The sequence below is a fragment of the Camellia sinensis genome, chromosome 8 (genome assembly GCF_055761805.1).
Source record: "Camellia sinensis isolate YWXY chromosome 8, ASM5576180v1, whole genome shotgun sequence".
In the NCBI taxonomy this organism is placed as follows: domain Eukaryota; kingdom Viridiplantae; phylum Streptophyta; class Magnoliopsida; order Ericales; family Theaceae; genus Camellia; species Camellia sinensis.
Genome location: NC_138968.1, coordinates 123,893,780 through 123,965,868, shown reverse-complemented (window position 1 = coordinate 123,965,868; position 72,089 = coordinate 123,893,780). Strand labels below are relative to the sequence as shown.

At 37.7% G+C, this 72,089-nt stretch overlaps 1 pseudogene; it reads right to left on the bottom strand.

Annotated features, from left to right (window-relative positions):
* Positions 1-45,437: 45,437 nt before the first annotated feature.
* Positions 45,438-64,144, bottom strand: LOC114260539 (callose synthase 3-like; annotated as a pseudogene).
* Positions 64,145-72,089: the final 7,945 nt, after the last annotated feature.

Below are 72,089 nucleotides of genomic sequence, written 5' to 3'. Positions count from 1 at the left end.
TTTTTTGTTACCTGTGCCACACAATGTGAATGTCGACCAAACTAATTCAAATGATGGTGATGAAACTTATGAAATGCTATACGAGGGATTTGGACTTCCTCCGTCAAGCTTTATTCATGAGGCATCAAGTTCCGGTATTAAACAAGGTCCAGATGAAAAATCAAAAAATTCTTCAATTTATTGAAGGAGGGCGAAACATAGTTGTATCCTGAGCGTCAGACGCTTTCAATGCTCTCATTTGTTGTTCGGTTATTGCACATCAAGTGCATTAGTGGATGGAGTGACAAGTCTTTCACGATGTTGCTTGAGCTTTTAAATGATGCGTTCTTAAAGGATGAAACCTTGCCAAAGTCATTTTATGCAACTAGGAAACTCCTTAGGGACTTGGGCCTTGATTATCATAAGGTACATGCATGCCCAAGAGAATGCTCAGTATATTGGAAGGAAACAACTAGTATGGATAGTTGCATAGTGTATCATATGCCTAGATACAAACAGTTTGAGAGGGTGGAGAATGATGTTAAGAAGAAGCAACAAAGAATTCCATAGAGGATTGTTAGATAATTTCCTTTGATTCCAAAGCTTCAAAGATTGTTTATGTCATCCAAAACATCTTCTTTAATGAGATGGCATGCAGAGGGCCGAATTGATGACAGCAAAATGAGGCATTGCGTTGACTCTCTTGTTTGGAAATTTTTTGATAATTTGTATCCCAAGTTTGCAAGTGAGCCTTGCAATGTTAGACTAGGTTTAGTAGCGGATGGATTCAATCCATTCAAGGCAATGAATGTCTCTCATAGCAGTTGGCCAGTTATTGTGATGCCATACAATTTTCTACGATGGTTATGCATGAAGCAGCCTCATATGACAATGACATTGCTCATCGATGGTCCTCTTTCACCTGGAAATAACATTGATGTCTACTTACGCCTTGTAGTGGATGACTTGAAAGAATTGTGGAAAAATAGTGTTGACATGTATGATACGAAAACTAATCAGATGTTCCGAATGCATGTTGTGTTATTATGGACAATAAATGATTTTCCTGCCTATGCAATTTTGTTTGGATAGAGCACGAAAGGTGCTTTAGCTTGTCCTTGTTGTAACACACATACTCATTCTCGATATTTGAAAAAGTTCATGAAATTTTGTTACATGGGGCATCGTTGCTGGTTGAATACAACTCACAAATTTTGGAAAGCTAGTCTATCTTTTGATGACACTCTTGAATTCAAACCATGTCCAACTCGGTTATCAAGGGCTAATGTGCTATGACAACTAGGGCCTAAGCCTAAGTTCGAATTGAATTCTGAGCGTCAACAATCTAGCAAACAGAATAGAAAAGGGAAGAAAAATGAGAAAAATAAGGACCCGAGTCATAATTTCGAAGAAGAAAAGTATTAATTTTCTTTGAGTTGTCATATTGGGAGCATAATTTGATTCGCCACAATCTTGATATGATGCACATTGAGAAGGATATGTGTGATAATGTATTGTGGACGATATTAAATATTGATGGGAAAGGGAAGGACAATTTAAATACTTGTCGAGATTATGGAAATTCGACAGGCACTACATCTTTAGAAAAGGGTTGGGAACAAGTATTATTTGCCTTCTGCATGTTTTGCCATGAACAACAGAGAGAAAAGTCTATTCTGTACACTTCTGAAGAATATCAAAGTTCCAGATGATTGCGCATTCAATATCTCTTGTCGGGCTAACCTCAAATAGCGTAGCATATCTAGACTAAAAAGTCATGACAACCATATACTCATGCAACAAATACATCCAATAGTAGTGAGAAATTTGTTACCAAAGAAAGTGGTTGAACCATTGATTGAATTAAGCAATTTCTTCAGGCAGTTGTGGATGGTCTAGATCATCTTCAGTCCCAAATTGCTCATATACTTTGCTATCTTGAGAGAATTTTTCCTCCATCATTTTTTGAAATAATGGAGCACTTGCCCATTCACATAGAAGAGGAAGTGAAGATTGTCAGTCCGGTGCAATATCAATGGATGTACTTTGTAGAAAGGTATGCAATTCTACTCCAATGTCCATTTTGTGTATGTTTCCTTGTTTATACTTAGAAGTCATGTATGCATTTTTTTTTTGTTTATAAGTACCTTATGACACTTAAATCATATATGCGTAATCGAAGTCACCCTGAAGGTTCAATTGCACAAGAATACTTAGTCGAAGAATGTATGACATTTTGCTCAAGGTACTTGCATGATGTCAAGTCAAAATTGCATTGACCATTAAGGAATTGTGATGTTAGCAACAATCCTAAGATATTAATAGGGCGGGCTTTAGGAAAATGAAAAGGGTTTGTGGTTGATAACACAACATGGGTACAGGCTCATCGGTATGTGTTATTTAACACTGTTGTGGTTGTCCCATATCGAGAGTAAGATAAACGCAACCTTTGTCTCATCGTGAATTTATTTATACCGACTATAATTCTCTTGCATTTTACAAATAGTTTAATTATGTAGGGAACATCGTGAATTTATTAAGCGATCACATCGTCGTCTAAGAGATTATGATATGGATCGTCGTCACAATGATGAGTTTCCTAAATGGTTCAATTCTTATGTAAGTGTTGATAACTTACATGTTTCCAATTTCCAATTCTTATGATTCAATTTATTTTAATATTGATAACTTCTTTTTAAAAATAGGTTGCAAAACTATTAGCTATTGAAAATGTAGTGTTGTCAGATGAGATTAAAATTTTGTCTTTGGGACCCAGTCAAAAGGCCACCAAATTTAGTGGGTATATAATTAATGGTACTAGGTATCATACAAAAAGTCGTGAGTTGAGAAGAAAAACTCATAAAAGTGGGGTTATGGTGAATGCAAAGACTTCTAGCTATGCAAGTGCCAAAGACATGAATCTAGTGGAAGGTGATCTAGCGTACTATGGGTAGGTGATAGATATTATTGAATTGTATTATTCACGTGACCATAGATACATGTTATTCATATGCAACTGGATTGATAACAATAAGGGACTCAAACGGGATGATTTTGATTTTACACTTCTTAATTTCAACCACTTGTTATATGCAAAGAAACAAGATAGTGATGAGCCATTCATCCTAGCATCTCAGGCACAACAAGTCTTTTATGTTAATGATTCTATTGAAGAAGATTAGAATCTTGTACTCAAGATGCAACCCATAGACTTGTATGAGGTGTGTGAAGAACAACCAACTATTGATGAAGGACTACATTATAACGAAGTGGAAGGATTTGGTGATCAAGAGTTAGATGCAGCTTCCTTCACTTGTGAGGAGGACATGAATTGGGTTAGGCAAGGTATTGATGAAACAATTGTTGATGAAACTACTAGACCTCTTGAAGCATCGGCAAAGACACAATTTGAAGATGATGAAGAAATTGTAACGACCCCAAAATGCGTATCAGAAACTATCTTTATTTAATTATGGGTTAATGTGCTTTAATTTAATGATATCTGTTTGAATTGAGGAATTATCTGTTGAGTTACGACTTTAAAACTGGAATTGTCGAGCTTCATGGGTTCAGAAACCAAAATTGAATACATGGATATGCTAATGGGAATTTTTAGAGCCATTTGGAAAAGTTGATTGAAAATTTATTTTGCCTGATTCGTTAAGGTATGTTTTGGTGGTTAACTTTGCACTGCAAATTGAAGGTCTTAGAGGCTTCAGAAACCAGAACGGAATACATAATTATGATCAGCATAATTTTTAGAGTCATCTGCGATGTTTAACTGAAATTTGATTTTGGCTGATCCATTAAGTCATGTTTGGCTCTTATCATTGAGGTAAGCTTTTGGCTATAGGTTTTATGAGACAAGCTATAGATATAATAGCATATGGGCCTTGTGGAGATAGACTCAACAAAAGAAAGGAAAAGAAAAGAAAATCCGGAGAGAAAGCCTTTAGAGAGAGAGAGAGCTAAACATTAATGGAATTTGAAGATGAAATTGAAGAAGAAGCATGAGAAATTGAAAGACTTGGAGTTGAATTTAAGAGATTGACTCAAGGTATGTAGAAATTAACTTAACTTCTTGGGATTAACCTATTATTTGTTGAATTCATGACTCAAGATGAAGATTACACACCAACTGAGTTAGGGTTTTGAAGTACAAGCTTAAATGAGCTCTCTTCATGGAATTGAATCTTGATTCCTTAGATTTACTTGATTTAAGAGTCAATTTCCTTACATATGCTTATCTTGAAGTTGATTATGAGATGTTGAGCCTTAATCTTGAGGTTTTGTATGGTTAATCTTATATGAAATGAAGATCTATATGAGTTTAGAAGAAGAAGTTTTGGAAAAGTTTGATAAAGAACTAAACAAGGATTTGGATCTTTCTTGTTTAAAGATTCATGGTATTTTTGGTGTTTTGATGTAGAAAACAACCATAACCTCATAGTTTCTATTAGTTTTACATGTTTTTGAATGATTTAATTTGAAACCTAGCTTAGAAAATGAAAGAACAAGTGTTAGAACCAACTGGTATTTTCGGACAGCAGTTTTTTTCCTAGAGCCGCACGTGCAGAAGCCTGTTTCCAGTAACATTTTTGATTATGAAATAAAGGCACGTGCCCTGGATTTCCCGCACCTGCGGATTTGGTCCAGGACGTGCGGCACTCTCCTATTTCAGCTCAACTTCAAATAAGCGTATCTCTCTCATCCAAACTCCATTTTAAGTGATTCTTGAGCCTAAATTCAAGCCCCGAAAGTCTAGTTTCCAATGGTGGTGGTCTCACTCTCAAATTCTAAGTACACAAATAGATATGCTCAAATTAGTGAAGATTGTTCACTTTTGGTCTACCAGTTTCACGCTAATTCTTCATCTAACTCAGTTTCCTTTCGTTTCCTCCTATTTTTCTAGACACAGATTATGACCTATTGAGGACTAATGAGTTTAGAACCAACATAACTAATTGATTAAAGAGAAAAGAAAGGTATCAGTTATATTCATATGTTGTGTTATGTAATTGTGATTGTAGGTCAAGACGAGGACATCGCCCAACTACTACCAGAAGCCCATCACTGTGAGTAATAAGATTGTAAAGATATGTTCATTTATATTTATTTTCATATGTAAATGTTACGATGTTCTGGAATTATGTTTTATGCGAACGAGTGAGTTACAAGACCTATGATATGGAATATGGATATGAAATGGGAATTATTTATAATATGATATATGATTGGGCCTGAGGCCATTTTGATATATGATTGGACCTGAGGCTATTTTGATATATGATTGGGCCCGAGGCCGTTTTGATATATGATTGGGCCCGAGGCCGTTTTGATATTCGATTGGGCCCAAGGCCGTTTTGATACATGTGGGCATGAGGCCGTTTTTGTTATATGGTGGGCCTGAGGCCGTTTTGTAAATATGATTATGAATAATGTTGTGAATGATGTAGATGTGGAAGAGTATGGTGTTACGCTTCTTTTGAATCTAGATTATTTACTTGATTTACTTCACTTTATTATTACTCATTGAGCTTTGCTCACTCCGTATTTTATCTGTATGTAGGTGATCAATCTGGAGACCATCCTTAGGTTAGCCTCAGGAGTTCTTTTGTGAACTTGCTAAGTCAAGCCACCCAAGATGCGCCTCTGTGTTGAGGCTTTAACCTTGTATTATTAGAATTTTGTATTTACTTAAGTTTTATGTATATGCGTGTGAGATATATATATATTAGTGTGTTTACATTGTTTTAATTATTTCAGTTATCATGTATGCACAAGCTCAATGGACATTACTATTTGATTTGCTTCCGCTTTAGGCCCCAATGTCATTTAAATATTTTGAAATTTTGTCTTTGAGGCCTAAGTACAGGCCGGTCATGACCTAAACTTTTAGGGGCAGGTTTGGGTCGTGACAATTGTAATTGATCACATATTCACTTTTACATTTTTGTTTTTTGTATGGATATTCATGTTAATAAAATCTTTGCTTTGTAATCTTTTCTTTAAATGGCCATTTTTATCTTTCATGTACTCTGATTTTGTTTTGAATTGTCATTTAAAAGTATAGATTTATCATAGTCGATGCTAACATTATATTTGAATGTAGTTTCTTTATAGATTATCATGTCCGTACTCTTATGTTTGTAGTTTCCTTATAGATTATCTATGAGTTCTAGCTTTGACAGTTCTTCTAGTGAGAGTGAGCAATCAATCTCTAATAGTTCTAGTTTAAATGAGACTTAGGCCACACTCAAGATGAGCGTCATACCCAATCCACTGGCATCATGGCATCCACCAGGCCGTCTTTCTACCACATCACGTAACGGTAGTACATCACATGGCTCAGTTTCAGCTGGTACATATAAGCATTGGGGTTTGCTTGATATTTTCTTATGGTGTTTTTGGGTTAATTTTGTGTTAACAAATTAATTATGTAGCATAAATGATGGCTACATAACATTGTTTTATAGGTCCTAGTTCAAGTCAAGCCATACAAAAGCAAACGAGGGGTCGTACATATGTGCATGGTCCATGGTGTACTAGTGAAGATGGTGTTTTAAAAGTTGTTTCAAATGAGTTGAATCAAGTAGTTGAAGGATACACATCCCTTGCTTCACATTTGGGTGTTTTGGCATGAGATGGGAGTCTTGCAACACAAACTTTTACGACTTGGCATTATGTCCCAGAACAAAACAAAGATAACATATGGAGAGAGATAAAGGTAAGTTTGTTTTGATATATGGTAACTGTGTTTCCTTTGCTGTTGCTGCAACAATCTTTATATCAAACCTAAATAAGGAAAAATGAAATGAATGGCGAAAAAACCAAGTGGGAAGAATGGAGAATATATATATATATATATATATTAATTGCCAAAGAAACTTGTTTTGTGTTTTTATCAAATAAAACACAAAACATATGAAATGCTTATTACAAGTGTAGTTGACATTGCATATTACAAGTGTGTATAATTATAATGTAGGCTCATATGGAAGTAGATGAATCCATGAAGAGAACAATAATGGTTTCATTTGGGAAGAAATGGAGAGATTGGAAAAGCCGAGTGAAAAAAATGAGATACAAACCCTTCAAGAATAATGCAGATAGGTTGGCTCATCGAACAGACAGAGTACATGAAGATTAGTGGTGGGCCTTGGTCTACTATTGGGGCACTCAGAATGCATCGGTACAATTTTATTTATGTAAAAAAATATTTATGTATGATAATTTTGGATAATATCTTAAATGAATTTCATATTTAACAGAAATCAAGCAAGAAGAATAGAAAAATTCAGAAGGAGAATACATTTGTCACGACCTAAACCCGCCCTTATACGTTTAGCGTCGTAACCGGCCAGTAATCCTTGGATTACCAAAGGCCTCTTAGCGGAATAACATATAATTAGGGGCTGCGGAAGCAAATATATGAAATATACATAGTCCATAGAGTTGTGGAGACATGTATGGGACAAAAACTTTTAAACCTTTTACAAATATATGTGATGTCATAATGCAAGTCTTACGTTACATCCAATACAAAAGTAACCAAAAGAGACTTAGCCCAATATACGCATAATAGAAAAATTGTTCATACTTCAAAGAAGACAAGGTCTTAAACATATGCCATTTAGACTTGACTTGCTCACAAAAGGGAACCTCCTTAGAGGCACAATGGCTGGCTAACAAAACAGAATCTTAGGTCATCAACTCTGGGCTTGGTCATGTGTCTGCTCACCTACATACATAATAACAAATAGTAAGCTGGTTCCCAGTGATTAATAACAAAGTAAAGAGTTTTAATGAATGATGTCCATCACAGAGTCAGAAATCAGAGTTTATATCAGAAATAGATTATTATCAGAAACAAAATTTTATGCATAATCAGATTTCATATCAAAAATAGATTCATATACATGTTCCATCATCAAAGCATAAACAGATTCATATACGTCGTTGCATTCGTATTCAAAGTTCGTATATTTCTCATCATAGTACATGGCCCATCCATTAGCGTTAACAAATCTGATGACCTATAAAGGGACGGCTGTAAAGGGCATTCCGATGACTCATGCGCACAGAGACATTTTGATGACCCACAAAGGGACTACCATGAAGGCATTCTGATGACCCGTAAAGGAACGACCAAAAGGAATTCTGATGACTCTTGTGCATAGAGATGTTTCCGATGACCCAAAATTGGGACAACCATAAAGGCATTCCGATAACCCATAAAGGGAATCATATCATATGATGCTAAAGATGCCACGAATTTATTCCAAAAATTTGGACAATCATTCATTTATATAAAACATAGCATTTCAGAAAACTGATCATTACATATCATTAGAAAATAATTGAAGTCAAACATAACCTTACAAAGTTATTACTCACAGTGGTTTGTGTTGTCACTATGCTTCAGACGTCCACCTAAACAAAACACATAACAAAAGCACAATTGAAACACCATTTCATTTTAATTCAACTCTTTTTATGTGTTTCTAGCTTATTTCATGACTATGTGAGTCCAAATGGTGCCTAAAAACACTTGGAGTGGCATGAGGATGCAAATATGCACTTAAAAGAGTTAGTCAAAGGTTGCTGAAAACAGGCTCTCCGTTCGAGCACAACTTCCTTCGCTCGAGTGGGGGTTCAAAAATAAAGGTGGTCGCTCGAGCATAACTTCCGTCGCTCAAGCGGTCTGCAAACTTGGCAAATGTACTAGTTGTGTGAAATTCCCGCTCGACGGTCGCTCGAGTGGAAGGCTGAGTAAAAGGGTCCTCGCTCGAGCGCCACTTTGGTCACTCGAGCGACCTGTAAAATTTTCTAAAACTTCTGGGAGCTCGATTTTCACGCTCGAGCGACACTTTCCTCGCTCGAGCGGACAGTGCGAATTATGGAATTTCCAGAATTGCCTTAGGGTTCAAAACTCAAATTCAAAACCACAAATCATGTTCTTTTGGGCCAAAACTCAAGAAAACTTGTCTAAACTTGAAAAACATTGAGAATTAAATATCATTTCATGAAATCATGGCCCATAAGCTTGACAATTAAACAAATTCAAACTTGAATTGTGAAAACATAACATGAATATGACATGCGTGGAGTGATTTGAGCCCCAAGTTTCCAAATCATGAGCAAATGAGATGTTTAGGTCAAAAACATGTTGGGTTCCTTAAACAAAACTCAAGTACGGACATGCATGTGGAAATTCTTGAAAATTAACTTACCAAATTATGAGAATTATGCATGCACGCATAATACACCCCCAAAGTTACCTATTTAAGTTCAATTCTTGCCTTCCTATAGGATTTCTCTTGAATTCAAGAGTAGGCTAACTTAATTACATTATCAAAAGCTTGAGTTCTCACCTAAACTTCTCAATTGAGCTTCAAGTTGACCAATTCTTGAGTGTTCAAGCTAATCCTCCTCAGTTAGAAATTCTCCCTTATCCTAGCTTTGATCTCAATTTCCTTCCTTCTCTCACTCCCTCTTTCTCACGTTTGTAGGCTCAAGAGATGAGGAAATGAGTGTGTTTATGTTATTCTTTAGTCATTCTTGGCTTTATATAGGCTTGCCTAATGATGGTTAATTAAGGCTTATCAAGTGGGCTTCAAATTGATGTAATTTAATCATTCTGAATCGAAATCCAATTGAATCTACCATAATGTTCTAAAATTTCCAAATAACACGTATACCAAGTCAATTTCGTGATCGGATGTCGATAAGGCCTTCAATTCGTAGAACAAAATAGAAACCGAAATAGATATTTCTACGATAAACAGATATAAGCACATAAGGCAACACACACATGCAATAAATTCAAAATTTCACCTTAATTATTGATTCGGCTTATTTAACCATGAATTAACATAAATCAGAGGGCGGGGTTATTACAACATTACATAATAGGACAGACTGAAAGCCTTTCTTAGCAGTTCGAGTTGAGATATAATTATTCTCTCTCATCAAATAAAAGTCTTTTATTTTATTTTCTAAATTGAGTCACAATGATGTTTTGATATATGCCACACTAAATATAACAATGTTTTGATATATTATAGGAGACAAAAAATAACAATGGGGTTCCTGTAAGTTAGCCACAGGTGTAGATGGCCGCATACATAAAAGATGGGATGTCAAATAGTGATTCAGTTAATGAGGTTATGGTATGTGATATTATTTTATTTCTGGACTTTTAATATGATTTATATTAGAGGCTAACTATTGAATTCAAAACTGCAGACTCAAATAGATGAGTTAAGGGAGCACATGGAAGGATCTTCTACTGACCCTACAATATTACATGAGCAGATCTTCACTTGGTCGTGTTTGGACGTTTGGATTGGGACCGTTCCCTACTGATGTTTTTGGAGGTAGATATTGGCTGTCACAAGTGCAGAATCGTATCTTCCAAACTCAAGTTCAAGAACAACTTCAACGGTATCAAATGCAGTTAGAGTTGAAAATGAATGACATAATGAAGAAACAAATTCAGGCTATACGCATAGATTTCAATCACGAATTGAGTTTTTGGAATCTCAATTGCACGTTGCGGACGTGCCCATTGCACCAGCTGTTGCACCCTCAAACCCATTACATAGGCAGTAGGTCTTTTACTATTTTTACTAGTTATTACTTTAAATTGCCTAGGGCTACTATATAACTTAAGCCTCTTTTTCAATGATAGGTTGTGGATTCACTTAGTAGTCATCCCACTGTTCGGCCAATGCTATATCAATAACATTCTGATACATTTTCATCCCAAGATGTAAGCAATCATTTAACCAAAACCTTTTTGACAATACAAACCTTATTAATTAAAATACTTGTTCTTATTAAATATATGTTCACCTTTCAAAGAAAGAGAAAAAGAAGAATAAGAAGAAGAAAAACTAAAAAGGTTAGTGAGGAGTTCGAATATTATTTGTTCGAACAACATTACTATATGCATATGCTTAGTTTTTCGTTTATTTCATTACTGTATGCATGCATACCAAATAATGCTCCACGTATTCAACAAAACATCAAGTCTTTTCATGACAAATTGAGATTATGATTTTTAAAATAGGCTCGTTAGTATTAGGTTCTCCTTTATCGATGACAAGAATTGATTTCCAAACTGACCAACCCCTATAGTTGCTCTTTTACTTCCGTGATATAACATTTGCAATTCATGGATTTTAAATCTGAATGAAATATATAGATTGAAGTTTCCTAAAGTTATAGAAACAATATTTACAATGTAATGCTTCATATTCACTCCAAATTAATCTATTAGTGTTGTAGGGAAGTTTTATTGCCATGGGGTCCAGACTTTGTTCGGCAGCCCATCCCTCCATTTATAACATATGAGATCGAAGAAATTAGCATGTTACAAGACAATTATGGTTGGTTTTCATCCTTGGTTCACCAGTGCTCCTTTTACAACCTGTGTTCATGACCTAGTGTGCTATATTCTGTATCTTTCTTGAGCCAGTCGAACTTTTGGTAGTTGTCTGAAAACAGCATCCTTAGGTGCAAATTCATTCATTTCAAATGCTTGAAAATTCAAAGGGAGACATTCGTAGATATTTATTTGCCGCGTGACCATTGCAAAATGTAGTTCTATATATTTGTCATGTATTTTCCATTCCATTTTGTGGGAGCCGAATAAATTCTGGATCAACGAGAGTAAGACAAGCCGGCCCGAACGTGACTTCTATTCGGCATTTACCCTATCTAGTTGAGGGGCCGAGTATAAGAGCTGGCGTTCCTACTAATAAGTGCCGTGTAGGAATGCATTATAGGGGCTAGGAGTGGGCCAGGCTCCCAGACCCAAGGAGAATACTATAAATAGAAGACTTGCAATCTTCGAAAGGTATGTGTGATAATTGTGGTATTTAACTTAGAATACAAGTAACCTAGAGCTTGGGACTGACTTGTCCATCGGAGTGCTAATTCCGGCACGGCCGACCGGAGTGTTTAATTCCTTTTAAGTGATTATCGAAGGATCACGAGCGCTCCCCAGGATCAGAAGAGTATTTCCAAAAACCACCTCTCCACACATTTTTTCCTTGCTTGTTCTGATATTTCTTTGAACTTTCATTTCTTTACCATGAAGCTCTTGGGAAGTGGGAAGCTGTTATTACTTTGATGCCAGAAAGAACAGTTTTACATGAGCAGAAGTCTCAAGTTTTACTTGAAATTGGAGAAGCAGAATGCTTTGAAGACGGCAACTCATGTGTCCCAGTTCTTAGTTTTCAGATTTGGTTCCCTATTCAAATTGCAAATATTTTTAGATTTTCGTTGCTTGTAGAAATCATTTTAGCTCTATATTGTTATTGGAATTCAAAATTTGTTTTCTTGTAGAAAATTGATATGGAAGTTCTGTTGAAATCATATTTTTTTTTGCTTTTCTTGTTGAATGTGTACCATTCCATTTGATACTGCTAAGCTTAGGCTTCAGCTCCAAAAGAAAGCAATTATAAGGGATGTAGTGACTTTACCAAAACATAAAGGAATGCTAGGTACAGTTGCCACCATTGCAAGAGAAAAAGGTCTAGCTTCTCTCTAGAAAGGCATTGTACCTGGATTACATCGTCAACGGTTATTCGGAGGTCTAAGAATTGGCTTGTATGAACCTTTAAGTTTCATATCTTTTTCCTATGTTGGAAAAAATTACTTATGTGCCTTTGTGCTTGTGACGGCATTGGTTGTGTTTTTTTCCTATGCTGGAACAAATTGCAATAATATTTTTGGTTATGTTTGTCACTTGATTTTGGTGTAGAATAATCATGCAATGTTTGTCTAAATTTAGTTAATATATTGAAATAGCAGTAAAGTTTATCTATTTTATTACAATTTTTCAGCTTTATCCATATTATAGGTTTTTTTTTTTTTTTGTAGTTAAATCTAACAGAATTAACACAATTTTAAAAAAAGGAAAAAAAGAAGAAACTATAACGGCGTTTCTTCAAATTCCACTATAGTGCCAACAGTCATATTTTTAAAATAGGAAAAAGGCTATCACGACATTTTTAAAATGTCGCTAAATATTGGGATGATATCATTTTACTGTTATTCACCACATTTAGCGGCATTTTTAGAAATGTCGCCTATACTAATATACCGATGTTTTTAAAGCGCCATAACGCTATAGCTATGGCCACGTCTTCGGTGTTTGGTACTAAACATCACAAAAACAATTAGAGGTGTTTTTTTACCTATAAAATGCCGCTAAATGCAGATTTTCAGCAATGGAAACATTCAAGGGGTGAAATTTGACAATTTTGACCATCATTTACTCCCTCTTTTTTTTTTTTAATGGAAGGTAGTTTGGGATGTGTTATGTTATTTTGCTATTAAAGTTACGGAAAACACTATGGTACACACTCCTCAAAGAGTGTGTACTGTATGCACCTTATCATTAAAGAAAAAAAAAATATAATTTCATACTTTTTGAGTCATAACCAAAAAAAAAAAAAAAAAAAATCATAACCAAACAACACATGAGGCAATAACCAAAGATCTCACGAGTCATATCTAAAGTAAGATCATAAGTAAAGAAGAAAATTGATCATAACTAAAGAAGAAAATGACATAACTTAGGGGCACTTAAACTCAAAGTTACTAACCATTATGTTTATGTTATGAATATAGCGTCACGAACTATTCGTGATAAGAAATGTTATAAATTGTTTTGGCAAAAAAATAGGTACGGAAAATTACCCAAATAAAGTGTCATTTTGGTCCGTCTAATTTCAATTTGCTCGATTTTGACCTTAAATTTTGAATTTTGTATCATTTTGGTCCAATTGAAAACGGAAGTTAAGAAGTTGGACGGAAAATTTGCACGTGGACAACATGTGCAGAGTTTTTAAGGGCAAAAAAGTCAATTTGCTCTCACTCTCAATTAACTCAATGATTAATCCATCTAACTCAAAGTGAGTTAACTCACTCCCATTTAACTCAATGATATATATATATATATATATGTGCTATAAGAGAATATGTATGGCCTCTACTATCACCTTAGGGTTTTAGTAGGATTGGCAAGTACTTCTTGAAATGGTATCAGAGCCAGTTCTGGTCAGGGGTTCGAGTCTCACTGGGGTAATATCTCCCTTGGGATTAAGGGGGGCAAATTCCCATGGAAGGTGGGGCCCAAATACCTGACTGGCCCACTCATCACATGAGGGGGTAATGTGCTATAAGAGAATATGTATACGCCTCTACTATCACGTTAGGGTTTTAGTAGGACTGGTAAGTACTTCTTGAATACCAAAAGAGGTAGAAGTAGCACAGAGTTATAAAACATAGAATAAATCAGAATAATAAAAAATAAACCTTAAAACAATAATTAAAAATAAGGGCTCACAATTGTTTGCTGAAATAGTTCTTCAAAATACATAACTTGAAACTAGATTTGCAGAATAAATTACAGAGATAGTTATTTGTTTGAGGTATTGGAACTCTCAATTCTAACCTTGCCTTGCAGCCGACCGAAGTGGCTCTTTTGTAAGCAAGGGAGGTAACTGTGAGCCTTGTGAAAGAATCTAACTTGAAAGAAGGATATGGGAGCACATGGGAGCTGTCTGCAACTTTCGGTGAGTGACTAAAGTTGATGGCTGCTTTTGACTGTATTGAATTTGTCTGATTGGTGAATAGTGAACAGTAAATTTGACTTTGTCACTATTCATTACTTTCGATGGAGACATGTGACTGGAGGAGAATCAATATAGATACAAAACAACAGCTTTTCTCAAAAACAGAGTAGTGAGTGAAGCTGTTCTGCATATATATAGAATCATATGCTAATTGATTAAGCATATGGGTCCTGAGCATCTTGAAACTAGGGCCCATATGGATCATTATTGGTTGAAGCCTCGAAAGAGCTGGATTCTTCAGAGGTTTTGTCTTCAATTTGTGACTTGGCTTGGGCCATCAATAGCTTGGCCATTTGGATCAATTCATCACTAGATGACTTGGGCTTAGCTTTGGGCTTTGACTGAGCTGACTTGGATTTGGATGACTTGCACTTGATGCCTTGTGTGAATGAAGCAGTTAGGTTTTGCTGAGCTTTGACCATGGCTGGAGTTGGAGCATGAGAATTGACTGGAAATTCTTCTTGGACTTGTTCAATGACTTGATGATTTTTGAATGTATCCCACCATTTAACAAAATGAATTCTGGTGACTATATTTTCAGAAATAGTATGTTGCCATTTGAAAATCCAAGGGACCTTATATTTGGACATAAATGAGTAATAAAGGAAATTGACTTTGATGTTGACTGAGTTTATAGACAAAAGAGAAATAGTGAATTTGTTTCATTAATGCAGATGGGACAATCTCAGGAATAGCACCATGTTGAGACCACCATCTGAGGAACCATGTAGGAATTGTTGACTTGAATTTATGATCAAATTGGAGAAATCAAGAGTGAGCAAATGATTCATTTTGGTGTAAGAGGATTTTAAACCAAGCATCCATGTAGTCATAATAACTATATTGGATGGTATGACCGGGTAAATCTCGAAGTAGAAAAAAGAGTCCCCATTCATCAAGAGAGACAATATTGTGAACATATAATGAATGGTAAATGATTTTACTGGTGTAGGTTCAGTCATAAATTGGTTTAGTAGCAATTGACTGATGGTAAAAAAGAATGTCTTTGTAAAAAGTAATCGACTTTTCTGGATGGAGAGGAACAAAATGCCATCCAGGAGGGAAATATGATTTAACTAAGTCAAGAACATTATGAATATTTTTGTGACTAGGTTCCTTGAAGAATAAATTAATAGATTGGGTTTTAATATAGTCAGATCTGGCTGTTCTGACTGGATTAGGAGGAAAGGAGTAAGTGACTGAGAAGAAGAAGCAAATGGGTCTGTAACAAGTGCAGAAGTATAACTAGGTTTAGGAATATTACCAAGAACTTGGTACCGATTGAGTAAATCAACAGGAGGAAGAGCAATTGGTTGACTAGATGGAACAATGGCCTTGCTGGGAGGTTTCTAGGATTTTTGACTAGACATTTGTAAAAGAATGAACAAACTTTAGCATCCACTGAGGATATCTAATTTGTTCAAATGAAATTGAAGGCAATTAGTATAATGAACAAGTAAATTGCGACGACTGGTAATTTGATGAAATTGTATGAATTGTGCACGGCGAATAGTTTTGCGGGCAGACATAAGGCAATCAATACGATAAGCAGTTTGGTAAACAAGGTTTCTATAATGGGTGACTTGTAATTTATGGTAGGAAATAAAAGGAGTTGCCATCCTTATCTCCCTTGTAAAAATTCTCGGGTAAGGAAATCAGGAATAGAATTTTGACTACCAGGTACATATTCAATATCAAAATCAAAAATACTTAAAATAGATTGTCATCGGGCAAAAATATGTTTACTAGCAATATTTTGAACATCTTTTCTTAAAACTTATTTAGCACTTTTACAATCAACACGTAATAAAAAATTTTGATTTAAAGTATCATCTTGAAATTTACTAATACATAAAACAATAGATAAAATTTCTTTTTTAATAGTACTATAATTTTTTTGTGTTTTGTTCCAAACACCAGAATGGAAGCGAATAATTTGTTCAGATGACTTAGGAGTAATTTTCTGAAGGAGGATACCACCATAACCAACATCAAAAGCATCGGTTTGAATAATTTTGAAAGAATTTTTAGTAGGAATACCAAGACAAGGCAAAGTCTTGACATATATTTTGACTTTTTGAACGATAACAGTATGAGTAGGAGACCAAGGAGGAGAATTATCTTTTAACCTATCAAAGAGGGGTTGACAAGTTTTCCTAAGGTCTTTATAGAATTCAACAATGTAGTTTAAAGAACCTAAAAATCGTTGTAACAGGGATTTGTCTAAGATTTCATCAGAAAACTTAGAAACAAACTCAATAGATCGACTAATAAGAAGAACAGTACTTTGATGGATATCATAGCCTAAGAATCAAACTTTAGTTTGGAATAGTTAAATCTTAGGAGCAGAAATGACTTAACCATGTACTTGATAATACGAAAAAGGGAATTAAGATGTTTCCAATGTTCGTCAAGTGACTTAGAGAAAATGAGTATATCATCGATGTAGACTATGGAAAAATGACTAATGGGGTTAAAAATTTCATCCATAATATTCTAAAATTCACTAGAAACATTTTTTAATCCGAAAGACATGACATTCCATTCGTAGTGACCAAAAGGAGTAATGAAGGCAGTTTTATAACGATCATTTGGATGAATCTGTATCTGCCAAAACCACTTTTTAAATCAAATTTACTAAAAATGACAGCTTGGCTAAGTCTTTTAATTAAATCTTTTTTATTAGGAATTGGATATCGAATCTATTCTAAAACTTTGTTTAATGATTTATAATTAATGACTAACCGAGGAACACCACATTTAAGTTCAACATTTTTATTAACATAAAAAGCAGGGCAAGACCATGGTGACTTGTTTTTACTAATGATATTATTTTGTAATAATTCATTAATCTCTTTTTTGCACATTTCCATTAATTCATGATTCATTTGAATAAGTCGAGATTTAGTAGGAATTTGTTTTTCATTGAAATTTTTAATATAAGGAAGTGTTACTACATATTTTTTCCTATGCCAGAAAGCACTAGGTGAAGTAGAGTAAATGGTATCAGTTAATTGATTTTTAAATCCTTTAATTTTGGATATAAGAATTGGATTAGTTAATTGAGTTTCAATTCGTTTGTAAATGACTTCTTCTTTGAGAAACTTGAGTTGTTTAGTTAGGCGATTAATAGATTGAGAAATTGAACATTCTTTTAATTGATGTAATTGTTTGATTTCTGGTGGGGATTGAAATTTAAAAGTAACAGTGTGACCAAAAGCTTGTGTAGTTATGCCTTTAGGAGTAGTAGTAAAAGGATATAATAAGAAGATAAATGGGGTACCTAAAATGACTTTGTCAGTTAAGTTTTGAACTAACACAAAAGATGTTTTAAAACAAACATTATTTTGACAAATGTGTACTTTGGGTAACTTATATTTAATATGCATTTGACTGCCATTAGCAGAACTTAATTGTTTAGTAGATTTATGGTAATATTTGGTACGGATCAATCATTCTTGAATACAATTTAACTCAGCTCCAGTATTAATTAATGCAATGACTTCTACATCAAAATCACTAATAACTACTTTGACTTTTGAATGCCATTTTTGAATATTAATTTGATTAATTAGATTAAGGTGATTATTATTATTATCATGATCACTATTGTGTGGAGTAGTTCTATTATCAAAGATGACTTTGTTTGGATTTGGTTTAGAGTGAGATTCAGATTCTAATTCAGAGGTTGATTTATTGGATTGATGGAAATCATTAAGACTTTTGTTGCTTTTTAATAGAGCAATATCGTCCTCTAAGGTCTTGTCTTTACTCTTTAATTCTTGAATAATCAGTGTAATATGATTAATTTCATTGTAAATCTTGTAAGGTGACTTCTTTATGTTTTTCTTTTTTAAATCGGTCTAAAGTTTTGTTTAGACTAATGATTGGTTTATCATTCTTAGGTTTCTTATCTTTATTAATTTACAAAGATTTTAACTTATTAGTATATTGACGTTTTAATTCAGGATTTTCTAATTTACTTATTAATTCAATGAGAGCAGTTTCTTCTTGTTAAGATTTGCTAAGAACATTGACAGGTTTACAGCAAGTATCATTACATCCTAATTCAATTTCATTATCGGTAGTATCTGTAGGAGAATAATAAGTAGAAGTATCACTAGAGGAAATGTCATGGTTAGATGAAGTGCTAGATTGATCAGGAGATTGATTTGAAGTAGTGGTTAATTTAAATAGGTTAAGTATTTGACATTGATGTTTGTCAGTAATTTGTAATTGATTAAGTTTAACTTTAATTTTGTCTTTTAATTTGCATTTATTGGAATAATGACCCTTTTTACCACAGTTATAAAAGTAACATCCGGAGTAGATTTTGACTCTTTCTTAGAGTTTAGTAAATTTTTTATGATATTTCTTTTTGGGTTTAATATAGTATTTATCAGTGGATTTGGAAGAGGAATATTTCTTTTTACGCTTATTGGAATATTTGTAGGAATATTTTTTGTTTTTACTAGTTTTGCGACGAGAAGGAGCAACTGGAGGTAAACCACATTGTTCACAAAAGTTGCCTAATTCGTATTTAGCTTTGTGTTTATCTTTAGCAACTTTTTGACTAAGTTTCAGATCAATGCACATTTTTAGACCTTCCTTTTGAATTGTGCTAATTGTATCACCATAAGTTAAATTATCGCATTCTATAATGCCAATAGGTTGACTAAGAACATCTCTAATTTCATGGGCAAAAAGGCTGGGTAGTCCATTAATAAATTTTTCTTTCCAAAATGACTTAGTACAGTCTTCTCTAAGCATTACTCTAGAGGTAAAAACATCTTTATACCATCGAAAATCACTGAGAGTAGGGCAAGTTAATTTACTAAGTTGATCATGGATACGAGAATGAATATTGGTTGGTGTGCCTATAAAATGTTTGACAATGGTATATATTAAAGTATTAATACCATTAGGGATACTAGATCCTATTTCTTCATCAAATATAGGAAAATCATTTTCATCCATTTGAACATGTTGGATAGATTCTCTTTAATCAGAAGTAAGATATTTGTCCCACCAAGATTTAAGCATACCAGTAAATCCAATAGTAATTAAAATAACAATTTCAGGTTGTGTATAATTAGCATAATTAGTAAGGTAACTATTTGCGGCCAATGATAGATGGTTGAGTTTTTGGAGGATTTGGTGCTCATTAAGACTATCGATATTCCACTCATATAATTTTTTAGCAGAAACAGAGAATTGATTACTGATGTTGGTTTCTTCAAATTGGAGATCAGGAGGTGTAGGTTTAGTGTACCAATTTTTGGTAAGAGTGGTAGGATTAACTTTAGGGTGTGTGATTCTATTAAGATGAGAAAGTTGAAATTGTTGTGCTAACGTAGTGATTTCATTATCGCTAGACGTATCAGAATGAGTAGGAAATTCTAGTGGAGGTTGTTGTGTTAGGACAGTAATTCCTTTGCTTGTAGTAGATGTAGACATTTTATTAAATAATTTTTCAATGGCTTCAACTGTAGTATTATCTTGAGTAGCTAAGTTTAATCGTTTTCTAGTACTAGGAAGATTAATAAGAGGTTTGTCTAAAGGTTTACTTGTAGAAGTATGACTAGTGGAGTAATCTTCAAAAGTAGTTTCGAGTTTATCTAGTTGCTTACCAATAGTTTTTAAACATTGATTGGTATAATTATTTTGTTCTATAACTTTTTCAATTTTAGATTCATCACTGGGGAGTTTAAAAGGAGAAGCATGAACTATGGTTCCTTTATGTTCAATAAGTATGGTTTCTAAAGGAGGGTGACTAGATGAAACAGAAGTGGTAGGGGAAGTTTTCCACTTAGTTTTTGTGATGACATTTATTTTTTGGTAATAATTTTCCAAATAATCAAAGAAATTAATTTCAGTATTGATTTCCATCATAAATTTGTACCATTTTTTGGTAATTTTATATTGTTGTTTTTTATCATAAATATTCCTATATGTGTGTCATTTTGACTTATTTGCAGGAGATATGAATTCAGCATGAATTTTATTAAGATCTGGAGTAAAAGGTTTACTCATGGTTAATAATTGTGGGTTGACAGCAGGAACAACTTCAAAATCTATTTGAGTAGGTGAATCTTGAGAGACAGTATCTTCTTCTTAAAGGTGTGCGTGAGTAGAGTAAACTGGTTTACTAATTTGAGAAGTAGAGGAATTATCAATTCCTTTTAATTTATGTGTATGTTGGGTTTGGGAAAAGGGCTCACAGAGGTGTAGTTTCCTATCCCTTCTAGTAAATAAAGGGGTATTGAAAATTTCATCTTCATCAGTTTCAGTAGGTAAACTAGAGGTACTATGACGAGAGGATTGACTATTAGGTCCATTAAATCGGATATGGACAGAACCATCATTAAATTGTTGAATATGTTGAATATCTTGACTAGTGGAAGTTTGTTGATTTTGGGAGTAGTTTTCATTAACTGTAACTCAATCGTCAGGAAGATTTATATCTTTCCAACAAATCATTTTTGGAACAGAAATATTAGTTTCAGTAGTTCTACCTTGAATTAATAAGGTTTTATCTTTGGGACTTTTAGTTAAAGCTTGAACATTTAAATTAGTTTTGATACATTTGTAATAAATTCGATAGATTAAAGCAATGTTATGGGTACTTTCTAACATGTTAGTATATTCACCAGATAATCGAATATTCAATGTTAAAGCTTTTAATATATGGGAATCTCGTAAACTTAAAGTAAAATCAGGAAAACAATTAAAATGTATTGGACCTTTATGAAGGCGAGATTCCATCATTCCCATTACACTAGCATTATAATCAATAAAACGAGCATCTCGTAAACATAAAAAGACTAAAGTATTTTTCCCTTGTTGGGTTAATGGATTGATTCCTACTTGGATTAATCCTAAATGGATAAAATTATGGCTAGCTTTAAGATGTTTTCTGATTGACTCTTTGGTTAATTGACAAGTTTCTCTTACTTTGGTTAAAGCGTAGACTTGTTCAACAGTTTTAACTTGTAAATCAACATGAAAGGTAGATTGTAAAAAACGGGTTTTATAAATTTCTTTAGTTTTGACTTTAGGAATATTCCAACTTGAATCAATTTTAATATCTTGATATTCATGTTCTTCTTCATTAATTAGTACATCCGTACTAGGTATAGGAGCTAGAGTTGTGGACCTAGAGCTAACTGAAGAGTTACTCCTGAATAATCGACTCATTTTAATTCTATAAAATTAAATCCAATTTTCCAAAATTCAATTATAACTTATCATGTTTTCTCATACTATGTGTTCACTCATACCCTTTCTGGGAACCCCTATATCCTTCGACTGCCTAAACCTAAGGACTTACACTGGATCGGGATGAAAGGTGGGTGGCTACTAACAAAGTGGAATACAAGAGATAAGTTAAACAAGAATAAAGAGACTGAAATATAATTGAATAGAGCTTAAATGAGAAGAATAAATCAGAATGATAACTCAATAATAACTCAAGATACCAATATATGTATATATATCTGTACACAAAAGAGAAAGAGAGAGAGAGAGAGAGAGAGAGAGAGAGAATGGGGGAACCCAGCACACCACCGGCACAAAACATAATCTCACAACATTGGGAAAACGAGCAAGGCAGCCATAAATCTAAACCAAAACATAGCCCGAGCCGGAGTAGAACCAAACCAGTATCGGAGAAGAGACAAGGTTATGCCGGAGAAGACAAACTTGCATCAGTTAGCCGCCGGCATAGCCAAACCCACCCATACTATAAATCAGTTCTAGCTACACGGCCGAACCAATTCAATCGGCGATTCCACTTCAACAATATCAAACAAACTGTATACATCAAATTTTCACTCAACATATTTTCGCCATACCAAATAAGGAAAAATGGTTCATCGTAAAGTTGCAATAAAGATATCCACCATCAATTTTTGCTGGAAAATCAGTTCTTGACTAAAGAAACAGAACTCTTTCAAGTGCAAGTCCTCATTTTCAACCAATACCAAATGCACAGTTTTCCATTTTTATCCCCCTCTTCAAATGAACACAAAATCTGAGAATATGAAACAAACATCTACACAAACTTGGATCAAAATATATTCATAAACAATTGAATTATTCTCCCACCATCACCATCACCATCAAAATTTTCTCGTCTAAAGAAACAAAACAATTCGAATAGAAAAGGCCTCATTTTTATCCTTCTTCCAATGAAGACATAATCTAATAATATGAAACTAACAATTATACAAACTTGGACAAGAATTTTTATAAACAATTGCAGTGAATAACAGAGAAGTTGAAGAAGATTATACGAAATTGACTGACTGATTGACCTCGGAGAGAGCCAAGTGTAGGGAAGCGAAGAGAGAGGTGAAGCTGTCGGCGATTCCACTCAGAGGAAGAGAGTGGCAGAGGTGGAGGTGGTGGTGGTGGACCCTGCGAGGTTCCTTCGCCGGCCGCCGGCGCTAGTGACAGAGAGACGATCAAAGAATGTGTGAGAGGAGAGGAAGAGGAGTGGTAGAGGCGGAGGTGGTGGTGGTGGACCCTGCGAGGTTCCTTCGCTTGCCGTTGTCACCATGGAAGAAAGCTTCGGTCGTTCTCGACTTCTACAAGGCAATGGCGCTGCTAGGGTTTTGAGAGAGAGAGAGAGAGAGAGAGAGAGAGAGAGAGAGAGAAAAAGAAGCGCATGAAGAAGTTGAAAGGGAAAGGGAAAGGGAAAAGGAAAGTGAAAGCAAAATGTCTATTGTGTCCTTGGAAACCAATCACATGTCATTCATGTCCAAATTTTCCGGCCAATTTCTTAACTTTCATTTTTAATTGGACCAAAATGATACAGAAATCAAAATTTAAGGTCAAAATCGAGTAAATTAAAATTAGAGTGACCAAATTGATACAACGTGTAAACTACAGGGACTATTTGAGTAATTTGCCCAAATAATTAATAACACTGTGTTTAGTTTCAATTTTTTGAAATTGAGTTTTTGTCTTCATGAATATTTTTAAAATTTTAAACAATTTTTGACTTTTTTAGATGCATCTTACTTAGATATATCTAAAAAGAAAAATATTTAAAAAATAAATAAATATATAAGAATACAAAATTGTACTAAATTTTCATATATATATATATACATATTATATTTTTGGTATTTACTGAATTTTTTTAAACATTTTTTCCACAAATAGTATACTTTTTAAGTATATTTATATTAGGTGTATCTAAAAATTTTTTTAAAAAAATACTTAAAATATTTTTTAAAAAAATTCAATGAAAACAAAACATATATATATGAAAAATAAAAAAAAAATTAAATTTTTTAAAAAGTGAATCTTGAAAACTCAAATCAAACAAGCTAAATAATAATTATAATTTGTTATAAAATATTGTAATCATATTACATATATTGTGATAAAATACATAAGATATGCACATTTTTAAGCGCGGACACCATATAGCTCCCATTTTCATATTGCAAGGGAAGCAATGGAGTTGTGTTGTGTTTGTTTTGTTTTTAAGTGATCAAAAGCTGAAATCAACAACACCCATAAAAATGGCTAAACTTCTTTTTCTACATGAATCAGGCCAAGAATGAAAGAATTATTATTAATAATAATACTAAATATAGAAGAGGGAAATTTTAATCTATATATATATATATATACCCCTTTAAAATGATATTCTATATGTACCTCTAGTTATGTCATTTTTTTCTTGAATTATAATTAATTTTCTTCTTTAGCTATGAAATTATTTTAATTATAACTCATAAGTTCTTTAGTTATGTCTCATATTGTATTTAGTTATTGTTGGAGAAAAATGGTTGAATAAGAAATTGCCTCATAAATGTGTATATAACTCACACATTTAAGGCTCATCAGTTTTAAAAAATTGATTGGGCAGTTTTGCTAGCATTAGTTGCCAGCCTTGATGGCTAGAGGCTCATCCCCTCTCCCCCATGGTGTATAAAAGGAGGCCATATTCCTTGAAAAGAGATATAGAATTTTTCCTTGACATCCATACACGGTCAGTCTACTTCTCCTATAATTTTCTTCCTAAGAGAGAGTGCTGCCGTTATCCGTTCGCTAAGCTAATCAGAAGGTGCTTCTGTTGTAGCTGGTAAAAACCATCGTATCCTGGGAAGTAGACGCCGGCGTACCTCCAGCACCCAATGGTGAGGTGGCGAATCTATTTTAAGGAGACTGTGGTATCACACAGGCTTCGGTTTGCTTCCTTTAATCATTTTATATTTTATCTGTATTTTATTCAGCATGTTATTTTTCCTGGGATTGAAGGTTTGTTTTGTTCATCTCATAATTTTGCGATATGCAATGTGAAATTATATAATGTGAGTAGTTTTTCCCAACAAGCTTAAAATAGATTCGACGTTTATCATAGAATTAGATTAATAGATTCATAGGTGTGTGTAATAATTTTGCATGTAATTGGCCACTGGTGGTACTAGCGAGTTAGTTGGTTTATTAGATGCACGTACATGGGGTTAAACTTTTGATTTTGCCATTTTGTGTATGATATTGTTTGGTCTTCCCATGGCATGAAATATATAGCGACCCCAGTCTTTTCCCACTTGATTATTGTATCCGGACTTAGGTTCCGTAGATTCTGCCATTGTATAATTGTTGTTGTTGTCCCTTATTTTCTCACTTGGAATTATAGGATGTGTTGGGCAGGTTTGTTTCAGGTTGGTTGGGTTTAGGAACCAAGTGTTGCTGTCCAGGTTTTTGGTTCTTCGCTCGAGCGAGGAGTTGTTCGCTCGAGCGAATGGTTGCGTTTGTTTTGGACCTGTAGCTATTCATTCTTGGCTCGAGCGAGATTTTCTTCGCTCGAGCGAGTTAGTTCGTCCTTCGCTCGAGCGTGTGTCTTGTTGCAGACCTGAGGGTTTGAGTTCTTCGCTCGATCGAGCTTTCTTTCGCTCGAGCGAGCTTTTGAGTTGTTGGCTCGAGCAAGGCTTCCTTGGCTCGAGCGTAGTTTCTCTGTGTCTGGTCGCTCGAGCGACAAAGTCTTCGCTCGAGCGAGCCTGTCCAGTTTATATACCCAGCAGCGGGTTTTGATCAGTCTTTTCTTATTCTTTTTGGTTCTAAACCCTAGGTCCGACTTCTCTCCCTCAAAACTCATCTTCTCTTTAGGTGTTCATCTACTTCTAGTGTGAATCCATCTTAAGTTCTTTGTAAGAAAGATAGAGGGCGGCTTGGGCTTCATTCTAATCTGAACATTTGGTGATTTGGAGCACATTGGAATTTGGGCATTCATCTCTATCTTCTCCATTTGGGTTGTTTTCTTTGAGGTAGGGATTTCCTACTCCATTATATAGGTTTTGTTCTAAGTTTTGGTATTTTAACATGTTGGGGATACTTGATAAATTTTGGGAAAAACCCTAGTTGTATTATTGAATTAATTTGTATAAGTAATTCATGGAATTGGGAAAAGAGAGTTAAATTCATGGAATTCATTGATTAAATGGCGTAATTGGGTAATTGGTATCATTTGTCTATTGAATTGTTGACATAGTTATTTTCAGTTTAGAAATAACTGTTTTGGGCTATCGGTGGAGGATAGTTGTGATTGTTGTAGACATTGCATGTGGATTAGGAATAACTGAAACTAATCACATTGGTTAAGTCATTAATTTTGACTATGGCATTGATACAGAAAATACGTGTATTGATTGAGCATTGCATTTGCATACATTGTTTTGTGTGTGGGAGGAGATAGGGGATGTACTCCACGGTTTAGGGGAAGATAGGGGATGGACCTCTAAACCGGATTTTGTTTGGGAGGAGATAGGGGATGGACTCCATTAGCATCACTTTTATGTGTGCTTATTTGTATAGAAGTGTTTTATTGATACAGCACTAAAATGTGTATCAATCTGGAAGTATGAAGTGTTTGATTTGAGCTTGAGTCTCATTTGTTTGTTGATATTGGAAGGATGTGAATATTATATATGTGATTCACTGTTGTAAGTTTGGCCAGGTTCTGAGCCATGTTCATAAAATTGGAAAGTAAAACGTATCTTAGACAATAGTGTCATGAGATTGTAAAATGAAGTAATTGATTATCTTGGTTAACCATCTGTTGAATACTATTGCTTTATTCATTGCTTATAAGTGGTTTAGTATATTTCTACTGGGCTGTGGCTCACCCTTTATGGGAACATCATTTTCAGGTTCAGGTGATAAACTACCTCCAAGGACTTAGCTTGGGAGGGTTTGGCTTCTGGTTTGAAGAAGACTACCTTTAGTTAATTGTCTTTATTTATTAGTACATGTAAACATTCAAGCCTAGGGCTTTTCTTGTTATGAGTTAGAACTCATATTTTTGTATCCAAGTGTTGGCTTGGAAAGATGTAAGCCTGTAAGGCATTTTATTCAATGTTACATGTAATGCTTTATTTAGTAATACTCTGATGAATGAATTAATATATTGTCTTCTTTAAGCAATGCATGTCAATGATATATATAATGGGTTATTTTTTGAGGGCGTTACAACTTGGTATCAGAGCGTACCGGGTTTGAATACTTTGGGTACGTGGGAAGTGATTAGTATCACATTGGGTTCGTCTCGTTTGATAGAGACTTAGTGTAATGTTATATGCTTATGTGATAACATGTTTATGTGATTATGTGGGTATGGAATGTAGTTTCTAGGATGTTGATTGGACCCTTGAATTTCTAGTAGTCTTGTTGGAAAGGCACTTGATCACTGCTGCTTCCAACCGGAACTATAGTAACGCATTGGGACTATCATTATCCGGGAATGAAATTCGGAGGTGCTTATGTGATTATGTGCTTACGTGGAATGTATTATTGTTGTCCATTGCATTAGGACGCGAGTGTTTAGCTTCGGCACATTTATTAATGTGCTAATGTCTCTGTTTCCTTTATTAGGATGTCAGGACGAGGACGAGGACGCGGTAGGCGTGGTAGGCCGGGTAGGCAGGAGGTGCCTGTGCCAGAAGAGATTCCGGCAGTTCAGGAGGGAATTGGCCAGGCTAATGTGGCCGAGCCAGTAGGCCAGCAGGCTATGGGCGCTTTAGCTCGAGAGATAGCAGGAGCATTCAGGGAGTCAGTAGGCATTCTCAGAGCTGAGAATCAAGCTCAGGTTGTTGCTGCTGATGCAGGACCTTCCTTTCTGAAGAGGGAGTTCTTCCGGTCTAATCTGGATGAATTTGTGGGTGATCCTAAAGAGCCGCTTAAGGCAGATGAATGGCTCGAACAGACAACGAAGACGTTTGAGTTGCTTGGCATTGAAGACGAGGGGTTGAGAGTGACCTTGGCATCTTTCCAGTTGAAGGGGGATGCAGGTCAGTGGTGGAAGTTTACTAAGGGGCGTATAGGAGGTACGTGGGAGGCTTTTGTGAATGCTTTCCAGGAGAAGTTGTTATCTCCAGCAGTCAGGGAGAAGCTGCGAGACCAGTTTTGTCAGCTTAAGCAGGCGAGTTCTTCAGTGGCCGAATTTGAGGCTGCATTCACTAGTTTGTCCAGGTTTGCACCTGAGTTGGTGGCGTCTGAGGAACGCCGTTGTATTGAGTTTGAGAAGAAGTTGAGGCGTGGCCTCAAGCTGAGAGTTGGGGGAACTATGATTCGGGATTATGGGCGTATGGTTGATGCTGCAGCCCACATGGAAATCATGATGCAGGAGGAGGAGGAAGGGCAGAAGGGCTCCAAGAGGAGTCAGGATGGTCAGAATGATGGTAGGAGACAGAAGGGTTTTAATCCCCAGCAGTCTCAGGGTAGCTTTTCTAGATCGACTTTTCCTGTACCGAGTGTTAGTTCGGGGAAAGGCAGTCAGGGAGACATTACCTATTTCAAGTGTGGCCAGCTGGGCCACAAGTCTCCAGTTTGTCCTCAGAGGGGAGGAGTTCAGAGAGCAGCATCTTCTTCGGCTCGATCTCAGAGCCAAAGTCAGGGTAGAGGTCAGCCACTCTCGTGTTTTCAGTGTGGTCAGCCAGGGCATATGAAGAGGTATTGCCCGCAGTTGGGTGGCACATCTGGTGCATCTGGTTTGAGGCCGACTCAGGGTCAGCAGCCAGCTCAGTCGGGTCAGGCCTCGAGGGCCAATCAGGGCGGGGCTTCATCGTCTCAGTCGGTGCAGCAATCTTATGCTCCTAGGGTTGAGCAAGTTGATCAGAGGTTGTCTGGGCGCGTGTATGCTGTTACCGCGCAGGATCTTGTGCCAGCACCATCAGTTGTGAGAGGTACCTTTTTGTTTTGCAACTCGGTTGCTAATGTTTTGATTGATACGGGTGCATCTCATTCCTTTGTGTCTGCTGCATTTGCATCTGTTTTGGAGTTGGAGTTAGCACAGTTAGCATCTCCTATTTGTGTGGTATCACCTCTTGGGGGTGAATTGATTTTAAAACAAGGTGTTAGGGGTTGTGATATAGAGGTTGATTATCATAGAATCCCATTTTCCTTTGTAGTTATGCCTATGAGGGGTTTCGATGTTATTTTGGGTATGGACTGGTTATCGTCATATCGGGCAGTTATTGATTGCTACCGCCAGAGGGTCACTTGTTGTACCGTGAGCGGAGAGTATTTTCATTTTCTGGGAGACCGGGTTGGTGATGTGTTGCCACCGGGGTATGTTCCGCGAGGTCGGAGTGAGCTTAGTGGGCTACTTGCTAACCTTTCGATTAGTGAGGATAATGAGACTCAGATTGTGTTGCCAAGAGTGGTTTGTGAGTACTCGGACGTCTTTCCCGAGGATCTTGTTGGTTTGCCACCGCATCGAGAGATTGAGTTCTCTATTGACCTGGTGCCCAGCACGGCGCCGATTTCTATGGCACCTTATCGTTTTGCCCCAGCTGAGTTAGTTGAGTTGAAGATTCAGCTCCAGGAGTTGCTAGATAAGGGTTTTATTCGTCCTAGTGTTTCGCCATGGGGAGCACCAGCCCTCTTTGTTAAAAAGAAAGGTGGTGCTTTGAGACTGTGTATAGATTACCGAAAATTGAATCAGGCTACGGTTAAGAATAAGTACCTTATGCCTCGTATAGATGATCTGTTTGACCAGTTGAAGGGTTCCCGTTGTTTCTCTAAGATAGACTTGAGATCAGGTTACCACCAATTGAGGGTCAGAGAGGAGGATATTCCGAAGACGGCATTCCGTACGCGGTATGGCCATTATGAGTTTCTGGTGATGCCATTTGGGCTCACCAATGCACCGGCAGTCTTTATGGACTTGATGAACCGGATCTTCTGGGAATTCTTGGATTGGTTTGTAGTCGTTTTTGTGGACGACATCCTTCTCTATTCTCCTTCTGAGGAGGAGCATGAGTCACACTTGAGGGTGGTGCTTGAGATACTTAGAGACCATAGGCTGTATGCCAAGTTTGGGAAGTGTGAGTTCTGGCTGAGGGAAGTCAAATTCTTAGGCCACGTGGTATCCGGGGAAGGAGTGTCTGTTGATACATCTAAGGTGGAGGCGGTGCAGGATTGGGCACAGCCTAAGAGTGTATTTGAGATCCGCAGTTTTCTGGGATTAGCTGGGTATTACCGTCGGTTTGTGAAAGATTTCTCCAGATTAGCTTCGCCTTTGACTAGATTGACTCGGAAGGGAGTCAAATTTGTATGGAGTGAGACTTGTGAAAAGTCGTTTCAGGAGTTGAAAGTTAGACTGACCACCGCTCCAGTATTGATTATTCCAGAGAGAGGGTTGGGTTATACAGTCTATTGTGACGCCTCACGAGAGGGTCTGGGTTGTGTGTTAATGCAAGAGGGGAAAGTAGTTGCCTATGGCTCACGTCAGTTGAAAATTCACGAGCAGAATTACCCTACACATGATCTAGAGTTAGCAGCTGTTATATTTGCCTTGAAGATTTGGAGGCATTATCTTTATGGTGAGAAATTTGAGGTATTCTCGGATCATAAGAGTCTGAAATATTTGTTTACACAGAAAGATTTGAACTTGAGACAGAGGAGGTGGATGGAGTTCATAGAGGATTATGACTTTGAGTTGCATTATCATCCGGGAAAGGCCAATGTGGTGGCCGATGCCCTTAGCAGAAAACCTGTTGGTGTCATAGCTAGTATAGCCATCCGAGAATGGGAGATGTTGGGTGCACTTGGGGAGTTTGATTTACTTCTGGGCGAATCCGTTGAGGCTGCGGCCTTGTTTTCCGTTATTGCACAGCCTTCACTTGTGACTCGAGTGTTAGAGGCTCAGAGAGGTGACTTTGAGGTAGAATCTCTCCGTGAGAAGATTTCCAGTGGGAAGGTTGAGAAGGGTTTGACGGTGTATTCCGACCTGAGTGTGAGATACCGAGACCGTCTGTTTATGCCGGAGTCTTGCCGAGAGGAGGTACTCCGAGAGTTTCATCATTCACGCCTTGCGGTGCATCCGAGAGGCACTAAGATGTATCGGGATTTGGGTCGCCAGTTTTGGTGGCAGGGTATGAAGAGAGATGTGGCAGCTTTCGTATCTAAGTGCCTTACTTGCCAGCAAGTGAAGGCCGAGCATCAGAGGCCAGCGGGTTTGTTGCAACCCTTGCCTATTGCCGAGTGGAAGTGGGAGCATGTCACTATGGACTTCGTTGTAGGTCTTCCGAGGACTCAGCGGGGTAGTGATGCTATTTGGGTGGTTGTAGACCGGTTGACTAAGTCGGCGCACTTTATTCCTATGCGCGTGAGAGATACGGTGGATCATCTTGCCGACTTGTATATTCGGGACATAGTGAGATTGCACGGGGTCCCAGTGACGATCGTCTCAGATAGAGATCCTCGTTTTACTGCCAGGTTGTGGCAGAGTTTGCAGAGTGCCTTAGGCACTAAGTTGACCTTTAGCACGGCTTATCATCCTCAGACTGACGGACAGTCCGAGCGTACTATTCAGATACTTGAGGATATGCTTCGGGGTTGTGTTCTAGATTTTAGTGGGTCGTGGGAGAGGCACTTGCCGTTGGTGGAGTTTGCCTACAACCACAGTTTCCAATCTAGTATCGGTATGGCACCATTTGAGGCCTTGTATGGCCGACCGTGTAGATCTCCTGTGTGTTGGGCTGAGGTGGGTGATGCACCTCTGTTGGGTCCAGAGTTAGTAAGAGAAACGACGGAGAAAGTTGAGCTTATCCGTAAGAGGCTTGTTACAGCACAGAGTCGTCAGAAATCTTATGCCGACCGTAGGAGGAGACCCTTGGTGTTTGCGGTGGGTGATCATGTCTTTCTGAAGATATCACCTAGACGCGGTTTAATGAGGTTTGGAAAGAGTGGGAAGTTGTCCCCTCGGTTCATTGGTCCGTTTGAGATCCTTGAGAGGATTGGCGAGGCTGCTTATCGTTTAGCTTTGCCGCCGCAGTTGTCCGGAGTACATGACGTGTTTCATGTGAGTATGCTTCGGAAGTATGAGCCGGATCCATCACATGTGTTGGATTGGACCGATTTAGTGGTTGATGAGGATGTCTCGTATGAGGAGAGACCGGTTCGGGTATTGGATAGGCGGGATCAAGTTTTGCGAGGCAAGACCATCCCTTTGGTAAAAGTTTTGTGGAAACATCATGGAGTGGAGGAAGCCACTTGGGAGCGTGAATTGGAAGTCCGCGAAAAATACCCGGACATGTTTATTCATTTGTAATCTTGTATTTAGATTTTGTAATGTTGTTGAACTTAAGAGCTTTACATATGTCTTAAGTTGTAAAACGTTGAGTATGTTTTGGTAAATGGGTGTATCTTGAAACTTACTTCATTATAGAAGTTTAGTATAGCATTGCATATGTTGATTACATTGCTGAGTGTGTTATATATATCATGCAATTGAATATGATATGGGGATTGTTAACATTGAAAGGAATAATGCATAATAATGATACAGGTTGGGATTTATGTTGTGTTATATATTTAATATGAGATGCCTCTTGATAAAGAGATGAAATGACCAGTTTTGGGTTAAGATGTTTACTAATGAAAAAAAAAATTGTTTTCAAAAACTTATGCTTAATTTCGGGGACGAAATTCTTTGAAGGAGGGGGAGGTTATAGCGACCCCGGTCTTTTCCCACTTGATTATTGTATCCGGACTTAGGTTCCGTAGATACTGTCATTGTATAATTGTTGTTGTTGTCCCTTATTTTCTCATTTGGAATTATAGGATGTGTTGGGCAGGTTTGTTTCAGGTTGGTTGGGTTTAGGAACCAAGTGTTGCTGTCCAGGTTTTTGGTTCTTCGCTCGAGCGAGGAGTTGTTCACTCGAGCAAATGGTTGCATTTGTTTTGGACCTGTAGCTGTTCATTCTTGGCTCGAGCGAGATTTTCTTCGCTCGAGCGAGTTAGTTCGTCCTTCGCTCGAGCAATAGTTCCTTCGCTCGAGCGTGTGTCTTGTTGCAGACCTGAGGGTTTGAGTTCTTCGCTCGATCGAGCTTTCTTTCGCTCGAGCGAGCTTTTGAGTTGTTGGCTCGAGCAAGGCTTCCTTGGCTCGAGCGTAGTTTCTCTGTGTCTGGTCGCTCGAGCGACAAAGTCTTCGCTCGAGCGAGCCTGTCCAGTTTATATACCCAGCAGCGGGTTTTGATCAGTCTTTTCTTATTCTTTTTGGTTCTAAACCCTAGGTCCGACTTCTCTCCCTCAAAACTCATCTTCTCTTTAGGTGTTCATCTACTTCTAGTGTGAATCCATCTTAAGTTCTTTGTAAGAAAGATAGAGGGCGGCTTGGGCTTCATTCTAATCTGAACATTTGGTGATTTGGAGCACATTGGAATTTGGGCATTCATCTCTATCTTCTCCATTTGGGTTGTTTTCTTTGAGGTAGGGATTTCCTACTCCATTATATAGGTTTTGTTCTAAGTTTTGGTATTTTAACATGTTGGGGATACTTGATAAATTTTGGGAAAAACCCTAGTTGCATTATTGAATTAATTTGTATAAGTAATTCATGGAATTGGGAAAAGAGAGTTAAATTCATGGAATTCATTGATTAAATGGCGTAATTGGGTAATTGGTATCATTTGTCTATTGAATTGTTGACATAGTTATTTTCAGTTTAGAAATAACTGTTTTGGGCTATCGGTGGAGGATAGTTGTGATTGTTGTAGACATTGCATGTGGATTAGGAATAACTGAAACTAATCACATTGGTTAAGTCATTAATTTTGACTATGGCATTGATACAGAAAATACGTGTATTGATTGAGCATTGCATTTGCATACATTGTTTTGTGTGTGGGAGGAGATAGGGGATGTACTCCACGATTTAGGGGAAGATAGGGGATGGACCTCTAAACCGGATTTTGTTTGGGAGGAGATAGGGGATGGACTCCATTAGCATCACTTTTATGTGTGCTTATTTATATAGAAGTGTTTTATTGATACAGCACTAAAATGTGTATCAATCTGGAAGTATGAAGTGTTTGATTTGAGCTTGAGTCTCATTTGTTTGTTGATATTGGAAGGATGTGAATATTATATATGTGATTCACTGTTGTAAGTTTGGCCAGGTTCTGAGCCATGTTATAAAATTGGAAAGTAAAACGTATCTTAGACAATAGTGTCATGAGATTGTAAAATGAAGTAATTGATTATCTTGGTTAACCATCTGTTGAATACTATTGCTTTATTCATTGCTTATAAGTGGTTTAGTATATTTCTACTAGGCTGTGGCTCACCCTTTATGGGAACATCATTTTCAGGTTCAGGTGATAAACTACCTCCAAGGACTTAGCTTGGGAGGGTTTGGCTTCTGGTTTGAAGAAGACTACCTTTAGTTAATTGTCTTTATTTATTAGTACATGTAAACATTCAAGCCTAGGGCTTTTCTTGTTATGAGTTAGAACTCATATTTTTGTATCCAAGTGTTGGCTTGGAAAGATGTAAGCCTGTAAGGCATTTTATTCAATGTTACATGTAATGCTTTATTTAGTAATACTCTGATGAATGAATTAATATATTGTCTTCTTTAAGTAATGCATGTCAATGATATATATAATGGGTTGTTTTTGAGGGCGTTACAAAATATGCCACTGTTATCAATAGGGAAGAAAAGTTCCATTGGTGCAAGGTTAATTCACTGTATTTTCTAATTAATTTATTAATTTATGGTGTACCGGTTCATGCCTTGTATTTCTAGATTTACATGCTTCTAGTTCACATGCTTCTAGTTTACAATATAAAATACATGTTTATTCAGGTTTAATTTTTAGTGTAATTTACATTTTTAGCATGTTTATTAGGTAGTAAATTTTCATGTAACTTGTACCTATTAATCTTTAATTTAGGTGTGGAGATGTAAAGTTTATAACTTGCCTATATTTAAATTCATGTTAATTTCTCTAGAATTATTTGCATGCTAATCATGTCATTTGCAATTCTTGCCTAGTAATGTGTTTTAAGTATTTAGGAATTATAAAATGTTTGTAACTTGCCCCAATTAATTACATGTTTAGTGTACCATAAGTTCATATGTAACCTTTACTAATTTAACATATGGTTTAATTATATTTGATTTAGCTCTGTAACTTATATAGTTAATTATATGTTTATTATGTAATTAAATTTTTACAATTTTTTTTAGTTTAAATTCTAGATGTGTAACTTAAGGGTTGGTTTTAATCTTTACTTACAGTTATTTATTAGTTTGTTTGCTAGTACCCTCCCCTTCAATCAATACTTTGCCAAAAGCAAAGAAAAGCTGAGGGAGGTTTTGTTGTATTTTGCTGCTAACTCTTTATTGCAGGAATACCTATGGAAATGGGAAAAATGATTAATTTGGACTAAATATTTGAAGCAATTGTTTGCTTGAGTATTCATTTGTGGTTATTCACCAACATGTAAAGCACGTTTTATTTGCTTGTAATTATTGTAGCAATTTTGTTGTAATTGCTTGTACAATTTGGAACTTGGTGTGTTTAACCTAGTTCATCCCTTGGAAAATTTAATTCTTAAAGTTGTTTCCCATGGACTAGGAGTCAACATGCTCTTGAAAGTTTTGTCTAAGGTTAACTGGGTTTTAAGTAGGACCGGTGTGACCCCTCCAGTCTTCCTGGAAACTTTCCTGACCATGTTCGATTCTAGGTTGCATGGTGAGACTAGTTTTGAATTAAATTTCTAATTGTGGGATTTTCTAGTGTTAAGTTTGATTTTTGGAAATACAGAATAGTGAAAATTCTGCTGTAATTTTTCCGAAATGGCAACTGTCTCTGATGCTGCTACTGCTGCTGCTAATGTTGGTGGGGATCCGAACCCCGGGGCGACTGGCTTGCCAACCCCTGCTGTGGCCTCTGTGGTCAATCCTCCTGTTGTTACTCCGGCTGTTCCGGGAGGACCGTTCAATCATCACGAGCGCCTGAAAAAGTTCATGGGAGTGAATTTCAAGAGATTGCAACAGAAGATGCTGTTTTATTTGACTACTCTAAGCCTTGCGAGGTTTCTGAGTGAAGATGTACCAGCTGTAGAGGAGAATGAGCAAGATAAACAAAAGCTCATGGCTTTGGACGCTTGGAAACAAGTAGACTTCTTATGCCAGAATTACATTCTGAACAGCTTGGCGGATCCGCTTTTCAACGTGTTCTATGCCAAGGAATCGTCTAAGGAGTTGTGGGATGCCTTGGACAAAAAGTACAAGACCGAGGATACTGGGGTAAAGAAATTTATCGTTGGCCGGTTCCTGGACTTCAAGATGGTGGACTCTAAAAATGTCCTGAGTCAAGTCCAAGAGTTCCAAGTGATTCTGCACGAGATACATGCAGAATGGATGGTCCTAAGTGAGTCATTCCAGGCAGCTGCTTTGATTGAGAAGCTGCCTAACGGCTGGAAAGACTTCAAGAAATACTTGAAGCACAAACGAAAGGAGATGACAGTCGAAGAGCTCGTTGTCAGGCTCCGGATTGAAGAGGACAACAGGAAGAAAGGAGGGAGTACCTCCACTGTGAAAGCCAACATGGTTGAGCATGGCGAGTCCTCGGGGGCGAGGGAAAAATCACCGACAGGCAAAAGCTTAAAGTTGGGGGCTAGAGGAGGAATCTCCAAAAGGCCAACCTACAAGCCAAAGGAGCCTACTTTTAGGTTCGATGGCAAATGCTTCAACTGTGGAAGTGACGGGCATCGGGCAGTTGATTGTCTGAAGAAGAAGCCCTATAGGAAAAACCCTCCCCAACACAAAAACCGGGCACATATGGCTGAAATGGAGGAATTGTCACACGATGTGAACGACATGCATCTGTCAGCCGTCGTGTCAGAAGTGAACATGGTGGGGTCAAACCCGAGGGAGTGGTGGGTGGACACTGGGGCCGCTCGCCATATTTGTGCAAAGAAGAGAATGTTCACAACTTTCGAATCGGTTTTAAACGGGGAGAAGTTGTTTATGGGAAACTCTGCAACCTTAGCTGTTGAGGGTAAAGACAAGGTGATCCTGAAGATGACTTCAGGAAAAGAACTGACTTTGAACGATGTCCTTTTTGTGCCGGACATTCGTAAGAACCTTGTCTTGGGGTCTCTCCTAAGCAAGCATGGCTTCCGCATGGTGTTTGAATCCGACAAGGTCATGTTGACCAAGGGCGAGGTCTATGTGGGGAAGGGATATATGTCAGGTGGTATGTTTAAATTGAATGTAATGACACTTATCTCTAAGATTAATGAGAAAGCTTCTTCTTCTGCTTATATGCTTGAGTCTCCTAATTTATGGCATGGTAGATTGGGTCATGTAAATTTTGACTCTTTACATAGATTAATCAAGTTAGATCACATACCATCTTTCAAGATTAATCCACAACACAAGTGTGAAACTTGTGTAGAAGCAAAATTGACAAGGTCTTCTTTTCATTCTATTGAAAGAAGTACCCAGCCTTTGGGTTTAGTGCATAGTGATGTGTGTGACTTGAAAGTTGTACAATCACGTAGTGGCAGCAAGTACTTCATCACTTTTGTTATTGCACTAAATACTGTTATGTGTATTTGCTTAAAAGCAAAGACAAGTCTATTGATAAATTTATTCTTTTTAAGAATGAAGTTGAGAATCAATTAAGCCGGAAAATCAAGGCATTGAGAAGTGATCATGGTGGTGAGTATGAATCCCCGTTTGCCGAGACTTGTGCTCAATTTGGGATTATTCACCAAACCATATCGCCTTATTCGCCTCAGTCAAATGGTGTTGCTGAGCGGAAGAACAGGACGCTGAAAGAGATGATGAATGCAATGTTGATAAGTTCTGGGTTGCCACAGAACTTATGGGGGGAAGCAATTCTCTCCGCGAATTATATTCTTAATAGAATACCACGGAAGAAAGTGGACAAGACTCCATATGAGTTGTGGAAAGGTCACAAGCCTTCATATAAATACCTACGAATGTGGGGGTGTCTTGCAAAAGTGGTGGTACCTACACCCAAGCGGGTAAGGATAGGTCCGAAAACCGTGGATTGTATTTTCATTGGTTATGCACAAAATAGTAGTGCATATAGATTTCTTGTGCACAAGCCTGATATTTCAGATATACACAAGAATACTATCATGGAATCTAGAAGTGCATCTTTCTTTGAAGATGTGTTTCCGTGTCGTCCCCAAGACAGGGTTCCGAGTTCCATGAAAGAAATAGATGATCACGAAGATGATCACATAGATGATCACATGGATGATCAAACAGCTGATCAAATAACTGATCAAGTAGATGATCAAGCTGATGAAGTAGATGAGCCAAGAAGGAGTAAAAGGGCTAGAACCACAAAGTCTTTTGGTCCAGACTTCTTGACTTATATGTTAGAGGGAGAACCTCGAACCTTCCATGAAGCTGTGACTTCACCTGAAAGTCCTTTATGGAAAGAAGCAATTAAGAGTGAGATTGACTCTATCTTACAGAACCATACTTGGGAGTTGGTTGATCTACCCCCAGGCAGGAAGGCCTTGGGGAGTAAGTGGATCTTTCGAAGAAAGATGAAAGCGTATGGATCAATTGACAAATATAAAGCTCGGCTAGTTATCAAAGGATACAGATAGCGAGAAGGCCTGGATTACTTTGATACGTATTCACCTGTGACAAGGATTACATCCATTCGCATGGTGATTGCAATAGCATCTTTATGTGGTTTAGAAATACATTAGATAGATGTAAAGACAGCTTTCTTAAATGGAGATTTAGATGAAGAAATCTACATGGAGCAACCCGAGGGGTTTTCAGCTCTAGGAAAAAGTAAGAAAGTCTATAAGCTTGTCAAGTCATTGTATGGTTTGAAGCAAGCTCCCAAACAATGGCATGAGAAGTTTGACAATGCTATGTTGTCAAATGGGTTTCGAATCAATGAGTGTGATAAGTGCGTATATGTTAAAGACACTGACAAAGGTTATGTCATTTTGTGTCTATACGTTGATGACATACTCATTGTTGGTAGCAATGATGAAATGATTAAAGCTACCAAAAGATTGTTAAACTCTAAGTTTGACATGAAGGATATGGGCCTTGCAGATGTCATTCTGGGTGTTAAGATTACTAGAACATCTGGTGGTATTGTACTTTCTCAAGCTCATTATGTTAATAAGATACTTGAGAAATTTGGAAAATCAGATACAAGTATGTTTAGGACATCGGCAGACTTAAGTCTATATTTGACCAAGAATAATGGTGAGAGTGTCTCTCAACTAGAATATTCTTGGGTCATTGCGAGTTTGATATATCTGATGAGTTGAACAAGGCCGGATATCGCCTACGCTGTTAGTAGGCTGAGTAGATACACGAGTAATCCTAATGCTACTCATTGGAAGGGCATTATGCGGGTGTTGGGGTATATCCGTTACACCCTGGATTATAGGCTGCATTATACCAGATACCCAGTGGTACTAGAAGGGGATAGTGACGCAAATTGGATATCTGATATAAAAGATTCCAAATCCACTAGTGGTTATGTGTTTACCCTTGGAGGGGCAGCCGTGTCTTGGAAATCTGCCAAGCAAACGTGTATCTCAAGATCAATGATGGAATCTGAGCTTATTGCTTTAGATAAAGCAACTGAAGAAGCTGAATGGCTTCGCTAGTTTGTTGAGGATATTCCATGTTGGCTAAACCTGTGCCAGCTATCAGTATTCATTGCGATAGCCAATCAGCGATTGGTTGGGCACAGAGTAATATGTATAATGGAAAGTCTAGACATATCCGTCGTAGGCATAATTCCATACGACAACTACTCTCAAATGGAGTTGTCTCTCTAGACTATGTCAAGTCTAAGGACAACATTGCGGATCCGCTAACCAAAGGGTTAACTCGAGAGTTAGTAGAAAAGTCGTCAAGAGGAATGTGGTTAAGGCCTTTAGTAAAGGTTACCAGAAAGGAAAACCCAACCTAGTTGACTGGAGATCCCAAGATCTAGGTTCAAAGGGCCAACCTAACTTCGTGTAACGGGTGAGTCACTGAAGAGGTAAATCCTCTTGCCCGTTCCTTTATACAATGATGCCCTGTGGGGGTGGAAGGTTAAGCTAATGCTTTTAATGACCTTAGTGATGTGGTATAATGAAATACCGTATCTAGGTCACCTATGTGAGTGCGAAGTGGGGCCGCTTCTTTAAGCATTGCCAAGGCCGAATTCTTTAAAAACACTCACAGAACCAGGCTAGTGTTCCAGGGCCATACCGGACACACCAGTGAGAACAAGAACAATGGTTGGACTAACTCTTGTGTGAGGTCTATTGTCTCGGTTTACATAAACGGAAGAACAGTTCAAGACATCACGTTCACTGGTCAGCCAGTAAATCCGATAGGCTTTCACTACGAAAGGTTCAAGGCCAACAACTACCTTTTCTGATGTAGGGTTAGTCTATGTGCTCTCTCTCTTTCCGAGTCTTTGTTGATAAATGTTGAGCGTTTGCTGTATTAGGTCAATTTTTATTCATGTGGGGGATTGTTGGAGAAAAATGGTTGAATAAGAAATTGCCTCATAAATGTGTATATAACTCACACATTTAAGGCTCATCAGTTTTAGAAAATTGATTGGGCAGTTTTGCTAGCATTAGTTGCCAGCCTTGATGGCTAGAGGCTCCTCCCCTCTCCCCCATGGTGTATAAAAGGAGGCCCTATTCCTTGAAAAGAGATATATAATTTTTCCTTGACATCCATACATGGTCAGTCTACTTCTCCTATAATTTTCTTCTTGAGAGAGAGTGCTGCCGTTGTCCATTTGCTAAGCTAATTAGAAGGTGTTTTTGTTGTAGCTGGTAAAAACCGTCGTATCTTGGGAAGTAGACGCCGGCGTACCTCCAACACCCAACGGTGAGGCGGCGAATCTATTTTAAGGAGACTGTGGTATCACACAGGCTTCGGTTTGCTTCCTTTAACCATTTTATATTTTACCTGTATTTTATTCAGCATGTTATTTTTCCTGGGATTGAAGGTTTGTTTTGTTCATCTCATAATTTTGCGATATGCAATGTGAAATTATATAATGTGAGCAGTTTTTCCCAACAGTTATGACATTTTTTTCTTTTTCTTTTTAGTCATGACTCAAAAATTAAAATTACGTTATTTTTCTTTTTAGTTATAACTATAAGATCCAATGGTATGCACACATTGAAGGGTGTGTACCATTATGTTTTCCATTAGAACAAATAAGTACCAAACTATGTTAACGTTTATATACACAAAGAGAACAGTTCCAAAAGTATATAAAATCATATCACAAAACAAGATATAACCGGAATAACACATTACACTTTCGCATGAGGGTGACATCCACACATTTAATGAGTCTCCATCTCATGTGATATAATTGTATCTGATTATGTAATTAAATTTTATTATTATAAGAATTAATACATATATCTATATAGAAGTGGAATGTTTTGAGTAATAATAATGATAACCCATGATCTGGAATTAAGGAATACAGAAGTTTCAAAAAACACATTACAGAGAGAACATTAGGAATGTGGCGGAGATGGGGAGCAAAATGACCTTGTTGGTCTATTGGGTCGTACTGGGGGCGCAGGGGTAGGGGTGTAAATCTAGCCAGGCCCGGCCCATGTTGGGCCTCGCAGGGTCTCGTCGAAATTCAAGCCTGGCCAGGCCGGCCCACGTGCCAAAAAAATAGGCCTAGGCCTTAGCCCAACCCCAAGGGTATTCGGGCCTTGGGCGGGTCGGTGAGCAAGGTCTGACCAATTTTTTTATTTTTTTTATTTTTTTTTCTACCAAAATTTTATTATTTTCCAATAAAAAAGACAGTGGGCCTCGGGCGGGCTAGGCTTGGGCTGGGCCGGGTCTTTAGTGAGCCTTAAGCGGGACGATGGGTTGGGCTATGGGTCGGGCCGGTTTCAAAATGATGGCCCAGGGGCTCAGGCTGGGCTTGGGCCTAAATGGGCTCAGGGCCATGAGCGGGCTTCTAGCCGCCCACGGGCTGCAAGCCATTTTTACACTCCTAGCAGGAGGTGTAGTAATGCTGTTGGATTTTTTTCTTTCCTCCATCTTCGCTACTACTACTGCATGCTTTGTTTCACATGTGATAGGCTTTCTGTTAGTAAAAATTATGTTAACTCCCAATTGACAGGAATTAAACAAAAATTTTGACTAAACAATCAAGTAATTGTGGAATTGGTTCAAATACCTCAAAAGAATGAGGCCTTTTTGGAATAACTGAAAGTTACAAAGTAAATGAAGCAAACACCAAGTAATTTCAAAAGTGAAACTATTGAGGTTCACAAAAATTTATAGAATACAGTAATGAACTACTCCTATTTCGAAAGAGAAACTATTCCTAAATTATGCTAAGCCTAAAACTAACTTTTTGGTTGTTTTTTTATCCCTTCGTTTCTCTTTGTTTTGCCTATTTGTAAGCTTCACCAATAGTTTCCTTCAAGAACTACTCTAGGTAGTTTTTCTTTAAAGCCACTTTAATCAGCCACGTTGAACTTCCTAGACCACTTCCCATGCCTCCTACTCAAAGCATAACAATAACAATAATAATATAAATAACATGGCCATATATTTATTTATAAAAAGATGATTCATGATCTAAATTGACAAACCAAAATCAATAAGTCACAATCAATGAGATTAGATTTGATCATGATCGACAGGTCACAATTAACAGGACATAATTGGCGACAATTGATAAGCCACAATTAATAAAATTAGATTTGACCACAATCAATAGGGCATAATCGATAGAAAAATAATTATAGTGCAAACACCTTCACAAATTTTAGGACCAAAAACCTCCACTACCACCACCACCAGCACCGCCGCCGCCGCCATTCCCAAAACCAACACAACCACCATAAGTCTATGCAAACGATCCTCTATTTTTTTTTTTGGTCAACTATAAGAGAGGTTTAGAATATGCACAACTCACCTACCTCTCCATATTGACATTTATATATATACTAGTTTAAAAAGGCCGGCATGACTATTATTACAGCATATTTAAGTTTTGTATTTTGATAACTTTTTTAAAATTAAAATATTGTTCTATAAAATTGAATATGATAAATCATTAGATAATGATAAAATTATGTGGCATGATATAGATTCTAATTCTATTATTATATCATTTTGGGTAAATTTATGAGTCTTTAGCATTTCTTTCGAATTTATAAAAAAAAAAAATTATAGTATGTAGCTTTTCTTAATAAATAACCAAACCAAACCAAACCAAGCCAAGCCTTAAGTCCCATCAAATGGGGTCGGCTACATGAATCCTTCTTCTCCACGCGGCCCTATCAAAGGCCATTTCATTAGTCAAATTAAGTAGATTCATATCTCTATTTATAACGCTAGTCAACGTTAATCTAGGCCTACCCCGTCCCCTAACACTTCCATCTACCGTTACAGTATCGCATCTCTTCATTACTGCCTCTGTTGGTCTCCGTTGAATATGACCAAACCATCTCAAACTATTCTCTCTCAACTTATCTTCTATCGGTGCTACTCCTACCCATTCCCGAATACACTCATTCCTAATCCTGTCCTGTCTAGTCTTACCACACATCCACCTTAGCATCCTCATCTCAGCCACACACTCATCTTATCTACATGATGTTTCTTGGTTGCCCAACACTCTATCCCATACAACATAGCTGGTCTAATAGCCGTTCTATAAAACTTACCTTTTAGTCTAGTGGGTATTCGTTTATCGCACAATACCCCAGATGCACTTCTCCACTTACACCATCCCGCCTTAATCATATGGGTCACATCTGCATCAATCTCTCCCGTTGTTGTGATAATCGACCCTAAATAACGAAAATGTTCACTCTTAGGCAGTTCTTGGTTCTCAATCTTCACTTCTCCTCTGCTTTCATTATTACTATTACTAAATTTACACTCCATGTACTCTGTCTTAGTTCTGCTTATCCGAAATCCTTTAGATTCAAGAGCTTTTCTCCAAATCTCCAACTTTGTGTTAACTCCTTCTCTAGTCTCATCCACTAACACAATATTGTCTGCAAAAAGCATACACCATGGCACGTCATCCTGAATATTTATCGTCAACTCGTTGGCAAAGAGTTTTGCTGACACACAAAGCTACGTTGGCAACCCGTAGGCAAAAGTGAGTTGGCAAAAGTTTTTGCCAACAAAATTATCATTGCGTTGGTAAAAGTAATGCCTTTAGCGACGAACATAGTCGTCGATAAAAGCCTTCATCCATCGTTGGCAATTTACCTTGCATCGGTAAAAGTCATTCAAATATGATGATTGTGTGGCACTTTTCGCGACACAAATTTGCATGGGCAAAAATATACTTTTAGTAACAACATATGCGTCGGCAAAAGTAAACTTTTGGCGACACATTTACGTCGGTAAATGTTGCCATTTGCCGACGATTTGTTTGTCGCTAAAGCTTTACTTTTGGCAACGACAAATTGGCATTGACAAAAAATACACTTCTACCAACACAATATGAGTGAGCAAAAGTAACTTTTAGCGACACATTTACGTCGATAAATGTTGCCATTTGCCAACGATTTGGTTGTCGATAAAGCTTTAGTTTTGGCAACAACAAATTGGCATTGGCAAAAAATACACTTTTAGCAACACAATATGAGTGGGCAAAAATAAACTTTTGGCTACACATTTCCCGACAAGTTGTTTGTCAAGAAAGCTTTACTTTTTGGCAACGACAAATTTGTAGCGGCAAAAAAAATTGAAAACATATATATTTTTTTATAAGATTTACATATTTACAAGAGGCATCCCTCAGGCACTTCTATTACAAACTAATAACATTGATATTAAATCATCTAAAGTTGATGTGTAGGCAAAAAAACACTGCTGAAAAATATGCTTTTGGAAGCGTTGTATAAAACCTAAAAGGGTAAACTCATTAAAATACTCAAATACATCCAAATTGTGAACCCATAGTAAAAACAGCAGATAACAAAATGAAAACATGAAACTAACAACAACCCAAATTTGCAGCAGACCAGCATCTAGTAGCAGCCCGCTTCACAGCAACATTACAGTAGCAGCAGCCCAACAAAATTCTATAGCAGCACACCAGCAGCAGCAGCAGCAGCAGACCAGTAGAATTAAAGATGAAGAAGCATTATTCTTTGGGAAGAGACTCAAATTAATTAAATGTGGAAATCTATATAATTTTCAAGTGTGCCTTATGAGAGCATAGTAGTTATTTATGTGCAACAGTAGATTCTTTCAAGTGATTTTGGGTAGCAACACTTTCAAGTAAATAACTTGTTACAAATTCATGGTTTATTTACTTTGTAATTCATTTTCACTATATCAGTGAGTGTGGTTGAAGAATGATGTGGTAAATATCAGTTACAGGAGTGACAATGCCTCCGATCAATTCCAGCAAATCTCATGACCTCAGTAAGCAATCTAAGCACTATCAAGTAGAGTAGTATTTGGTTGAGACTATCTTATCTCCTATTAAACTTAAAACTACTGATCCAAAGTCTGTTTTAAAAGAGAGCCTTAGTTTTTACGTGATACAAATTCTGTACTGCCTCTGAAGAATTAGCAGACTTACGCAAAACAGCTTTCACTAGCACAGAATAGTAAACCTTATGGATAATTTTTTTAGATGCATCTTTGCCGGGTTCTTCAACCTCATCAATGTAAGCTACACGAATAGATGGATACTTGTGACAAGGAAATATGACAATGGTAAATTATGACAATCACCAAATCCACAAAAGACTATACCGGAACACATACGTTGTCATAAGCCTTAGAATGTCTTGTGCACGAGGATTTTTGTAACAACCCTCGTCACTGTTTACCGATTAACCACTGATTACTACTACACTGAGACTGATTATGATTGGTAACTGAATTGATTGAAGTACTGAACTGACTGACTGAAATCTGGAACTGAATTGATTAAGTATATCTGTTTAATTGTATGTCTATCTGTTGACTTTTTGATTATCTGTTCATGCCTTTGTGTTTAAATTACGAATTGAAGGCCTTATCGGCAGCTGAATCTGAAATTGATTGATGATTTGTGCTCATTGGAATTTATATGATTTTATGGTGTATTTATCTAAAATGTGATTTGATATGATTAAATTGGATTAAAATGAGTTAAATAACAAGAGTTGGACTTAATTGCCATTTTGCCACCTAGTGGACTTTCATGAGCCTCTTAGTTGATCTCTAATGCTAAAATTACAACACTTCATCAGCCCATTTTTCTTAGACTTAGTCGACTAGAGAGAGAGAGAGCTAGGAGAAGGACTTGATTTCAACCAAATTGCTTGGAAACTTGGTAGAATTAAAGAGAGAATTAGCAAATTAAGCTTCCTCACCTTGTATTGGAGACTAGGTAAGGGAATTCAACCTCTCATTGTTGTGTTTAAGCTTGTTCTTGCATGGTTTTGAACAAAGTTGAAGTCTAGAGCCAACTTATGGCTCATATTGTTGAATTGGAGCTTAATTATTGCATGCATGGTATACTCTTGCATTTTAGAGCTTGTTCTTCATAAATTTGCCACATGCATGTCCATGTTTTGATCATAAACCATGCTTTCACCTTGTCTTTGAAAATATTGGCTTATTAGAACATGAATTGAAGCTTTGGAATGGTTTAAATTCATGCATGTTATGCTTGAATTATGTTCATGAAAATTGGTTTCAAATTGAGTTGAATTGATCTTCCTTTTGGGCCTTGATTTTACAAATTGAGCTTTGAATCATGTTATTCTATGTATTTACAAATGTTTTCCAGGAAAAGGGCCCAAAGGAATTGGTTTTAATGCATTTGAACTTGGTTTGAGCTTGGCAGTTCAAATCTGGGAATTCCATATTTTGAACTCACGCTAGAGCGGGGTGACTGGCGCTCGAGCGTGAAATTCGTGCTCCCAGTACTTTGCACTGTTTTGAAGTCCGCTCGTGCAGAATAATTGACGCTCGAGCGGGACTTTCTATCTCATGCTCAAGCGGGTGTCGAGCGCCCAATCGAGCGTGATTTTCACCTATCCAGCACTTTTGACTGTTTTGCATAACACTCGAGCGGGTAAGTCTACGCTCGGGCGGAAACCTTTGTCTACATGCCCGCTCGAGCGGAGTAACCTACGCTCGAGCATGACCTCTGTTTTTTGAAAATTCTGAAAATGTTTTCTGAATGCGTCTTTGCATCCTCATCCCATCCTAGGCATTCTTAGGCCTAGTTTAAGGCATCTTAATGAGGATATAGATGTAGAACACACCGAGGCAAATTAGGGATTAAGTTATTATCTTTCCCAACTGTGTAGCTTAGTGTGTGTTCAATCTGTAACTGTGTAGGGTTGGCGACTGGGGACGCGCTCTAGCTTTACTATAGCCCAGAACTCTGTGAGTAACAACTGCGTAAAGATATGCTCAAAATGATTATCTTCTGAATAATTGAACTGTACTGCTTTCTGAACTGATACTGTTAATTGAATGAATGTATGTCCTATATTCTGAACTGTATTGTGGCATCCTTAGCTGCTACTGTTTACTGTTACTGATACAGAGATCTCTGTCGGTTCCCTTGTTGGAACCACTACTGTTTACTGATCGATGGCCATCATTTACTGTTTGGTCTTTTAAGACCTACTGTTTACTGTACTGTTATGCTAATGGATGTACCACATATGACTGAATGACTGATATACTGAATTAACGAACTATTTTCATTACTGTAAGGACATTCGTTCTTAACCCTTTTACGCATTACGTTATTCACTAGGCTTTAGCTCACTGCTCATATATATATATATATATATATGTAGGTGTACAGGCACCAGACTGTGGTTAGAAACGTCGGGGTAAGCTCCAGTTTTGTCAAGCCAACCACTGTGCCTCACTGCGAGGTTCCGAGCCTGTCAAGTTATGGCTTAGGGGTGTTTTAATTTCCCCGTTTGTCTCTGTATCTATTTTGTAGACTGTATAGACTGTTACTGTACTGTTTAATAGGGATTTGGTCCCTGAACTGAATGATTGTTAATATGTACATACTGTTCTGTACTGTTCATGTATATGTATATGAACAGTCTTTTTGGCATACAGACTGTCACAGCTTATTGGACATTGTTTATTTACTGTTTTGGCTTCCGCCATGCCCCTGTACTCTGTTTTACTGTATTACTGTTAAGCAGGCCTTCAGTAATCTTGGATTACTGGCCGGTTACGGTGCTAAACCCATAAGGGCGGGTTTGGGTCATGACAGTGGTATCAGAGCGTTACTTACCACGAGTTATAATGCACAAACGTGTCCAAATGAGCTATAGGATGTCCTAGAAAAGCGATTAGGGCATTACATGAGCATGAAAAGTGTGTGTGGCTATGACATGACTGAATAGTGCTAATGTGATAAACTGTTTAAGTATGCAACTGCTTATGTTTAAAATTGCTTTAACTGCTTATAGTGAAATGGATAATACAAGAACTGCAAATGAATCCTCATCCTCATCCTCTGAGGCAAGAATGGCAAGAATGGCAAGACTGGAAAGAATGATGGTACTAATAACTGAAAGACTAGATCAACAACAGAATCAACAGCCCCCACCTCCTCCTCCGGTACAGTCGGAACAGAATGTGAATGTTAATGATGGGGACATAATTGCTCTCACCCATAAGTTCAGCAAAATGAAACCGTCATCCTTCCAGGGAGGCCTTGAACCGTTAAAAGCTGAAGCATGGGTTCTCGAGACAGAAAAATTGTTTGAGCTTTTTCCGTGCTCTGAAGCACATAAAGTGCTATTGGCCACCTTTACTCTGCAAGAAGAAGCTAGAAGGTGGTGGATGCTTATCCGTGATGACAATACTGTAATGACTTGGGCTCAATTCAAAGGAGCCTTCTTTGAAAAGTACTTCCCTCAGTGTGTTAGGGACAGAAAAGTAACTGAATTTGAACAGCTGAGACAGGGCACAATGTCCATTGCTGAATATGAAACGAAGTTCACCCAGCTTGCTAGATATGCACCACATATGGTTGACACTGACTACAAGAAGGCCAGAAAGTTTGAAGGCGGCCTTAATGTTGCAATACTCGACAGAATAAATGTTCTGAAATTACCAAATTATGTAAATGCTCTTGACCGAGCCTTGATGGCTGAATCGAACATCGAGGCACTGAAAACTAAAACACCAGCGTCTGAATGGCGTGGTAAAAGGTAGGGTTTTAAATTCAAGAAAGGCGAGCATAACCCATTGAACAAGAAACAGAATATGGGGTCAACAACTAGCCCTAGCCAAGGGAGTGGTTTCATACCACCCTGTTCTGAGTGTGGCAAGAAGCACAAAGGGGTCTGTTACAAAATATCTGGAGCTTGTTACAGGTGTGGCAAGGTGGGCCACATGGTTAAAGACAGCCCCTCTGCTCCACAAGCCAATAGTAAAGTTGCACCAAGCGTGGCAACATCAACTGTTGCACCAAAACCGAACCCCAAAGCTACCGAGAAAGAGCCCATGAGGCAGGGCCGAGTGTTCGCCCTAGTACCGAGAGACGTGGAGAATACCAAGACCATTGTGTTAGGTATTCTCTCTATTTGTACTCAAAATGCTTATGTACTGATTGATTCGGGGTCTACGCATTCATATGTGTCGCATGCTTTTTCACGAAAATTGAATAGACCATTAGAACCCATGAATTATCTGTTAGCTGTATCATCACCCATTGGGGGATCTATGACCTGTGCATATATGTACCCTGCTTATGAAATTATTGTTGAAGATGCACATCTATATATTGATTTACTGCCACTGAACATTGATCATTTTGATGTAATATTGGGAATGGACTGGTTAATGAAATACCATGCTACCATAGACTGTGTAACGAAACAAGTAGTTTTTCATCCACCGGGTTTACCCGAATTTGTGTTTAATGGGGTTGGAGTAGTACCTCCTCCGTATTTGATTTCATCTGTGAAAGCTGTTAAATTGATTAGAAAGGGGTGTAAAGGATATCTGTGTTCTGTATTGACTATATCTACTAATGATAATGCTAATGTGAACAGTATTCCCATAGTCAGAGAATTCCCAGATGTTTTTCCAGATAATTTGCCAGGGGATTTGATTGACAGGGAGATTGAATTTACCGTTGATGTGATTCCGAGAACGCAGCCAGTATCTAAAGCTCCTTACCGAATGGCTCCAACTAAACTGAAAGAATTGAAAGTGCAACTGCAAGAACTGCTAGATAAGAAGTTCATCAGGCCTAGCACTTCGCCATGGGACACTCCTGTTTTATTTGTGAAGAAGAAAAGATGGCTCACTGAGACTGTGTATTGACTACCGTGAACTGAACAAGGTAACTGTGAAAAATAAATACCCATTGCCACGTATTGATGACTTATTTGATCAGTTACAGGGTGCTCAAGTGTTCTCTAAGATCGACCTCAGATCAGGATACCATCAGCTGAAAGTTAAGCCAGAAGACATTGACAAAACTGCTTTTCGAACGAGGTATGGACATTACGAATTTTTATTTATGCCTTTCGGAGTTACCAATGCACCTGCTGCATTTATGGACCTCATGAACAGAATCTTTAAACCATACCTTGATGACTTTATTGTAGTATTCATTGATGACATACTGATTTACTCCAAAAGTAGAGAAAAACATGAACATCATTTGAGACTTGCCCTACAGACCCTAAGAGAACAGAAACTTTATGCTAAACTGTCCAAATGCGAATTTTGGCTTGATCATGTTATGTTTTTGGGGCATGTTGTTAGCAAAGATGAAATTTCTGTTGATCCACAGAAAATTGAAGCTGTAGTAAACTGGCCTAGACCAACAAATGTGACAGAAGTTCGAAGCTTTTTGGGACTAGCCGGGTATTACAGAAGATTTGTCAAAGATTTCTCCAAAATTGCCTTACCGTTGACTCAGTTAACTCAGAAGGGGATATCATTTGACTGGACTGACCAAAGGGAATCAGCATTCCAAGAGTTGAAAACTCAACTTGTAACTGCACCAATTCTCACCTTACCTTTAGGTACGGATGGTTTTACTGTATTTAGTGATGCTTCTCATAAGGGTTTGGGATGTGTTTTAATGCAGAATGGGACAGTTATTGCTTATGCTTCCCGATAACTAAGACCGCACGAAAGGAATTACCCAACCCATGACTTGGAACTTGCCGCAGTGGTATTTGCACTGAAAATCTGGCGTCACTATCTGTATGGGGCGACATGGGAAGTATATATCGACCACAAGAGTTTGAAATATTTCTTCACACAGAAAGAACTGAACATGAGACAGCAGAGATGGCTAGAACTGATTAAAAACTATGACCTACAGATTTTGTACCATCCGGGAAAAGCCAACACCGTTGCCGATGCACTGAGTCGGAAATCAATTGGGAACTTAGCCTATTTGCTTACCGGGCAGAAAGAGCTACTTTGTGACCTTGAAAAATCTGAAATTGAAATTGTTTTACGAGAACAAGGTGGAACAATAGCTGTTATTTCTGCTCAACCAGCACTGATTGAAGAAATTAAAGAGAAACAACAATCGGATGACTTCTTGAAGAAGATCATCGAAGAAAGGGAAACTAAACCAAGACCGAGTTTCAAATTTGAAAGTAATGTACTGAAATTTCAAGAAAGACTGTGTATACCAAATGATTCTGAATTGAAAAGAAGAGTTATGCAAGAGGGCCACAATTCAAAATTTTCTATCCATCCAGGGAATACGAAAATGTATCAAGATCTGAAACTGAATTTCTGGTGGCTGGGAATAAAGAAAGAGATTGCTGAGTTTGTGGCAAAATGTCTTCATTGCTAACAAGTTAAAGCCGAACATCAACGACCCGCAGGCTTATTGCAGCCCTTACCCATACCGGAGTGGAAATGGAAACATATCACCATGGATTTTATTGTGGGATTGCCTCGCTCCAGTTAAGGTATGGACTCAATTTGGGTTATTGTTGATAGACTGACTAAATCTGCTCATTTCTTACCTGTTAAGACAATTTATAATGCGGACAAATTGGCTATACTCTATATTGATGAAATTGTTAGACTGCATGGAGTGCCTGTGTCCATTGTTTCTGACAGTGATTCGAAGTTTACATCGAGATTTTGGCAAAGCTTACAGACTGCATTGGGTACTGAACTGAGACTGAGTAGTGCTTAATCCTCAGACCAATGGCCAGTCAGAAAGGACCATCCAGACTCTAGAGGATTTACTAAGAATGTGTGTCCTCGATTTTCAGGGAAACTGGGAAAGCCATTTGCAAAATGCTGAATTTGCCTACGACAACAGTTATCATTCAAGTATTGGTATGGCGCCTTTCGAGTCATTGTATGGCAGAAAATGTAGATCTCCGGTTTGCTGGGCAGAAGTTGGAGATGGGCCTTTGCTTGGGCCCGAGATTGCATACGAAACAACTGAGAAAGTGAAACTGATACAACAAAGATTGAAAACCGCACAGAGCAGACAGAAAAGTTATGCTGATGCCAGAAGACGGGATAGAGAATACGAAGTGGGTGATCACGTGTTTGTGAAAGTGACACCGATGAAAGGCCTGACTCGTTTTGCAGTCAAAGGCAAGTTAGCGCCGAGATACGTCGGACCATATGAGATTATTGAGAAAATCAATCCGGTGGCGTATCAAGTTGCGCTTCCTCCTGAAATGGAGCATATGTACAACGTCTTCCACATTTCTATATTGAGGGACTACCTCCGGGATCCTTTCTACGTGATAGAGCCTACTCGTGTAGTGCTGAGTGATAACTGCACTTACGAGGAACGGCCTATTTAGATTGTATACAGTCGGATCAAGAAATTAGGAAATAAAGAGATCCCGTTAGTGAAAGTTGACTGGCAAAACCATGGTGGCGTGTATGCCACTTGGGAGAAGGAAGATGACATGGCTAAAAGACATCCTAAACTGTTTCCGCTGAATCTTGTTTTCTTCCAAAACGAAGGTAACTTGAGTTTAGAGGACTAAACTCTTTTTAAGGAGGGGAGACTGTAACAACCCTCGTCACTGTTTACCGATTAACCACTGATTATTGCTAAACTGAGACTGATTATGATTGGTAACTGAATTGATTGAAGTACTGAACTGACTGACTGAAATCTGGAACTGAATTGATTAAGTATATCTGTTTAATTGTATGTCTATCTGTTGACTTTTTGATTATCTGTTCATGCCTTTGTGTTTAAATTGCGAATTGAAGGCCTTATCGGCGGTCGAATCTGAAATTGATTGATGATTTGTGTTCATTGGAATTTATATGATTTTATGGTGTATTTATCTAAAATGTGATTTGGTATGATTAAATTGGATTAAAATGAGTTAAATTATAAGAGTTGGACTTAATTGTCATTTTCTCACCTAGTGGACTTTCATGAGCCTCTTAGTTGATCTCTAATGCTAAAATTACAACACTTCATCAGCCCATTTTTCTTAGACTTAACCGACTAGAGAGAGAGAGCTAGGAGAAGGACTTGATTTCAACCAAATTGCTTGGAAACTTGGTAGAATTGAAGAGAGAATTAGCAAATTAAGCTTCCTCACCTTGTATTGGAGACCTAGGTAAGGGAACTCAACCTCTCATTGTTGTGTTTAAGCTTGTTCTTGCATGGTTTTGAGCAAAGTTGAAGTCTAGAGCCAACTTATGGCTCAAATTGTTGAATTGGAGCTCAATTATTGCATGCATGGTATACTCTTGCATTTTAGAGCTTGTTCTTCATAAATTTGCCACATGCATGTCCATGTTTTGATCATAAACCATGCTTTCACCTTGTCTTTGAAAATATTGGCTCATTAGAACATGAATTGAAGCTTTGGAATGGTTTAAATTCATGCATGTTATGCTTGAATTATGTTCATGAAAATTGGTTTCAAATTGAGTTGAATTGATCTTCCTTTTGGGCCTTGATTTTACAAATTGAGCTTTGAATCATGTTATTCTATGTATTTACAAATGTTTTCCAAGAAAAGGGCCTAAAGGAATTGGTTTTAATGCATTTGAACTTGGTTTGAGCTTGGCAGTTCAAATCTGGGAATTTCAGATTTTGAACTCACGCTCGAGCGGGGTGACTGGTGCTCGAGCGTGAAATTCGTGCTCCCAGTACTTTGCACTGTTTTGAAGTCCGCTCGAGCGGAATAATTGACGCTCGAGCAGGACTTTCTGTCTCATGCTCGAGCGGGTGTCGAGCGCCCAATCGAGCGTGATTTTCACCTATCCAGCACTTTTGATTGTTTTGCATAACGCTCGAGCAGGTAAGTCTACGCTCGAGCGGAAACCTTTGTCTGCATGTCCGCTCGAGCGGAGTAACCTACGCTCGAGCGTGACCTCTGTTTTCTGAAAATTCTGGAAATGTTTTCTGAATGCGTCTTTGCATCCCCATCCCATCCTAGGCATTCTTAGGCCTAGTTTAAGGCATCTTAATGAGGATATAGATGTAGAACACACCGAGGCAAATTAGGGATTAAGTTATTATCTTTCCCAATTGTGTAGCTTAGTGTGTGTTCAATCTGTAACTGTGTAGGATTGGCGACTGGGGACGCGCTCTAGCTTTACTGTGGCCTAGAACTTTGTGAGTAACAACTGTGTAAAGATATGCTCAAAATGATTATCTTCTGAATAATTAAACTGCACTGCTTTCTGAACTGACACTGTTAATTGAATGAATGTATGTCCTATATTCTGAACTATATTGTGGCATCCTTAGCAGCTACTGTTTACTGTTACTGATAGAGAGATCTCTGTCGGTTCCCATGTTGGTACCACTACTGTTTACTAATCGATGGCCATCATTTACTGTTTGGTCTTTTAAGACCTACTGTTTACTGTATTGTTATGTTAATGAATGTACCACATATGACTGAATGACTGATATACTGAATTAACGAACTATTTTCATTACTGTAAGGACATTCATTCTTAACCCCTTTACGCATTACGTTATTCACTAGGCTTTAGCTCACTGCTCATATATATATGTAGGTGTACAGGCACCAAACCGTGGTTAGAAGTGTCGGGGTAAGCTCCAGTTTTGTCAAGCCAACCACTGTGCCTCACTGCGAGGTTCCGAGCCTGTCAAGTTATGGCTTAGGGGTGTTTTAATTTCCCTGTCTGTCTCTGTATCTGTTTTGTAAACTGTATAGATTGTTACTGTACTGTTTAATAGGGATTAGGTCCCTGAACTGAATGATTGTTAATATGTACATACTGTTCTGTACTGTTCATGTATATGTGTATGAACAGTCTTTTTGGCATACAGACTGTCACAGCTCATTGGACATTGTTTATTTACTGTTTTGGGTCGTGATAATTTCCAGATCATTTGTCAATCCCATATTGTTGACATGAGACCACGTATGTAAACTTCATATTGGCCACTGCTTGACATTGTGCCCACAATGACCTTTCTTCTCTAATCTGATCCTCCATATTTAATTCAACAGCCTTGTAGCCTTCCATTAAATCTGATCATGGGTAGTCATCAAGTAACAAAAGTGCATTCAGAGTATCTTGATGTATAACAATTTTTTCATTCAAATAAAAAGAATATTATCATTTTTATTAACACCAAAGTGAAGAGCTGCATAACATCAATGATCCCAAATTCTCCAAATGGACGAGCAAGTACCTTCATCCTTGGCCATATCAAGGTAGGCCCAAAGTTCTAAAGCTTTCCGGTAATACATCATGCCTCTTACTGGCATTTGTAATAATGTGTTAGTGCAATGAAAAATGAAAGGATGTGCTAATAGTAAGATCTTGGAGCTACAGAACACACTGTCGCTACATACACAGACAACCAATGAAAAAACACATGCAGACATGCATCTAAGCACGTCCACACACTAAAACAAACAGCTTACCAGTCCTAGTCAATGTTTGGCCTCTATATGATGCCCAAAGGCGTAGTTTTTCTAGTTTGTGTTCTTCAAGTTCATCCGATCATTTAAATTCTTCTTCATTGTCGTGCTTTACTCGCTTAAGAAAGTTGTTCCATTCATATGCATGACCAATTTGCTACCACCAAAAAAACAAAAAATGCTTGAAATGCCTATTAAAAAAACACAATCCACCAATGTTGCCCATAATGAAAATCTAAGCAGGAAAAATTTTCTGCAGGTAAAAAAGGATGGAAACCCCATCTTCATTTTGCACTTCCAATTCGCGTAGAGAGAATAGCACCTCTTCCGAGTAGTAAGGCATCAAAACACTAGGAGAAACATCACCGCAACACATACAAAAGAAATTGATTATCAATAACATACGAGAAAAAGATTCATAGTAGCAGATAATAGCATACAGCATCTAGTCTTTGTACAGAAGAAACATGCATTCTTATAGGGGCTTCAGAGGTTTCACTGCTAGGCCACACATTGTACAAAATATTTAGGCCTCGTTTGGGTAGTTAATATTTTAGATTAAAAGTAAAAATGCCACTAGAAAATCCCAAAAGCTAAAAAAATCTCAACTCATACAAAAAGGTCAGAGATTTCTTTCAATTCACTCCACTTCTTGCGTATCTTTTGGTAAGAAGTCAAAAAGTCATTCCCAAACATATTTTAGACAAAAAGTCACTTCCCAAATGATCCCTCAGTGCTTAGTTTTGAAAATTACAATAAGAGTACAAAATACAAACAAGTACAAGACCAACAAATCAAGCATATACAACACACACGTACAAGGAAAACTAAGGTTACATGCAAAAGAACTCGAAAAACTTACGAGAAGGAAAGCATATTACGGACTTTAGGTGCTGAAGGCATGTCCATAAACAATGAATTTGAGAAAAATGAAATGCGCCTTCGAGCTTCTAGGTTTGATGGTACGTCCATTGCAGACTCCTTCACTGTAAGCAATAGATCGAGCCGTTTGATCTGGAGAAATGCATCAAAGTTAACAGGTACTACTTTTATTTTTTATTTTTTTTGAGAGGGGGAGGGGGGAGACGGGAGGACGAATCAATAGGTAAATAGTTTGAAATTAAAATTTGTCATTATGATATCTCCACCAATCACCTTCTCTTTCCAAGCTTCTGTTTCTTGAACCGGAAAATTTATTGCTCCAGCAAATGCAAATAATTGATATTCAAGGGGGACCATCCCCTCATGTCCTGATCCACCATGGATAGAATCTACCAAGCTGTTGAAGAAAAAATGTAACCAACATCAGATGGCATCAAGTCACTAGTATAAAATCAGGAGCAATCACATCAAAATGCTTCACCTGTTATGTGATCTTCCATCATTATGTCTCTTGTCACAACCTCCAACATGTCTTGGAAAAGAATCACAACCTGATCCCTGTCTGTCTGCTTATTCTCTAACTGCAGAAATGAAACTAAATCAGTGTGAACACTTCATAAATCCCATTAACGAGTCACATAAAACAACTGGCATGATATTGCAAAAAAATACCAAGTACTTGATAAGCTTGACGAAGTGGTCATAGAGGCTAGGAAGACCACCCATATTGTATTCAATTAATAGCTTGCCTTATTCTATATGTTTGTCAACCTCAGTTAATATATATTCTATAACCTTGGAAAGGCCATTTGGACAAATAAAGCATTATGATATAACAAAGCATCAATATGCAATATGTATATCCATTTCTCAATCAAAATTATAAGAATGTAATAAAACTTACTCTTTTTCGCGACCACCCTGAACCAAAATCTTAATAATGTTTTGAAATGAAGCATAGCACTCACGAACAGCACAAGACATATAGTCGTCAGCTTCAATCCTCTTTTTCAGCTCTCTATCCTTTCCGTTGCTGTCCTTAGCCATGTCCAACGCTATTGGGATCTAGCCAAAAGACATATATAGTCATCAGAAAATTATGTTAAATCGTGTTACCCTTGAGACAAAGTTTAGTAAGTTCTCAAAGATTCCATCACAACTACTAATATGACCAAAGACTTGCACGTTGCTTCCACCCACTGATCATCAGAGAATAAGTTTATTAAGTGAATCAGAAAGCAGCTACTCGAGACCTTCTGCAAAAAAATTCCCTATCTTTGCAAGCCAATCCAATGATACACTTGCCTATCCCTGTAGAATTTCTCTACTTCGAATGATCAAAATTATTCTCAAACATGTTTTTAAAGCGCAACCGTAACCATACATAATGGTTTCAATGGTTACCACCACCCGTTATGGCTACTATAGCGGTGTGATAGAAATTCACAGTCGTAACAACCACCACTGTTATGTAAAGGCCGTAGTCCCCGTTCTAACACCATTACGACCGTTGCGCTTTTTTTTTTTTATATTATAAATTTTGTGTTAGGCTATTTTTCTCTATTTTGTTTTTCTAGCTGTTAAATTTGTACCCCAAAAATAAATAAATAAATAAATAAAACTTTAGCAAAAGTCTTAGATTGACGTGTTTTGAATGTCCAATTTTCAAGTTCTACAAGACTTGAGTTGCTCTCAAGGTTAAAATGACCTTACTTCTCTCTGTCTTTTTCTTTTTTCAAACTTTCATTACTTTGTTTTATTGAAAAGCTTTCATTATTTTCTCAATTGATTCTTTGAATATTAACTTATATCTATTTGCACTTAGGTCAAATTTATTGAAAAAATAAATAAATAAATAAAATTGGATGTCATGTTATATACTATTACAATACTTCCATTTTTGCAACACTTCCAATTGGGAATTTCGCAACATTTCCATTTTAAACAAATTTGAACCATGTGACAAACCTTGCTAGCAAGCAAAAATGGAGGCCATTGTATGAGGTCCAACTCACGGTCAGCCCAATATGGAACAAGCAACAGGTCCATTTCCCTAGAAATGATACAAAGTTATACATACTACAGCAGAATATAATAAGATTCAGAAGAAAAAAAAAATTTCTCAACACATGTTAGGACACAAAAAAAGTTCAGATCGTAGGAGTCAAACAACATAAAAAAAAATAGGTGTGTATTATTGTGCAAAGTTTCACACCCATGATTACCTATCACTTATAAGATCCTCCTCTCTAAAATTGCTGATTATTGTGTTCCATAACTGAGCAAATCTTGCTGCTGCTTTTTCATTGCTTGATGGGATCTAAAAAAATTTATTAGATAAATAAAATTGAAGGAAAGGAATTCCCATATTTTCTAGAGAGTAGCAAATAAAATAACCTGAGCAAAGTTCCGAGAAGAAGTGGACTTCAGCAGTCCTTTCTTTTTTGTTGGCTCACTCTTTTCCTCCGGAATTAAACAGGCATTAAAAGCAGTAGGCAATGATTGAAATCTGGACCTTAGCATTCCTAAAGTTCGAATCTGCAAGCAATAGAGGTTACGGAAATGGAGATGCGTTGAAGTAATGGTAAATAAAATTGAAGAAACCCCATACATCATAAAGCTTCAAATAAGTAAAGAACAATAAAGAGACTCAAACTACAAAACCATAAATCATGCTTAAGCAAATCCATAGACTGCTGTTTAATATTATGCATACTAATGATTAAAAGAAATTCAACAATGTTTTTGCCCACAATGTCCTCACGTGGACATGCAGATATGAGCTTGTGATAAATCACATTCATAAAAACACGTGTATATCCTTATTAGTTCTTTTTTGGTTTGGCATGTACAGTTTCACTTCCAAACCTGCATATATATAGTTGTATTACAGTTTTAGATTTTGGAAAATAAAATCATGTTAATTTTAAAAACATGCATCGCCCATTATATTTACACATCAAAGCTTCTTGATACCCATTAGCTATAGCCAATTATCTTGTTCTTCTCAGCACAAAGCACAATTATCTTCATCCTTACACATTCAAATATTGCAAAGGTTGTCCATAATAACCCAAAACAACACTAGCCCATCACCAATATGGGCATCCTTCTATAAACATCTTTACACTTCCTGCAAATGGAGAAACTATTATACTTTGTACCTGCATATATATAGTTGTATTAAAGTTTTAGATTTTGGAAAATAAAATCATGTTAATTTTAAAAACATGCATCGCCCATTATATTTACACATCAAAGCTTCTTGATACCCATTAGCTATAGCCAATTATCTTGTTCTTCTCAGCACAAAGCACAATTAAGGTTGTCCATAATAACCCAAAACAACACTAGCCCATCACCAATATGGGCATCCTTCTATAAACATCTTTACACTTCCTGCAAATGGAGAAACTATTATACTTTGTACCTTCATTCTTAAAGTGTAGCTAACACATCTGGAACAAAAAAAAAAAAGAAGCAATTTTGGATATATATATATACTTATATAATATATATTGGGGGACATATTGTTAATTCTCATTTTAAATCACTAACAGAAGTAACATAACTCATTGGACTCTCCCACAGATTGGAACCAATTTAAGTACCCTTATTCAGGTGTGCAACTAAAAGTGCCCATATTCAGGTGTTCAACTAAACTGAATCATGTATTCTTCTCACGCGCAGAGGAATCACATGACCAACATTGGATTTCAATGCAATGAACTCCAGGATGTAAAAAAGACACAATTATGTAATTTAAAACCCTTTTTCCCTTCATTTCTTTGTTTATTTGTTTTCCATTTCTCTCCTTATTTTTCATAATAGGAGATATCACTCAAGTTAATAACAAACTGCAAAAAATTGGGACCAAAGCAAATGTCCCAAACATCTAAATACCTAACATGAATAAGAACAACCAGTAAAAACAACAATGCCATACATATCACAGTACATTAGGCCAACCTTAAAATGTAGAAATCATAAGCTAAATATTGTATCCTCTCCAGTAGAAAAGGGATAAAGAACCATATAACACTGTCAACTTCTTCATGACCAAATGATAATGGATAAAATTGAGAGGTAAGACAATGGTTAAAAATAAGGTAAAGACCAAAAACCAAACTTCCAAAGCAATACCTGTACAAGACCATGAAGGGTCAATTTCGCCTCGTTATCAACATAAATTTCCATTGGCTGAAAGGAAGGAATGTCATAGTAAAGCATATTAGAAGCCTTCCTGAAGGTAATGGAATCCAGCACGAAATGAATGATGGATGAATATCCCTTCAATCGAGATTCTGGTCCATCTGATGTCTCCTTGCAGATATTCTAACTCACAAGAAGCAAGTCCACTGTTGCTCAACATATATACTATTATGTAACCGAAAGGAACCATATATATACTATTAAAGATGAAACCATTTTTTCTTTCTTTTGGGAACAAAAAATGAATTTGAAAACAAGTTACTACAAATGAATATAAAAAATGCAAGATAAAATAAGACACATTGACACCCTATACTTTTTTTCCTGATGATTAAAATATTGTCAGCCTAACCATCTAAAACAAATTTAATTTTAGCTTCCCATGACCTATTATTACTTAGCAATTCATACTACACCTAAACCCTAATTGATCCACTTCCTAAACGTGTATTTCTAAGTAACCTGTATTTCTCTATAAAACATACAAAAAAAACCTTTACATAACATTGAGTAAAAACTAAACTAAACACATCATAACAATTAGTAATGTAACCAAATTAATATCAAATGCATTTCAATATCCCAAATTTTATTCAAATATCCAACAATACTAAACATAAGAATCCTAGAATGCGTCTAACTATATCCAACAATCCCAAACATAATAATTCCAAAAAGTATATAAACATTCAACAGAAAAACCTATAAAACGAAACAAAGAAAAATTAAATGAATGCCAACGTGCAAAACGATATATATCACTACTGAACCACGAACATCCAGCACCAACCTGTGAACAAAAGGATAAAAACATGAGTATTTTATTAATGCATTAACTTCAACAATAATATACAAATATAGTTAAAATTAATCAGAAAATTGTTGTGAAATTATTGTTTTATCAAGCTATTGTATACAAAGGTTGTAATGCTAGGATTGTAATACAAAGTTTATATAATTTTATATTGTTGACAAATTTTAGGATTGGTTAAATTAAGTAAATCAATTTAATGAGGTGTCAAATTTACCTCTATTTCAACCGAGAGAAGTTTCATCCTTCCCTACGCCCGATGCATCCTCCCCGACATTGTTGCTTGGAACTAACCCCAGAATGTTTGCTAGATCTATCCCATTTTTTGCTGCCAACATTTGAATGATAGTTTGCATTGTACTCATGTTTTCAGCTTGGTCAAGTAACTGCTTTCCTTGGTCAGCTAATTGTTGTCGCTGGTCAACTAACTGCTATTGAAGAACAATCACCTCGAAGTTAGGAGCCTCAAAATGTGTAGAAGATGAAGTACTGTCCTTGCGGATCCCGTATCCCTTCAAGTAGACCGACCTCTTCCCAAGTACTTCCCTGGAAATCTGCTCCTCAGACAATGGATGTGTGACACTAGGTTGAGATTGCTCAGCGATCTTTGAAACCATAGTGGGCTATGAATGAAACATAAATAAGCTTAAAACATAATATCAAAATGCAAACATTTATTATTGAAATTGAAATAGTTATGGTTATATCATGTTCCTCAGCTGTGTTATTTATCCACATTCCCCCATGTCGGTGACGTTTATGGGTGTCTTCGAATAGTTTCGTAATAGTCGGTTTGCTTCCTTGTACCTTTCATTTCATTAGATTTTCTAGTCAATCAATAATTTTGTATTTATAATTTAGTATGTTCAAATTTGTAAATCTACACTTACAATGATAGATGCTCACGGTGCAATGATCTCGAGCCACTCGTATGATTATACTTCACACAACCTCTCGCTTTCATCGCATTCTCTGACTTTACCTACAAATAAAAAAAAAATTAGGTATTAATATACAGGAGGATGTTACTTTAGTAAATATTTTTATAAATACCTTCCAATCATCAGTTTCCCACAGATTGTCAATCATCCATTCCCAATCATCTTTTGTACAAGGATATAGTATCTGACTTTTGAGGTCAGATACATTGTCTTCTTTAAGGGATTTGTAGTGTGTGTGTAATCTACTTTTCCATTCATTGTACAAAGTTTGGCACTTATGATCAATAATACATCTCACATCCACATCATTATTGTAGTCCCCAAAGTCAAAAGTTTGCTGTAATTGGAAATAATAAAATTCAATATATTTTATATATCATTGCGATTAACATAAATAACATGTTAAATATATAACACATATATTTCAAATTACCCCAACTCCTGTAACAATGGACTCTCTTAACCCACAGGCAATTTCTAGCCATCCATCATTTCGGACTGGGGCATGAACTCGAATTTGTTGACCAAGAGCAGCTGCTAGCGGTGTGGCGTAATCCCCTTCTATTGCTTTGGTCAAACGGTTAAGTGTAACGGGTATTCGATCACCATGTTCCTTTCTAATCTTCTCCACATTGTTTCCTCGGGTCGATCCTCGTACACGTTTCTTGCCCAAAACTGGAATTGATGCTATTATGACCAAAATTTTATTCAATTTAGTCGACATAAAACATGAATGCACTAAATAAATATTGAGATAAGAAATTATCATTTCATTTAAGTGGTCATTTATTTCTCACCTCCACTGTTAGTCACTGTACATGGACTTGAAAGGTGGTCAGGTTGAGTGGCGGAGGTAGAGAGCTGATCGGGCCTAGTATGTAAGGCGGGAAGATGGATAGGTTGGGGCGAGACCTCGGGTGTGCTCTCTGAATGATTAACTTGTGCAACTACAGGTCGTCTCGGAAGAGTAAGTGTATCTTCATAACAATACTTCTCTTTTCCCTAGGTGTTTGTGAAGCTATTAGGCGAGCTGCACACCTATTTGTTTTCTTACCGGGACCCATATGAATATCCTGACATAATATAAAAAAGAATTGTTAGTACATTTTCAATAATTTAAGGTTGCTTAAATAACTAAACATACCACAAGTAATATAACAAGTGAAAAAAATAGAGAAATTACTTTTTAAACACACATTTATTACCTCAATCACTTGAGAATCAAAAGGCTCGCCATTATCACTTGAAGAACTCAGTCCTTCATCATCATCAAGTGGTTGATAGTCCTCGTCATTATCAATTTCACCCACCTTTCTCTTTCCCACCCTACAACTTTCACTATTGTCCTTTTCAATATAACCAAACATTGAATTCTTGAGGGACTTTATCCCTAGAGCATCAAATTTGATTTTATTTTTCTGGATTGTTTTTTTCCTATCCTTCTCATATTTCGTCATCTTCTGGACTAAGCCGCCAGGCTTCAGAAATGATTTACCGTTTCTGGACATCTTTGTAACTGTACATATGGTATATAATTAAATGAAATGAAATAAGAAACAATGCTATGAAATTTGAAAAACAATGCCGTGCAATGTAAACCAAGCAATTTATTATTAAATTATAACACTTGTCCATATAATTAAAAATCAAACACTACATATCATAATCTATATCAAGATCTATATCAGGATCTGCATCAACATCAGGTTGGCTATGCAGTTCATCATCTTCATCATCATTATACTCTATGATTGTGTCATCCTCATCATCATTGTGAACTAAATTCTCTGCCATTAGTTGATCATTGAACATGATCTCAGGATCCATATCATCCCTGCTGTATTGAACATCATTATCTTGGATCACTATCCCAACACCATCAGTGGTTTCATCCTGTTGAAAAGCATCATTAGAGACATCATCCTGCTCTGGTATATCCCATACTCCCCGATGCTTAACACGTTCAACGACTCTCCAATTTTTGCCTTTGTTAGTATCATTGACGTAGAATACTTGTCTTACCTGACTAGGTAGAACAAATTGGTCATCTTTATACCAAAGTCTTGTAACATCAATACTTGTGGCATGTTCATCGGAGTATATTCTATTCTTGTGATCGGTGTCATACCATTCACATTGGAACAAAACCACTGTACCCCCATGCAAGTATTTCAATTCCCATATTTTGCACAAGTAGCCGTAAAAATTAATTTGGTTCCCATTATGGTCCCCTTCTACGACCAACCCACTATTTTGGCAGGTACGACGATTTCCACGGTTTCTAGTATGGAATCGAATTCCATTGTAGATGCACCCAGAATAAAAGTAAATTACCGATCCAAGACCATTTGCTAATGACCACAATTCGTCAGTTGCTTCAGGTGACCCTTTCGTTCGCATATCATTCATCTACATAAAACACCATATAACAAGTGTACTAAGTTAATGTGAATTGAAAGTTTTAACAATTGTATTCAATTATTTTCTTTAGTATATCTTACACGATTTTTGAACCATTTTGGAAATTATTCTCGTTGTACCCGAGTTATGTCACGTCCTTGTAGATTATGTAAAATAGTCTTCTGCTCCCTACCCAAGGAAATGTGATATACGTAATTAACATTGAGAGTTCAAAACAAAATGGAACGATTATGCATAAACGTAATTAAACTTAAATACATACTCAATATATGGCTCCACCTCAGAGCTATTGTACAACACAAACTAGTGAGCCATTTCTCGTTCATTTTGCGAAGGGTCAAGAGCCCTTGTGATAGATGAGAATAGACGAGCATTTTGGGTGAAGACCTCCATCCCGGGACCACGTTCACCACCATCATTATTTCATTCAGGTTTATCAATCCCTTTTAAGTACATTGAATAAAAAGTAAGACACTCTTTGACAATGTAAGCCTCAGCAATAGAACCTTCTAGACATGCTCTATTACTAACATACCCTTTCAAAGTCCCAAGAAACCTTCAACAAAAATTGATAATGAAAATTATGCTTCTTGATGCAAGAAAATTACTTCTTAAACAATAGTCTTTTATGGGTGGATTTTTGCACAATAGTTTAGTTATAACAAATTAATAAATAACCCATATGTTCATAATGATTACCTTTCGATCAGGTACATCCATCGATATTGCACCGGTCCAGCAAACATGGCCTCACGGGGCAAGTGAACAGCCAAATGGACCATCACATCAAAGAAAGCTGGAGGAAATTTTTTTTCCAACTTGCAAAGTATGAGCACAATTCGTTCCTCCATTTTTTCCAAATCAGTCTGCCTTAATGTTTTTTAGCACAATTCTTGGAAGAAGTTGCCCAACTCAAATAGTGTTGTACAGATCTCCTTGTTCACAAAACCACGCATGCCAATTGGTAGAAGTCGCTGAAGCAAGACATGACAATCATGACTTTTCATGCCCGATAATCTTCCACTTTTAGAAGTCACACATCTTGAGATGTTTACTGCATAGCCATCTGGATAACTAATAGACTTCAAGAATTCACAAAAACCATCTATTTGTCGAGAATCCAATGTGTAGGCTGCCCGAGGCTTTACAACGGATCCGTTATCTTTCCTCTGTAGATGCAATTCTTGCCTTATGCCCATTTCTTGCAAATCATCACGTGCTTTGTACGTGTACTTGTTTTTCCCATCTATGGCCAACATCGTCCCGTAAAAGTTTTTACAAATATTCTTCTCAATGTGCAGGACATCAAGATTGTGTCGGAGGTTTAATTTCTTCCAATCCGGTAGCTCCCACATTATGCTTTTCTTTGTCCAATTCAATTCTTCAGACTCTCGTGGTCTTTTCTTGTTGGTAGGATCCTTTCCAAACTTGACTTCCCGCAATTGATCCAATTGAGCCATTACTTTTTCCACCGGTAAATCCAAGGATTTCTTTCTAAGCTCAGTTAAACCATCAAACTTCTTGTCTTTCCTCCAAAGGTGGTTATCAAGCAAGCAAGCTCAATGACCCACCCACCCAATCTTACTGATCAACCTGCGTGACAATGGATTATCATTACAAGGAGGGCAAGACAAATAACCTTTAGTTCTCCATCCGGATAAGTCACCATATGCAGGGAAGTCATTTATGGTCCACATTACAGCTGCATGCATCCGGAAGGTCTGTTCAGTGGAGGCATCATAAGTCATCACGCCATTCTCCCATAACTCCTTCAACTCATCAATCAATGGCCTTAGGTAGACATCAATATCAGTCCCTGGTTGATTACGTCTAGGAATAAGCAAGAACATTATGAAAAATGGGGCCTTCATACATCTCCAAGGTGGGAGGTTATAGGGCATGAGTATGACGGGCCACATGCTATAGGAAGTGCTCGTGTTCCCAAAAGGGTTGAACCCATCGGTGGCTAGGCCCAACCAAACATTGCGAGTCTCCTGGGAAAACTCTAGATAATGCAAATCAAATTCCTTCCACTCTTTACAATCATCCGGATGCCTCTCTACACCATTATCCACACGCTTACCACTATGCCATCTCATGTCTTTTGCCGTCTCCCTAGACATGTACAATCTTCTCAACCTAGGTGTCAATGGGAAGTAACGCAATATCTTGTGAGGGATCTTCTTACCCTTGCTATCATTTACTCTGTACCTAGATGCTTGACATGTGGGACATTTTTCCAAGTGAGCATTCTCTTTCCAGAATAGTACACAATCATGTTTACATGCATCGATGGGCTCGTACCCCAAGCCCAAGTCATGTAGTAACTTCTTGCACTCGTAACACATGGCCTTCTGGTAAGAATCACCTTTGTATCTCCAAAACCTTGTCAAAAGACTTATTGCTCCACCTATTTTCTACCTTCACATGTAGCATCTGAATAAAGAATGATAACAAAGTATCCGAGTTTTTGCAACCTGGGTACAAGCAACATTGGTAAGCATCTAACAATTTATCAAAATGTCGTACATCCTCTCTTTCTAGAGTATCACCCTCCATAAAATTCCCCCTCTCATAGTCCTCTATCAGTTCATCATATTCATCTTCATCCTCATCATTCTCACCATTGCTCTCATCAAGGTGATTGTGTTCTGGAAGTTCACCGTGTTTTAACCAAGTGGTGTATGATACTATCATCCCACTTATGAGCAAATGAGCCTTCACACTATCATACTCTTGCTTATAAAAGTTACAACAATTGATGCATGGGCACTTAATCACCCTAGCCTTACCCAAATGAACCTTTGCAAATTCAATAAATGAGTTCACCTCATCTACATATGGCTAATTAAATCTATCAGAAATTAACATCCAACTCCTGTCCATGTCTAATCATAAGATAGTAGTTAATATCAATAGGACACAACCGTTTATTTTTTATTATTATTATTTATTTATTTATTCTTTAAACATGAAGACAAAGTAGTTAATATAAGTGTAGAGTGACGCATCATCGTCAATAAAGGTGTGTGGAGAAGTGGCTTGGAAATACTCTTCGAATCCTGGGAGACACTAGTGATCCTCAGCTAGTCACCTGAAAAGATACAAACACTCCGGTTGGGGGTGCCGGAATTAGCACTCCGACGGACAAGTTAGTTCAAACACTCAAGATAGCTTGTTTACCAAATTTAGTGAAGTGATTCTTACATACCTTTCTATAACCGTTGTTCCTGTATTTATACCTGTTCTTTTTGGTCCTCGGGGCCAGGACCTACTTTTTAATCATTGTCCTTTCTTTTATTCAGCCCTAAGGACTTACATTTATTCAGCGCATATATTATATTCGGCTCCCCACTCTCGTAGGATACAGCCGATTAATATCAGTCTTCCAATGGTACGCACCTTCTGATTTTTCCATGTATTCGGCACCCACAATTGCCCCCGAACTCCCTATTGACGGAAGTTAATCGGCGTGTTTGGTCTTGAATTGGAAAAATTAAAAATAGGTCAGGCGGCCTCGCGTACCCCAATATAGATGTCAGGATTCGCACACCTTTTCATTCATCATTATGCTTTCCCACCTCAATCATGCGTCTCGCATTTATTGTGATTTGAAATTTTAGTCCTTTCGAATGCACAGTTCGTCGAGTATTCGAGACTCTTGGACTGCCAGCGAATATCCCTTCTCTGACTCGCATTTTCTGCAACTCTTCTTCGTCTACCCTCATCTCCCTTGCTCCTCGTAAGTCTTCTTCTCTTTTCTTTGCAATCCTACTTTCTGTTTATTATTTTCATTTTGGTGAACCCTTTATTCCCCGTGAAAATGGCCAAACACTTGAAAGACCTCCTTTCTGAGGGTTGTGTCTCCGGATTCCGGCGACACTTTTCCATCCCCGCCGATGTTCATCTATCTCTAGTAACGGACAACACTCTGGATATGGAGAGAGAGGATCAAAATTCAATCATCTTCCTCTCCTATCCGTTGCAGAGGGCGGGGTCCGTTTTCCCCTACATCTATTCCTTAGGGCTGTCCTCCACTATTGGGGTCTGATTCCTTCTCAGCCCAACATGAACTTTTTTCGAATCGTAATGGGGATCGTAGAGTTGAACCGGCGCCTCAGGATCGATCTTGGGATTCTGGCCATTCGGCACTGCTATGCTTTAGCCAAATCTTTCGGTTGGCTTGGGCGGTACTTTCTTAGGGCCAAGGATACTGACCATCATTTGGTAACCATGCTCCCCAGTTCTGGCAAGCGTGTAGATGACGTAATGGTCAATATCCGAGGGAATTGGGAATTTGGCGAAGGCGAGGGTCGCCTAGACCCTATTCCCAGACGGAGGGGTGAACCAGGTTGCCATGTGTCTCGTTGTGTTTACTGAACTTTTCCTTTACTCGGCCTTCCCTCTGTGTTTAACCCTTTGTCTTTGCCGACAGTATTTTGAAGAAGATTCTGGTTTCTACCGACGACGCGGTCCCTGCGCAAGTTGCGACTGCACTTGGATACTTCAGCCGTCCAAACTTATAGAAGCAAGGGAGAGCAGCCCACATACTTCTTCGATACGAGCCTACTTACACTACTTTTTCGGCCGCTGACAATAATCCAATTCCATCCGGTGATCGACAGCTTGCGACTCTTATCTTTCCTAGCTTCAAGAGTCTCAGACAAGTTAGTCTCGAAGCATTTGACTCGGGGCAAGACGTCGAGCCGGTGGTAGCGATAGTCGCTGAGAGAGTTCGCTGAGGAGGCCGAAGAGGTTGACGAGGCCCTAAACTCGGCGTTTGAGGCAGCCAGACGTAGTCACCCTACCTCGTCGTCCACTTCGGGTCGGGCAGAGTTTTCTTCTGGAGATATTTTTAGAGGTTTGGGAGATCTACCTGGCGATTTTTTTGAAGGTATGGCTGGGGAAAGCCTTACGCAGATGGCTCGAAAGAAAAATGCCGAGCGTATGGCCGCTCGGAAAAAGGCCGAGGCCGCTCGTTTTGGACCTGCCTTGGTTGAGTCTTTCGAACCCGTTATTCAAGAGTCGGCTAAGATTGTTGCAGCCGAAACGACGAAAGAGGTTGAACAACCGGTCATTGATGAACAGTTGATTCCGGAAGAGCGGGGCAAGTGTAGCGCCGAGGGAGAGGCCGGTTCAGAAGATAGTCTTGCCGACAAAAGGCCTCGCTTAGAAGAATCGGACGTGGTTGTTCCTTTTATTGTAGCCTTGAGCCTGGCGGCGTCAGTCTCCCTACCAGCTGATAAGGCATCCTTTCATGCCGTGCCAGATTTGGTGGCCATAGCCCTATCTGCGCAGTCGGCCCTTTTGGTAGGTGAACTTTGACTTGTTTTGATTTTGGTTGCCTATGGCATCTAACGATCCCAACTCGTTTTGCAGACGGTCGGTAGGATCACTGACTTGGGCTGCCGCCTATACGATGCCCTTGAGAGGATTGACCGTTTACAGTCAAAAGTGGTCGATTAAAAGAGCAGGGTTGAGTTTGAGATGATGAGGGCTGCTATAGAGACTGCGCGAGCCGAAGCCAAAGTGGAAAGGGCTCAGGCTGCCGATCAGCTCCATTCTGATGTCGAAGATAGGGCGAACGCGAGCAAAGAATCACTTAGGCTAGCCGAGGTGGCGCTTAACAAGATGGAGATTGAGTTAGCAGAGTTGAAGGCGGCCAAGGAAAAGGCAAAATCTGAGGCTTCTGCCGCATTCGAAGCAGGAAAAGGCTCCACCGTCAAAGAATACGTAGATGAAGTCCCCAAGTTTGAGAATCGAGGGTTCAAATACGGGTGGCTCAAGGCCCTTGATGCCGCTGGGGTTACATTGGCCTTGCAAATTCCTTATGCGCAGGTGGACGTTGAGCCACTTGAGTCTGACCCCGAGGATTGATCTGGGAGTCGTTCGAATTTTATGAAATGCTTTCCCTTTTAATGTATGTTTTTGTTTTTAGGACTTTTGTTGGTTCTGAGTAGTTTTCATGTATAAATTGGCTACTGTCTGCACTCAATTTATTAATGAAAATTATCTTCTTGTTTCACTACTAATGCGCAGTTTGTGATGTTATGTTGGTGTAGAATGTTTTCCTTTCACTACTTTAGATAGAATGATTACTCTGTTGACCTTTCTATGATTGAATATCATGGCAAACTTATCATTCGTATGCTGAATAGTTCGTTGGTATTATGCTGAAATGATTCATGGGCCAGCTGGGGCACTTAAGCTGAGTATATTGATAAATCTATCACGACCTTGCCCCAGGCGCTGCATGATCATTCTAAAGTCGATTCATGAGCCAGCTGGGGCACTTAAGCCGAATAGATTGGTTAATCTGCCCTTGCCCCAGGCGGTGCAAGATCATTCGGGCGTCGAAAAAGACGAACTTAGGAGTTTTGTCGACGATTCATGAACCGGCTGGGGCACTTAAGCTGAATAGATTGATTAATCTGCCCTTGCCCCAGGAGGTGCATGATCATTCGGACGCCGGCGGGTCTATTCTGTCGGCGCCGGGCGATTGAGGTTTTCATAATTAATGAAATTGCCTCGAGGGTGCTGCCTCTGTAAAGGATAAATGATTAAGGGTACAACTTTTATGAATACAGTAAACAACTGACTCCAGCTTTTGAAGGTATCGTGTGAATGTCGAACAGACTTTTCTTTAACAGCAGAGGGGAAACGAGGATGCTAGCTGAGCTGGGCGGAGACATGCATTGAGGTGTGACCCTTCGCGCACAGGGGGTAGGAGTTCTAGGGATCGAGAGAGGCGTCAGTCTCCTCGACGTCAAAGCAGGTCGCCCAGGCGGGACAAGCAGTCGCAAGGAAGATCTTCTCAACCTCGAGTCGAGAGGGGATCTGACTCGAATCCGTGCCCATTAAGCTTTGCGGTATTTGTGGGGAATAGACCCATAACAGAGGCGGACTCGATCGTTTGGGACCCAAATGTAGCGGTCGAGTTTGCTCGACAAATTTTTCCTCCTGAGGTTCAGCAATCGATGGTAGGTCATCAGGACTACAAAGTATTTTGCGAAGGCATTCACGGGGCGGTGA